A 71,060-nucleotide genomic window follows, 5' to 3' on the forward strand; every position below is an offset into this window, starting at 1 on the left:
TGAGGCGGGAGACCCAGGGTCCCTTTCCACGTGCCACAGGGATCCTGGGACTCCTATCCATTTTCAAGAGGAGTCAGGCATCGTCTCCTTTGGAAGCATTGATCTCTGCAGACCTCTCGAATTTTCAAAGGATGTGAGGCCTCCGCTCGCGATGAGGCGGAGAATTAGGTCTTTCTCTGTGGTCTCCACAGGCGATTCAGACATCCCTTCGTCTTGGGAGATGCAAGACGAGCCTGCATTCAATTCACTGCAGGGATATCCAGCCTTACTTCGAGTCAGAGCATCTCGGTATCCATTCCATTTGAGGCCACAATCTCAGGGGCCCTGTCACATACCTGTAGCTGAGAGAAGCCTCCTCTTGAGGTGCTTGTGGAAAGTTGGTATTCCTCTTGAGTCGAAGCCAGGGACTAAGCTCTCATCTCGAGTTGATTTGGGGTCCACGGAGCCCTTTCGTGTTGCTACAGTGACCTCAGGATCCCTCTAGACTTGAGACAGTGATCTTGGGTTTTCTGTGGAGTGCCGTCCAGGAAATCAAGGCTCCTTTCATTTTTGATGTGGAACGCGGAATTGCTCTGCACGCAGTGCAGGGGAATCGGGCCTCATCTCGCGGCGAGAGGGAAGTCTCATGGTTTTTTTCGAGTTGCGGCCGGAACCTGGGGTATAGTCTCAAGTTACGACCGGGAGGGCCCTTCGAGACACGTGTTTGTTCAGCGACGTCAGGACTCCTGCCTAGGTGCGAGGGACACCTCGGGATTCGCCTCGAGTCTTGGCATGGCAATTGGGCCGCGTCTCCACATGAGGCGGGAGACCCAGGGTCCCTTTCCACGTGCCACAGGGATCCTGGGACTCCTAACCATTTTCAAGAGGAGTCAGGCATCGTCTCCTTTGGAAGCATTGATCTCCGCGGACCTCTCGAGTTTTCAAAGGATGTGAGGCCTGCGGTCGCGATGAGGCGGAGAACTAGGTCTTTATCTGTGGTTTCCACAGGGGATTCAGACATCCCTTCGTCTTGAGAGATGCAGGACGAGCCTGCATTCAATTCACTGCAGGGATATCCGGCCTTACTTCGAGTCAGAGCATCTCGGTGTCCATTCCACTTGAGGCCACAAACTCAGGGTCCCTCTCACATACCTGTAGCTGAGAGGAGCCTCCTCTTGAGGTGCTTCTGGAAAATTGGTATTCCTCTTGAGTCGAAGCCAGGGACTAAGCTCTCATCTCGAGTTGATTTGGGGTCCACGGAGCCCTTTCGTGTTGCTACAGTGAACTCAGGATCCCTCTAGACTTGAGACAGTGATCTTGGGTTTTCTCTGGAGTGCCATCAAGGAAATCAAGGCTCCTTTCATTTTTGATGTGGAATACGGAATTGCTCTGCCCGCAGGGCAGGGGAATCGGGCCTCATATCGCGGCGAGGGGGAAGTCTCATGGTTTTTCTCGAGTTGCGGCTGGAACCTGGGGTATATTCTCGAGTTACGACGGGGAGGGCCCTTCGAGACACGTGTTTGTTCAGCGACGTCAGGCCTCCTGCCTAGGTGCGAGGGACACCTCGGGATTCTCCTCGAGTCTTGGCATGGCAATTGGGACGCGTCTCCACGTGAGGCGGGAGACCCAGGGTCCCTTTCCACGTGCCACAGGGATCCTGGGACTCCTATCCATTTTCAAGAGGAGTCAGGCATCGTCTCCTTTGGAAGCATTGATCTCTGCAGACCTCTCGAATTTTCAAAGGATGTGAGGCCTCCGCTCGCGATGAGGCGGAGAATTAGGTCTTTCTCTGTGGTCTCCACAGGCGATTCAGACATCCCTTCGTCTTGGGAGATGCAAGACGAGCCTGCATTCAATTCACTGCAGGGATATCCAGCCTTACTTCGAGTCAGAGCATCTCGGTATCCATTCCATTTGAGGCCACAATCTCAGGGGCCCTGTCACATACCTGTAGCTGAGAGAAGCCTCCTCTTGAGGTGCTTGTGGAAAGTTGGTATTCCTCTTGAGTCGAAGCCAGGGACTAAGCTCTCATCTCGAGTTGATTTGGGGTCCACGGAGCCCTTTCGTGTTGCTACAGTGACCTCAGGATCCCTCTAGACTTGAGACAGTGATCTTGGGTTTTCTGTGGAGTGCCGTCCAGGAAATCAAGGCTCCTTTCATTTTTGATGTGGAACGCGGAATTGCTCTGCACGCAGTGCAGGGGAATCGGGCCTCATCTCGCGGCGAGAGGGAAGTCTCATGGTTTTTTTCGAGTTGCGGCCGGAACCTGGGGTATAGTCTCAAGTTACGACCGGGAGGGCCCTTCGAGACACGTGTTTGTTCAGCGACGTCAGGACTCCTGCCTAGGTGCGAGGGACACCTCGGGATTCTCCTCGAGTCTTGGCATGGCAATTGGGCCGCGTCTCCACATGAGGCGGGAGACCCAGGGTCCCTTTCCACGTGCCACAGGGATCCTGGGACTCCTAACCATTTTCAAGAGGAGTCAGGCATCGTCTCCTTTGGAAGCATTGATCTCCGCGGACCTCTCCAGTTTTCAAAGGATGTGAGGCCTTCGGTCGCGATGAGGCGGAGAACTAGGTCTTTATCTGTGGTTTCCACAGGGGATTCAGACATCCCTTCGTCTTGAGAGATGCAGGACGAGCCTGCATTCAATTCACTGCAGGGATATCCGGCCTTACTTCGAGTCAGAGCATCTCGGTGTCCATTCCACTTGAGGCCACAAACTCAGGGTCCCTCTCACATACCTGTAGCTGAGAGAAGCCTCCTCTTGAGGTGCTTCTGGAAAATTGGTATTCCTCTTGAGTCGAAGCCAGGGACTAAGTTCTCATCTCGAGTTGATTTCGGGTCCATGGAGCACTTTCGTGTTGCTCCAGTGACCTCAGGATCCCTCTAGACTTGAGACAGTGGTCTTGGGTTTTCTCTGGAGTGCCATCAAGGAAATCAAGGCTCCTTTCACGTTTGATGTGGAACACGGAATTGCTCTGCCCGCAGGGCAGGGGAATCGGGCCTCATATCGCGGCGAGGGGGAAGTCTCATGGTTTTTCTCGAGTTGCGGCTGGATCCTGGGGTATATTCTCGAGTTACGACGGGGAGGGACCTTCGAGACACGTGTTTGTTCAGCGACGTCAGGCCTCCTGCCTAGGTGCGAGGGACACCTCGGGATTCTCCTCGAGTCTTGGCATGGCAATTGGGACGCGTCTCCACGTGAGGCGGGAGACCCAGGGTCCCTTTCCACGTGCCACAGGGATCCTGGGACTCCTATCCATTTTCAAGAGGAGTCAGGCATTGTCTCCTTTGGAAGCATTGATCTCCGCGGACCTCTCGAGTTTTCAAAGGATGTGAGGCCTCCGCTCGCGATGAGGCGGAGAATTAGGTCTTTCTCTGTGGTCTCCACAGGGGATTCAGACATCCCTTCGTCTTGGGAGATGCAAGATGAGCCTGCATTCAATTCACTGCAGGGATATCCGGCGTTACTTCGAGTCAGAGCATCTCGGTGTCCATTCCATTTGAGGCCACAATCTTAGGGGCCCTCTCACATACCTGTAGCTGAGAGAAGCCTCCTCTTGAGGTGCTTTTGGAAAGTTGGTATTCCTCTTGAGTCGAAGCCAGGGACTAAGCTCTCATCTCGAGTTGATTTGGGGTCCACGGAGCCCTTTCGTGTTGCTCCAGTGACCTCAGGATCCCTCTAGACTTGAGACAGTGATCTTGGGTTTTCTCTGGAGTGCAAACAAGGAAATCAAGGCTCCTTTCACGTTTGATGTGGAACGCGGAATTGCTCTGCACGCAGTGCAGGGGAATCGGGCCTCATCTCGCGGCGAGGGGGAAGTCTCATGGTTTTTTTCGAGTTGCGGCAGGAACCTGGGGTATATTCTCGAGTTACGACGGGGAGGGCCCTTCGAGACACGTGTTTGTTCAGCGACGTCAGGACTCCTGCCTAGGTGCGAGGGACACCTCGGGATTCTCCTCGAGTCTTGGCATGGCAATTGGGCCGCGTCTCCACATGAGGCTGGAGACCCAGGGTCCCTTTCCACGTGCCACAGGGATCCTGGGACTCCTAACCATTTTCAAGAGGAGTCAGGCATCGTCTCCTTTGGAAGCATTGATCTCCGCGGACCTCTCGAGTTTTCAAAGGATGTGAGGCCTGCGGTCGCGATGAGGCGGAGAACTAGGTCTTTATCTGTGGTTTCCACAGGGGATTCAGACATCCCTTCGTCTTGAGAGATGCAGGACGAGCCTGCATTCAATTCACTGCAGGGATATCCGGCCTTACTTCGAGTCAGAGCATCTCGGTGTCCATTCCACTTGAGGCCACAAACTCAGGGTCCCTCTCACATACCTGTAGCTGAGAGAAGCCTCCTCTTGAGGTGCTTCTGGAAAATTGGTATTCCTCTTGAGTCGAAGCCAGGGACTAAGCTCTCATCTCGAGTTGATTTGGGGTCCACGGAGCCCTTTCGTGTTGCTACAGTGAACTCAGGATCCCTCTAGACTTGAGACAGTGATCTTGGGTTTTCTCTGGAGTGCCATCAAGGAAATCAAGGCTCCTTTCATTTTTGATGTGGAATACGGAATTGCTCTGCCCGCAGGGCAGGGGAATCGGGCCTCATATCGCGGCGAGGGGGAAGTCTCATGGTTTTTCTCGAGTTGCGGCTGGAACCTGGGGTATATTCTCGAGTTACGACGGGGAGGGCCCTTCGAGACACGTGTTTGTTCAGCGACGTCAGGCCTCCTGCCTAGGTGTGAGGGACACCTCGGGATTCTCCTCGAGTCTTGGCATGGCAATTGGGACGCGTCTCCACGTGAGGCGGGAGACCCAGGGTCCCTTTCCACGTGCCACAGGGATCCTGGGACTCCTATCCATTTTCAAGAGGAGTCAGGCATCGTCTCCTTTGGAAGCATTGATCTCTGCAGACCTCTCGAATTTTCAAAGGATGTGAGGCCTCCGCTCGCGATGAGGCGGAGAATTAGGTCTTTCTCTGTGGTCTCCACAGGCGATTCAGACATCCCTTCGTCTTGGGAGATGCAAGACGAGCCTGCATTCAATTCACTGCAGGGATATCCAGCCTTACTTCGAGTCAGAGCATCTCGGTATCCATTCCATTTGAGGCCACAATCTCAGGGGCCCTGTCACATACCTGTAGCTGAGAGAAGCCTCCTCTTGAGGTGCTTGTGGAAAGTTGGTATTCCTCTTGAGTCGAAGCCAGGGACTAAGCTCTCATCTCGAGTTGATTTGGGGTCCACGGAGCCCTTTCGTGTTGCTACAGTGACCTCAGGATCCCTCTAGACTTGAGACAGTGATCTTGGGTTTTCTGTGGAGTGCCGTCCAGGAAATCAAGGCTCCTTTCATTTTTGATGTGGAACGCGGAATTGCTCTGCACGCAGTGCAGGGGAATCGGGCCTCATCTCGCGGCGAGAGGGAAGTCTCATGGTTTTTTTCGAGTTGCGGCCGGACCCTGGGGTATAGTCTCAAGTTACGACCGGGAGGGCCCTTCGAGACACGTGTTTGTTCAGCGACGTCAGGACTCCTGCCTAGGTGCGAGGGACACCTCGGGATTCTCCTCGAGTCTTGGCATGGCAATTGGGCCGCGTCTCCACATGAGGCGGGAGACCCAGGGTCCCTTTCCACGTGCCACAGGGATCCTGGGACTCCTAACCATTTTCAAGAGGAGTCAGGCATCGTCTCCTTTGGAAGCATTGATCTCCGCGGACCTCTCCAGTTTTCAAAGGATGTGAGGCCTTCGGTCGCGATGAGGCGGAGAACTAGGTCTTTATCTGTGGTTTCCACAGGGGATTCAGACATCCCTTCGTCTTGAGAGATGCAGGACGAGCCTGCATTCAGTTTACTGCAGGGATATCCGGCCTTACTTCGAGTCAGAGCATCTCGGTGTCCATTCCACTTGAGGCCACAAACTCAGGGTCCCTCTCACATACCTGTAGCTGAGAGAAGCCTCCTCTTGAGGTGCTTCTGGAAAATTGGTATTCCTCTTGAGTCGAAGCCAGGGACTAAGTTCTCATCTCGAGTTGATTTCGGGTCCATGGAGCACTTTCGTGTTGCTCCAGTGACCTCAGGATCCCTCTAGACTTGAGACAGTGATCTTGGGTTTTCTCTGGAGTGCCATCAAGGAAATCAAGGCTCCTTTCACGTTTGATGTGGAACACGGAATTGCTCTGCCCGCAGGGCAGGGGAATCGGGCCTCATATCGCGGCGAGGGGGAAGTCTCATGGTTTTTCTCGAGTTGCGGCTGGAACCTGGGGTATATTCTCGAGTTACGACGGGGAGGGCCCTTCGAGACACGTGTTTGTTCAGCGACGTCAGGCCTCCTGCCTAGGTGCGAGGGACACCTCGGGATTCTCCTCGAGTCTTGGCATGGCAATTGGGACGCGTCTCCACGTGAGGCGGGAGACCCAGGGTCCCTTTCCACGTGCCACAGGGATCCTGGGACTCCTATCCATTTTCAAGAGGAGTCAGGCATTGTCTCCTTTGGAAGCATTGATCTCCGCGGACCTCTCGAGTTTTCAAAGGATGTGAGGCCTCCGCTCGCGATGAGGCGGAGAATTAGGTCTTTCTCTGTGGTCTCCACAGGGGATTCAGACATCCCTTCGTCTTGGGAGATGCAAGATGAGCCTGCATTCAATTCACTGCAGGGATATCCGGCGTTACTTCGAGTCAGAGCATCTCGGTGTCCATTCCATTTGAGGCCACAATCTTAGGGGCCCTCTCACATACCTGTCGCTGAGAGAAGCCTCCTCTTGAGGTGCTTTTGGAAAGTTGGTATTCCTCTTGAGTCGAAGCCAGGGACTAAGCTCTCATCTCGAGTTGATTTGGGGTCCACGGAGCCCTTTCGTGTTGCTCCAGTGACCTCAGGATCCCTCTAGACTTGAGACAGTGATCTTGGGTTTTCTCTGGAGTGCAAACAAGGAAATCAAGGCTCCTTTCACGTTTGATGTGGAACGCGGAATTGCTCTGCACGCAGTGCAGGGGAATCGGGCCTCATCTCGCGGCGAGGGGGAAGTCTCATGGTTTTTTTCGAGTTGCGGCAGGAACCTGGGGTATATTCTCGAGTTACGACGGGGAGGGCCCTTCGAGACACGTGTTTGTTCAGCGACGTCAGGACTCCTGCCTAGGTGCGAGGGACACCTCGGGATTCTCCTCGAGTCTTGGCATGGCAATTGGGCCGCGTCTCCACATGAGGCTGGAGACCCAGGGTCCCTTTCCACGTGCCACAGGGATCCTGGGACTCCTAACCATTTTCAAGAGGAGTCAGGCATCGTCTCCTTTGGAAGCATTGATCTCCGCGGACCTCTCGAGTTTTCAAAGGATGTGAGGCCTGCGGTCGCGATGAGGCGGAGAACTAGGTCTTTATCTGTGGTTTCCACAGGGGATTCAGACATCCCTTCGTCTTGAGAGATGCAGGACGAGCCTGCATTCAATTCACTGCAGGGATATCCGGCCTTACTTCGAGTCAGAGCATCTCGGTGTCCATTCCACTTGAGGCCACAAACTCAGGGTCCCTCTCACATACCTGTAGCTGAGAGGAGCCTCCTCTTGAGGTGCTTCTGGAAAATTGGTATTCCTCTTGAGTCGAAGCCAGGGACTAAGCTCTCATCTCGAGTTGATTTGGGGTCCACGGAGCCCTTTCGTGTTGCTACAGTGAACTCAGGATCCCTCTAGACTTGAGACAGTGATCTTGGGTTTTCTCTGGAGTGCCATCAAGGAAATCAAGGCTCCTTTCATTTTTGATGTGGAATACGGAATTGCTCTGCCCGCAGGGCAGGGGAATCGGGCCTCATATCGCGGCGAGGGGGAAGTCTCATGGTTTTTCTCGAGTTGCGGCTGGAACCTGGGGTATATTCTCGAGTTACGACGGGGAGGGCCCTTCGAGACACGTGTTTGTTCAGCGACGTCAGGCCTCCTGCCTAGGTGCGAGGGACACCTCGGGATTCTCCTCGAGTCTTGGCATGGCAATTGGGACGCGTCTCCACGTGAGGCGGGAGACCCAGGGTCCCTTTCCACGTGCCACAGGGATCCTGGGACTCCTATCCATTTTCAAGAGGAGTCAGGCATCGTCTCCTTTGGAAGCATTGATCTCTGCAGACCTCTCGAATTTTCAAAGGATGTGAGGCCTCCGCTCGCGATGAGGCGGAGAATTAGGTCTTTCTCTGTGGTCTCCACAGGCGATTCAGACATCCCTTCGTCTTGGGAGATGCAAGACGAGCCTGCATTCAATTCACTGCAGGGATATCCAGCCTTACTTCGAGTCAGAGCATCTCGGTATCCATTCCATTTGAGTCCACAATCTCAGGGGCCCTGTCACATACCTGTAGCTGAGAGAAGCCTCCTCTTGAGGTGCTTGTGGAAAGTTGGTATTCCTCTTGAGTCGAAGCCAGGGACTAAGCTCTCATCTCGAGTTGATTTGGGGTCCACGGAGCCCTTTCGTGTTGCTACAGTGAGCTCAGGATCCCTCTAGACTTGAGACAGTGATCTTGGGTTTTCTGTGGAGTGCCGTCCAGGAAATCAAGGTTCCTTTCATTTTTGATGTGGAACGCGGAATTGCTCTGCACGCAGTGCAGGGGAATCGGGCCTCATCTCGCGGCGAGAGGGAAGTCTCATGGTGTTTTTCGAGTTGCGGCCGGAACCTGGGGTATAGTCTCAAGTTACGACCGGGAGGGCCCTTCGAGACACGTGTTTGTTCAGCGACGTCAGGACTCCTGCCTAGGTGCGAGGGACACCTCGGGATTCTCCTCGAGTCTTGGCATGGCAATTGGGCCGCGTCTCCACATGAGGCGGGAGACCCAGGGTCCCTTTCCACGTGCCACAGGGATCCTGGGACTCCTAACCATTTTCAAGAGGAGTCAGGCATCGTCTCCTTTGGAAGCATTGATCTCCGCGGACCTCTCCAGTTTTCAAAGGATGTGAGGCCTGCGGTCGCGATGAGGTGGAGAACTAGGTCTTTATCTGTGGTTTCCACAGGGGATTCAGACATCCCTTCGTCTTGAGAGATGCAGGACGAGCCTGCATTCAATTCACTGCAGGGATATCCGGCCTTACTTCGAGTCAGAGCATCTCGGTGTCCATTCCACTTGAGGCCACAAACTCAGGGTCCCTCTCACATACCTGTAGCTGAGAGAAGCCTCCTCTTGAGGTGCTTCTGGAAAATTGGTATTCCTCTTGAGTCGAAGCCAGGGACTAAGTTCTCATCTCGAGTTGATTTGGGGTCCATGGAGCACTTTCGTGTTGCTCCAGTGACCTCAGGATCCCTCTAGACTTGAGACAGTGATCTTGGGTTTTCTCTGGAGTGCCATCAAGGAAATCAAGGCTCCTTTCACGTTTGATGTGGAACACGGAATTGCTCTGCACGCAGGGCAGGGGAATCGGGCCTCATATCGCGGCGAGGGGGAAGTCTCATGGTTTTTCTCGAGTTGCGGCTGGAACCTGGGGTATATTCTCGAGTTACGACGGGGAGGGCCCTTCGAGACACGTGTTTGTTCAGCGACGTCAGGCCTCCTGCCTAGGTGCGAGGGACACCTCGGGATTCTCCTCGAGTCTTGGCATGGCAATTGGGACGCGTCTCCATGTGAGGCGGGAGACCCAGGGTCCCTTTCCACGTGCCACAGGGATCCTGGGACTCCTATCCATTTTCAAGAGGAGTCAGGCATCGTCTCCTTTGGAAGCATTGATCTCTGCAGACCTCTCGAATTTTCAAAGGATGTGAGGCCTCCGCTCGCGATGAGGCGGAGAATTAGGTCTTTCTCTGTGGTCTCCACAGGCGATTCAGACATCCCTTCGTCTTGGGAGATGCAAGACGAGCCTGCATTCAATTCACTGCAGGGATATCCAGCCTTACTTCGAGTCAGAGCATCTCGGTATCCATTCCATTTGAGGCCACAATCTCAGGGGCCCTGATACATACCTGTAGCTGAGAGAAGCCTCCTCTTGAGGTGCTTGTGGAAAGTTGGTATTCCTCTTGAGTCGAAGCCAGGGACTAAGCTCTCATCTCGAGTTGATTTGGGGTCCACGGAGCCCTTTCGTGTTGCTACAGTGACCTCAGGATCCCTCTAGACTTGAGACAGTGATCTTGGGTTTTCTGTGGAGTGCCGTCCAGGAAATCAAGGCTCCTTTCATTTTTGATGTGGAACGCGGAATTGCTCTGCACGCAGTGCAGGGGAATCGGGCCTCATCTCGCGGCGAGAGGGAAGTCTCATGGTTTTTTTCGAGTTGCGGCCGGAACCTGGGGTATAGTCTCAAGTTACGACGGGGAGGGCCCTTCGAGACACGTGTTTGTTCAGCGACGTCAGGACTCCTGCCTAGGTGCGAGGGACACCTCGGGATTCTCCTCGAGTCTTGGCATGGCAATTGGGCCGCGTCTCCACATGAGGCGGGAGACCCAGGGTCCCTTTCCACGTGCCACAGGGATCCTGGGACTCCTAACCATTTTCAAGAGGAGTCAGGCATCGTCTCCTTTGGAAGCATTGATCTCCGCGGACCTCTCCAGTTTTCAAAGGATGTGAGGCCTTCGGTCGCGATGAGGCGGAGAACTAGGTCTTTATCTGTGGTTTCCACAGGGGATTCAGACATCCCTTCGTCTTGAGAGATGCAGGACGAGCCTGCATTCAATTCACTGCAGGGATATCCGGCCTTACTTCGAGTCAGAGCATCTCGGTGTCCATTCCACTTGAGGCCACAAACTCAGGGTCCCTCTCACATACCTGTAGCTGAGAGGAGCCTCCTCTTGAGGTGCTTCTGGAAAATTGGTATTCCTCTTGAGTCGAAGCCAGGGACTAAGCTCTCATCTCGAGTTGATTTGGGGTCCACGGAGCCCTTTCGTGTTGCTACAGTGAACTCAGGATCCCTCTAGACTTGAGACAGTGATCTTGGGTTTTCTCTGGAGTGCCATCAAGGAAATCAAGGCTCCTTTCATTTTTGATGTGGAATACGGAATTGCTCTGCCCGCAGGGCAGGGGAATCGGGCCTCATATCGCGGCGAGGGGGAAGTCTCATGGTTTTTCTCGAGTTGCGGCTGGAACCTGGGGTATATTCTCGAGTTACGACGGGGAGGGCCCTTCCAGACACGTGTTTGTTCAGCGACGTCAGGCCTCCTGCCTAGGTGCGAGGGACACCTCGGGATTCTCCTCGAGTCTTGGCATGGCAATTGGGACGCGTCTCCATGTGAGGCGGGAGACCCAGGGTCCCTTTCCACGTGCCACAGGGATCCTGGGACTCCTATCCATTTTCAAGAGGAGTCAGGCATCGTCTCCTTTGGAAGCATTGATCTCTGCAGACCTCTCGAATTTTCAAAGGATGTGAGGCCTCCGCTCGCGATGAGGCGGAGAATTAGGTCTTTCTCTGTGGTCTCCACAGGCGATTCAGACATCCCTTCGTCTTGGGAGATGCAAGACGAGCCTGCATTCAATTCACTGCAGGGATATCCAGCCTTACTTCGAGTCAGAGCATCTCGGTATCCATTCCATTTGAGGCCACAATCTCAGGGGCCCTGTCACATACCTGTAGCTGAGAGAAGCCTCCTCTTGAGGTGCTTGTGGAAAGTTGGTATTCCTCTTGAGTCGAAGCCAGGGACTAAGCTCTCATCTCGAGTTGATTTGGGGTCCACGGAGCCCTTTCGTGTTGCTACAGTGACCTCAGGATCCCTCTAGACTTGAGACAGTGATCTTGGGTTTTCTGTGGAGTGCCGTCCAGGAAATCAAGGCTCCTTTCATTTTTGATGTGGAACGCGGAATTGCTCTGCGCGCAGTGCAGGGGAATCGGGCCTCATCTCGCGGCGAGAGGGAAGTCTCATGGTTTTTTTCGAGTTGCGGCCGGAACCTGGGGTATAGTCTCAAGTTACGACCGGGAGGGCCCTTCGAGACACGTGTTTGTTCAGCGACGTCAGGACTCCTGCCTAGGTGCGAGGGACACCTCGGGATTCTCCTCGAGTCTTGGCATGGCAATTGGGCCGCGTCTCCACATGAGGCGGGAGACCCAGGGTCCCTTTCCACGTGCCACAGGGATCCTGGGACTCCTAACCATTTTCAAGAGGAGTCAGGCATCGTCTCCTTTGGAAGCATTGATCTCCGCGGACCTCTCCAGTTTTCAAAGGATGTGAGGCCTTCGGTCGCGATGAGGCGGAGAACTACGTCTTTATCTGTGGTTTCCACAGGGGATTCAGACATCCCTTCGTCTTGAGAGATGCAGGACGAGCCTGCATTCAATTCACTGCAGGGATATCCGGCCTTACTTCGAGTCAGAGCATCTCGGTGTCCATTCCACTTGAGGCCACAAACTCAGGGTCCCTCTCACATACCTGTAGCTGAGAGAAGCCTCCTCTTGAGGTGCTTCTGGAAAATTGGTATTCCTCTTGAGTCGAAGCCAGGGACTAAGTTCTCATCTCGAGTTGATTTCGGGTCCATGGAGCACTTTCGTGTTGCTCCAGTGACCTCAGGATCCCTCTAGACTTGAGACAGTGATCTTGGGTTTTCTCTGGAGTGCCATCAAGGAAATCAAGGCTCCTTTCACGTTTGATGTGGAACACGGAATTGCTCTGCACGCAGGGCAGGGGAATCGGGCCTCATATCGCGGCGAGTGGGAAGTCTCATGGTTTTTCTCGAGTTGCGGCTGGAACCTGGGGTATATTCTCGAGTTACGACGGGGAGGGCCCTTCGAGACACGTGTTTGTTCAGCGACGTCAGGCCTCCTGCCTAGGTGCGAGGGACACCTCGGGATTCTCCTCGAGTCTTGGCATGGCAATTGGGACGCGTCTCCACGTGAGGCGGGAGACCCAGAGTCCCTTTCCACGTGCCATAGGGATCCTGGGACTCCTATCCATTTTCAAGAGGAGTCAGGCATCGTCTCCTTTGGAAGCATTGATCTCTGCAGACCTCTCGAATTTTCAAAGGATGTGAGGCCTCCGCTCGCGATGAGGCGGAGAATTAGGTCTTTCTCTGTGGTCTCCACAGGCGATTCAGACATCCCTTCGTCTTGGGAGATGCAAGACGAGCCTGCATTCAATTCACTGCAGGGATATCCAGCCTTACTTCGAGTCAGAGCATCTCGGTATCCATTCCATTTGAGGCCACAATCTCAGGGGCCCTGTCACATACCTGTAGCTGAGAGAAGCCTCCTCTTGAGGTGCTTGTGGAAAGTTGGTATTCCTCTTGAGTCGAAGCCAGGGACTAAGCTCTCATCTCGAGTTGATTTGGGGTCCACGGAGGCCTTTCGTGTTGCTACAGTGACCTCAGGATCCCTCTAGACTTGAGACAGTGATCTTGGGTTTTCTGTGGAGTGCCGTCCAGGAAATCAAGGCTCCTTTCATTTTTGATGTGGAACCCGGAATTGCTCTGCACGCAGTGCAGGGGAATCGGGCCTCATCTCGCGGCGAGAGGGAAGTCTCATGGTTTTTTTCGAGTTGCGGCCGGAACCTGGGGTATAGTCTCAAGTTACGACGGGGAGGGCCCTTCGAGACACGTGTTTGTTCAGCGACGTCAGGACTCCTGCCTATGTGCGAGGGACACCTCGGGATTCTCCTCGAGTCTTGGCATGGCAATTGGGCCGCGTCTCCACATGAGGCGGGAGACCCAGGGTCCCTTTCCACGTGCCACAGGGATCCTGGGACTCCTAACCATTTTCAAGAGGAGTCAGGCATCGTCTCCTTTGGAAGCATTGATCTCCGCGGACCTCTCGAGTTTTCAAAGGATGTGAGGCCTGCGGTCGCGATGAGGTGGAGAACTAGGTCTTTTTCTGTGGTTTCCACAGGGGATTCAGACATCCCTTCGTCTTGAGAGATGCAGGACGAGCCTGCATTCAATTCACTGCAGGGATATCCGGCCTTACTTCGAGTCAGAGCATCTCGGTGTCCATTCCACTTGAGGCCACAAACTCAGGGTCCCTCTCACATACCTGTAGCTGAGAGAAGCCTCCTCTTGAGGTGCTTCTGGAAAATTGGTATTCCTCTTGAGTCGAAGCCAGGGACTAAGTTCTCATCTCGAGTTGATTTGGGGTCCATGGAGCACTTTCGTGTTGCTCCAGTGACCTCAGGATCCCTCTAGACTTGAGACAGTGATCTTGGGTTTTCTCTGGAGTGCCATCAAGGAAATCAAGGCTCCTTTCATTTTTGATGTGGAATACGGAATTGCTCTGCACGCAAGGCAGGGAAATCGGGCCTCATCTCGCCTCGAGGGGGAAGTCTCATGGTTTTTCTCGAGTTGCGCCCGGAACCTGGGGTATATTCTCGAGTTACGACGGGGAGGGCCCTTCCAGACACGTGTTTGTTCAGCGACGTCAGGACTCCTGCCTAGGTGTGAGGGACACCTTGGGATTCTCCTCGAGTCTTGGCATGGCAATTGGGACGCATCTCCACGTGAGGCGGGAGACCCAGTGTCCCTTTCCACGTGCCACAGTGATCCTGGGACTCCTATGCATTTTCAAGAGGAATCAGGCATCGTCTCCATTGGAAGCATTGATCTCTGCAGACCTCTCGAGTTTTCAAAGGATGTGAGGCCTTCGGTCACGATGAGGCTGAGGACTAGGTCTTTCTCTGTGGTCTCCACAGGGGATTCAGACATCCCTTCTTCTTGGGAGATGCAAGACGAGCCTGCATTCAATTCACTGCAGGGATATCCGGCCTTACTTCGAGTCAGAGCATCTCGGTGTTCATTGCACTTGAGGCCACAAACTCAGGGTTCCTCTCACATACCTGTAGCTGAGAGAAGCTTCATCTTGAAGTGCTTGTGGAAAGTTGGTATTCCTCTTGAGTCGAAGCCAGGGAGTAAGCTCTCATCTCGAGTTGATTTGGGGTCCACGGAGCCCTTTCGTGTTGCTCCAGTGACCTCAGGATCCCTCTAGACTTGAGACAGTGATCTTGGGTTTTCTCTGGAGTGCCATCAAGGAAATCAAGGCTCCTTTCACGTTTGATGTGGAACACAGAATTGCTCTGCACGCAGTGCTGTGGAATCGGGCCTCATCTCGCGGTGAAGGGGAAATTTCATGGTTTTCCTCGAGTTGCGGCCGGAACCTGGGGTATATTCTCGAGATACAACGGGGAGGGACCTTCCAGACACGTGATTGTTCAGCGACGTCAGGACACCTGCCTAGGTGCGAGGGACACCTCGGGATTCTCCTCGAGTCTTGGCATGGCAATTGGGACGCGTCTCCACGTGAGGCGGGAGACCCAGGGTCCCTTTCCACGTGCCACAGGGATCCTGGGACTCCTATCCATTTTCAAGAGGAGTCAGGCATTGTCTCCTTTGGAAGCATTGATCTCCGCAGGCCTCTCGAGTTTTCAAAGGATGTGAGGCCTCCGGTCGCGATGAGGCGGAGGACTAGGTTTTTCTCTGTGGTCTCCACAGGGGATTCAGACATCCCTTCGTCTTGGGAGATGCAAGACGAGCCTGCATTCAATTCACTGCAGGGATATCCGGCCTTACTTTGAGTCAGAGCATCTCGGTGTCCATTGCACTTGAGGCCACAAACTCAGGGTCCCTCTCACATACCTGTAGCTGAGAGAAGCCTCCTCTTGAGGTGCTTGTGGAAAGTTGGTATTCCTCTTGAGTCTAAGCCAGGGACTAAGCTCTCATCTCGAGTAGATTTGGGGTCCACGGAGCCCTTTCGTGTTGCTCCAGTGACCTCAGGATCCCTCTATACTTGAGACAGTGATCTTGGGTTTTCTCTGGAGTGCCATCAAGTAAATCAAGGCTCCTTTCACGTTTGATGTGGAACACGGAATTGCTCTGCACGCAGTGCAGGGGAATCGGGCCTCATCTTGCAGCGAGGGGGAAGTCTCATGGTTTTTCTCGAGTTGCGGCCGGAACCTGGGGTATATTCTCGAGTTACGACGTGGAGGGCCCTTCCAGACACGTGTTTGTTCAGCGATGTCAGGACTCCTGCCTAGGTGCGAGGAACACCTCGGGATTCTCCTCGAGTCTTGGCATGGCAATTGGGACGCGTCTCCACGTGAGGCGGGAGACCCAGTGTCCCTTTCCACGTGCCACAGGGATCCTGAGACTCCTATCTATTTTCAAGAGGAGTCAGGCATCGTCTACTTTGGAAGCATTGATCTCCGCGGACCTCTCGAGTTTTCAAAGGATGTGAGGCCTCCGGTCGCGATTAGGCGGAGAACTAGGTCTTTCTCTGTGGTCTCCACAGGGGATTCAGACATCCCTTCGTCTTGGGAGATGCAAGACGGGCCTGCATTCAATTCACTGCAGGGATATCCGGCCTTACTTCACGTCAGAGCATCTCGGTGTCCATTCCCCTTGAGGCCACAAACTCAGGGGCCCTCTCACATACCTTTAGATGAGAGTAGCCTCCTCTTGAGGTGCTTGTGGAAAGTTGGTATTCCTCTTGAGTCGAAGCCAGGGAATAAGTTCTCATCTCTAGTTGATTTGGGGTACAGGGAATTGTTTCATGTTGCTCCAGTGACCTCAGCATCCCTCTAGACTAGAGACAGTGATCTTGGGTTTTCTCTGGAATGCCATCAAGGAAATCAAGGCTCCTTTCACGTTTGATGTGGAACACGGAATTGCTCTGCACGCAGTGCAGGGGAATCAGGCCTCTTCTCGCGTCGAGGGGGAAGTCTCATGGTTTTTCTCGAGTTGCGGCCGGAACCTGGGGTAAATTCTCGAGTTATGACGGGGAGGGCCCTTCCAGACACGTGTTTGTTCAGCGACGTCAGCACTCCTGCCTAGGTGCGAGGGACACCTCCGGATTCTCCTCGAGTCTTGGCATGGCAATTGGGACACGTCTCCACGTGAGGCGGGAGACCCAGGGTCCCTTTCCACGTGCCACAGGGATCCTGGGACTTCTATCCATTTTCAAGAGGAGTCAGGCATCGTCTCCTTTGGAAGCATTGATCTCCGCGGACCTCTCGAGTTTTCAAAGGATGTGAGGCCTCCGGTCGCTATGAGGCGGAGGACTAGGTCTTTCTCTGTGGTCTCCACAGGGGATTCAGACATCCCTTCATCTTGGGATATGCAAGACGAACCTGCATTCAATTCACTGCAGGGATATCCGGCCTTACTTCAAGTCAGAGCATCTCGGTGTCCATTCCACTTGAGGCCACAAACTCAGGGTCCTCTCACATACCTGTAGTTGAGAGAAGCCTCCTCTTGAGGTGCTTGTGGAAAGTTGGTATTACTCTTGAGTCGAAGCCAGGGACTACGCTCTCATCTCGAGTTGATTTGGGGTCCACGGAGAAATTTCATGTTGCTCCAGTGACCTCAGGATCCCTCTAGACTTGAGACAGTGATCTGGGTTTTCTCTGGAGTGCCATCAAGGAAATCAAGGCTCCTTTCACGTTTGATATGGAACACGGAATTGCTCTGCACGCAGTGCAGGGGAATCGGGCCTCATGTCGCGGCGAGGGGGAATTCTCATGATTTTTCTCGAGTTGCGGCCGGAACCTGGGGTAAATTCTCGAGTTACGACGGGGAGGGCCCTTCCAGACACGTGTTTGTTCAGCGACGTCAGGACTCCTGCCTAGGTGTGAGGGACACCTCGGGATTCTCCTCGAGTCTTGGCATGGCAATTGGCAAGCATCTCCACGTGAGGCGGGAGACCCAGGGTCCCTTTCCACGTGCCACAGGTATCCTGGGACTCCTATCCATTTTCAAGAGGATTCAGGCATCGTCTCCTTTGGAAACATTGATCTCTGCAGACCTTTCGAGTTTTCAAAGGATGTGAGGCCTCCGGTCGCGATGAGGCGGAGGATTAGGTTTTTGTCTGTCCTCTCCACAGGGGATTCAGACAACCCTTCGTCTTGGGAGATGCAAGACGAGCCTGCATTCAATTCACTGCAGGGATATCCGGGCTTACTTCGAGTCAGAGCATCTCGGTGTCCATTCCACTTGAGGCCACACACTCAGGGTCCCTCTCACATACCTGTAGCTGTGAGAAGCCTCCTCTTGAGGTGCTTGTGGAAAGTAGGTATTCCTCTTGAGTCGAAGCCAGGGACTAAGATCTCATCTCCAGTTGATTTGGGGTCCACGGAGCCCTTTCGTATTGCTCCAGTGACCTCAGGATCCCTCTAGACTTGAGACAGTGATCTTGGGTTTTCTCTGGAGTGCCATCAAGGAAATCAAGGCTCCTTTCACGTTTGATGTGGAACACGGAATTGCACTGCACGCAGTGCAGGGGAATTGGGCTTCATCTCGCGGCGAGGGGGAAGTCTCATGGTTTTTCTCGAGTTGCGGCCGGAACCTGGGGTATATTCTCGAGTTACGACGGGGAGGGCCCTTCCAGACACGTGTTTGTTCAGCGACGTCAGGACTCCTGCCTAGGTGCGAGGGACACCTCGGGATTCTCCTCGCGTCTTGGCATGGCAATTGGGACGCGTCTCCACGTGAGGCAGGAGACCCAGGGTCCCTTTCCACGTGCCACAGGGATCCTGGGACTCCTATCCATTTTCAAGAGGAGTCAGGCATCGTATCCTTTGGAAGCATTGATCTCCGCGGACCTCTCGAGTTTTCAGAGGATGTGAGGCCTCCGGTCGCGATGAGGCGGAGGACTAGGTCATTCACTGTCTTCTCCACAGGGGATTCAGACATCCCTTCGTCTTGGGAGATGTAAGACGAGCCTGCATTCAATTCACTGCAGGGATATCCGGCCTTACTTCGAGTCAGAGCATCTCGGTGTCCATTCCACTTGAGGCCACAAACTCAGGGTCCCTCTCACATACCTCTAGCTGAAAGAAGCCTCCTCTTGAGGTGCTCTTGGAAAGTTGGTATTCCTCTTGAGTGGAAGCCAGGGACTAAGCTCTCATCTCGAGTTGATCTGGTGTCCATGGAGCCCTTTCATGTTGCTCCAGTGACCTCAGGATCCCTCTAGAGTTGAGACAGTGATCTTGGGTTTTCTCTGGAGTGCAATCAAGGAAATCAAGGCTCCTATCACGTTTGATGTGGAACACGGAATTGCTCTGCACGCAGTGTAGGAGAATCGGGCCTCATCTCGCGGCGAGGGGGAAGTGTCATGGTTTTTCTCGAGTTGCGGCCGGAACCTGGGGTATATTCTCGAGTTACGACGGGGAGGGCCCTTCCAGACACGTGTTTGTTCAGCGACGTCAGGACTCCTGCCTAGGTGCGAGGGACACCTCGGGATTCTCCTCGAGTCTTGGCATGGCAATTGGGATGCGTCTCCACGTGAGGCGGGAGACCCAGGGTCCCTTTGCACGTGCCACAGGGTCCTGGGACTCCTATCCATTTTCAAGAGGACTCAGGAATCGTCTCCTTTGGAAGCATTGATCTCTGCAAACCTCTCGAGTTTTCAAAGAATGTGAGGCCTCCGGTCGCGATGAGGCGGACGACTAGGTCTTTCTCTGTCGACTCCACCGGGGATTCAGACATCCCTTCGTCTTGGGAGATGCAAGCCGAGCCTGCATTCAATTCACTGCAGGGATATCTGGCCTTACTTTGACTCAGAGCATCTCGGTGTCCATTCCACTTGAGGCCACAAACTCAGGGTCCCTCTCACATACCTTTGGCTGAGAGTAGCCTCCACTTGAGGTGCTTGTGGAAGGTTGGTATTCCTCTTGAGTCGAAGCCAAGGAATAAGTTCTCATCTCGAGTTGATTTGGGGTCCACGGAGCCCTTTCGTGTTGCTCCAGTGACCTCAGGATCCCTCTAGACTAGAGACAGTGATCTTGGGTTTTCTCTGGCATGCCATGAAGGAAATCAAGGCTCCTTTCACGTTTGATGTGGATCGCGGAATTGCTCTGCATGCATTGCAGGGGAATCGGGCCTCATCTCGCGGCGAGGGGGAAGTCTCATGGTTTTTTTCCAGTTGCAGCCGGAACCTGGGGTATATTCTCGAGTTACGACGGGGAGGGCCCTTCCCACGTGTTTGTTCATGACGTCAGGACTCCTGCCTAGGTGCGAGGGACACCTCGGGATTCTCCTCGAGTCTTGGCATGGCAATTGGGACGCGTATCCACATGAGGCGGGAGACCCAGGGTCCCTTTCCACGTGCCACAGGGATCCTGGGACTCCTATCCATTTTCAAGAGGAGTCAGGCATCGTCTCCTTTGGAAGCATTGACCTCCGCGGACCTCTCGAGTTTTCAAAGGATGTGAGGCCTCCGGTCTTGATGAGGCGGAGAATTAGGTCTTTCTCTGTGGTCTCCACATCGGATTCAGACATCGCTTCGTTTGGGAGATGCAAGAGGAGCCTGCATTCAATTCACTACAGGGATATCCGGCCTTACTTCGAGTCAGAGCATCTCGGTGTCTATTCCACTTGAGGCCACAAACTCAGGGTCCCTCTCACATACCTGTAGCTGAGAGAAGGCTCCTCTTGAGGTGCTTGTGGAAAGTTGGTAATCCACTTGAGTCGAAGCCAGGGACTAAGCTCTCATCTCGAGTTGATTTGGGGTCCACGGAGCCCTTTCGTGTTGCTCCAGTGACCTCAGGATCCCTCTAGACTTGAAACAGTGATCTTGGGTTTTCTCTGGAGTGCCATCAAGGAAATCAAGGCCCCTTTCACGTTTGATGTGGAACACGGAATTGCTCTGCACGCAGTGCAGGGGAATCTGGCCTCATCTCGCGGCGAGGGGGAAGTCTCATGGTTTTTTTCGAGTTGCGGCCGGAACCTGGAGTATATTCTCGAGTTACGACGGGGAGGGCCCTTCCAGACAAGTGTTTGTTCAGCGAAGTCAGGACTACTGCCTAGGTGCGAGGGACACCTCGGGATTCTCCTCGAGTCTTGGCATGGCAACTGGGACGCGTCTCCACGTGAGGCGGGAGTCCCAGGGTCCCTTTCCACGTGCCACAGGCATCCTGGGACTCCTATCTATTTTCAAGAGGAGTCAGGCATCGTCTCATTTGGAAGCCTTGATCTCCGCGGACCTCTCGAGTTTTCAAAGGATGTGAGGCCTCCCGTCGCGTTGAAGCGGAGGACTAGGTCTTTCTCTGTGGTCTCCACAGGGGATTCAGACATCCCTTCGTCTTGGGAGATGCAAGACGAGCCTGCATTTAATTCACTGCAGCGATATCCGGCCTAACTTCGAGTCAGAGCATCTCAGTGTCCATTCCACTTGAGGCCTCAAACTCAGGGTCCCTCTCACATACCTGTAGCTGAGAGAAGCCTCCTCTTGAGGTGCTTGTGGAAACTTGGTATTCCTCTTGAGTCGAAGCCAGGGACTAAGCTCTCATGTCGAGTTGATTTGGGGTCCACGGAGCCCTTTCGTGTTGCTCCTGTGACCTCAGGATCCCTCTAGATTTGAGACAGTGATCTTGGGTTTCCTCTGGAGTTCCATCAAGGAAATCAAGGCTCCTTTCACGTTTGATGTGGAACACGGAATTGCTCTGCACGCATTGCAGGGGAATCGGGCCTCATCTCGCGGCGAGGGGGATGTCTCATGGTTTTTCTCCAGTTGTGGCCCGAACCTGGGGTATATTCTCGAGTTACGACGGGGAGGGCCCTTCCAGACACGTGTTTGTTCAGCGACGTCAGGACTCCTGCCTAGGTGCGAGGGACACCTCGGGATACTCCTCGAGTCTTGGCATGGCAATTGGGACGCGTCTCCACGTGAGGCGGGAGACCCAGTGTCCCTTTGCACGTGCCACAAGGATCCTGGGACTCCTATCCATTTTCAAGAGGAGTCAGGCATCGTGTCCTTTGGAAGCATTGATCTCCGCGGACCTCTCGAGTTTTCAAAGGATGTGAGGCCTCCGGTCGCGATGAGGCGGAGAACTAGGTCTTTCTCTGTGGTCTCCCCAGGGGATTCAGACATCCCTTTGTCTTGGGAGATGCAAGACGAGCCTGCATTCAATTCACTGCAGGGATATCTGGCCTTACTTCGAGTCAGAACATCTCGGTGTCCATTCCACTTGAGGCCACAAACTTAGGGTCCCTCTCACATACCTTTAGCTGAGAGTAGCCTCCTCTTGAGGTGCTTGTGGAAAGTTGGTATTCCTCTTGAGTCGAAGCCAAGGAATAAGTTCTCATCTCGAGTTGATTTGGGGTCCACGGAACCCTTTCGTGTTGCTCCAGTGACCTCAGGATCCCTCCAGACTAGAGACAGTGATCTTGGGTTTTCTCTGGCGTGCCATCAAGGAAATCAAGTCTCCCTTCACGTTTGCTGTGGAACGCGGAATTGCTCTGCACGCAGTGCAGGGGAATCGGTCCTCATCTCGCGGCAAGGGGGAAGTCTCATGGATTTTTTCGAGTTGCAGCCGGAACCTGGGGTATATTCTCGAGTTACGACGGGGAGGGCCCTTCCCACGTGTTTGTTCAGCGATGTCAGGACTCCTGCCTAGGTGCGAGGGACAACTCGGGACTCTCCTCGAGTCTTGGCATGGCAATTGGGACACGTCTCCAAATGAGGCGGGAGACCCAGGGTCCCTTTCCACGTGCCACAGGGATCCTGGGACTCCTATCCATTTTCAAGAGGAGTCAGGCATCGTCTCCTTTGGAAGCATTGACCTCCGCGGACCTCTCGAGTTTTCAAAGGATGTGAGGCCTCCGGTCTTAATGAGGCGGAGAATTAGGTCTTTCTCTGTGGTCTCCACATCGGATTCAGACATCCCTTCATTTGGGAGATGCAAGACGAGCCTGCATTCAATTCACTGCAGGGATATCCGGCCTTAATTCGAGTCAGAGCATCTCGGTGTCCATTCCACTTGAGGCCACAAACTCAGGGTCCCTCTCACATCCCTGTAGCTGAGAGAAGTCTCCTCTTGAGGTGCTTGTGGAAAGTTGGTATTCCTCTTGAGTCGAAGCCAGCGAGTAAGCTCTCATCTCGAGTTGATTTGGGGTCCACTGAGCCCTTTCGTGTTGCTCCAGTGACCTCAGGATCCCTCTAGACTTGAGACAGTGATCTTGGGTTTTCTCTGGAGTGCCATCAAGGAAATCAAGGCTCCTTTCACGTTTGATGTGGAACACGGAATTGCTCTGCACGCAATGCAGGGGAATCTGGCCTCATCTCGCGGCGAGGGGGAAGTCTCATGGTTTTTTTCGAGTTGCGGCCGGAACCTGGGGTATATTCTCGAGTTACGACGGGGAGGGCCCTTCCAGACAAGTGTTTGTTCAGCGACGTCAGGACTACTGCCTAGGTGCGAGGGACAACTCGGGATTATCCTCGAGTCTTGGCATGGCAACTGGGACGCGTCTCCACGTGAGGCGGGAGACCCAGGGTCCCTTTCCACGTGCCACAGGCATCCTGGGACTCCTATCTATTTTCAAGAGGAGTCAGGCATCGTCTCCTTTGGAAGCCTTGATCTCCGCCAACCTCTCGAATTTTCAAAGTATGTGAGGCCTCCGGTCGCGTTGAAGCGGAGGACTAGGTCTTTCTCTGTGGTCTCCACAGGGGATTCAGACATCCCTTCGTCTTGGGAGATGCAAGACGAGCCGGCATTCAATTCACTGCAGGGATATCCGGCCTTACTTCGAGTCAGAGCATCTCGGTGTCCATTCCACTTGAGGCCACAAACTCAGGGTCCCTCTCACATACCTGTAGCTGAGAGAAGCCTCCTCTTGAGGTGCTTGTGGAAACTTGGTATTCCTCTAGAGTCGAAGCCAGGGACTAAGCTCTCATCTCGAGTTGATTTGGGGTCCACGGAGAACTTTCTTGTTGCTCCTGTGACCTCAGGATCCCTCTAGACTTGAGACAGTGATCTTGGGTTTTCTCTGGAGTGCCATTAAGGAAATCAAGGTTCCTTTAACGTTTGATGTGGAACACGGAATTGCTCTGCACGCAGTGCAGGGGAATCGGGCCTCATCTCGCGGTGAAGGGGAAATCTCATGGTTTTTCTCGAGTTGCGCCCGGAACCTGGGGTATATTCTCGAGTTACGACGGGGAGGGCCCTTCCAGACACGTGTTTGTTCAGCGACGTCAGGACTCCTGCCTAGGTGCGAGGGACACCTCGGGATTCTCCTCGAGTCTTGGCATGGCAACTGGGACGCGTCTCCACCTGAGGCGGGAGACCCAGTGTCCCTTTCCACGTGCCACAGGCATCCTGGGACTCCTATCCATTTTCAAGAGGAGTCAGGCATCGTCTCCTTCGGAAGTATTGATCTCAGCGGACCTCTCGAGTGTTCAAAGTATATGAGGCCTCCGGTCGCGATGACGCGGAGGACTAGGTTTTTCTCTGTGGTCTCCACAGGGGATTCAGACAACCCTTCGTCTTGGGAGATGCAAGATGAGCCTGCATTCAATTCACTGCAGGGATATCCAGCCTTACTTCGAGTCAGAGCATCTCGGGGTCCATTCCACTTGAGGCCACAAACTCAGGGTCCCTCTCACATACCTGTAGCTGAGAGAAGCCTCCCCTTGAGGTGCTTGTGGAAAGTTGGCTATCCTCTTGAGTCGAAGCCAGGGACTAAGCTCTCATCTCGAGTTGATTTGTGGTCCACGGAGACCTTTCGTGTTGCTCCAGTGACCACAGGATCCCTCTAGACTTGAGACAGTGATCTTGGGTTTCCTCTGGAGTGCCATCAAGGAAATCAAGGCTCCTTTTACGTTTGATGTGGAACACGGAATTGTTCTGCACGCAGTGCAGGGGAATCGGGCCTCATCCAGCGGCGAGGGGGAAGTCTCATGGTTTTTCTCGAGTTGCGGCCAGAACCTGGGGTATACTCTCGAGTTACGACGGGGAGGGCCCTTCCAGACACGTGTTTGTTCAGCGACGTCAGGACTCCTGCCTAGGTGTGAGGAACACCTCGGGATTCTCCTCGAGTCTTGGTATGGCAATGGGGACGCGCCTCCACGTGAGGCGGGAGACCCAGGGTCCCTTTCCACGTGCCACAGGGATCCTGGGACTCCTGTCCATTTTTAAGAGGAGTCAGGCATCGTCTCCTTTGGAAGCATTGATCTCCGCGGACCTCTCGAATTTTCAAAGGATGTGAGGCCTCCGGTCGCGATGAGGCGGAAAATTAGGTCTTTCTCTGTCGTCTCCACAGGGGATTCAGACATCCCTTCGTCTTGGGAGATGCAAGACGAGCTTGCATTCAATTCACTGCAGGGATATCCGGCCTTCCTTCGAGTCAGAGCATCTCGGTGTCCATTCCACATGAGGTCACAAACTCAGGGTTCCTCTCACATACCTGTAGCTGAGAGAAGCCTCCTCTTGAGGTGCTTGTGGAAAGTTGATATTCCTCTTGAGTCAAAGGTAGGGACTAAGCTCTCATCTCGAGTTGATTTGGGGTCCACGGAGCCCTTTCTTGTTGCTCCAGTGACCTCAGGATCCCTCTAGACTTGAGACAGTGATCTTGGGTTTTTTCGGGAGTGCCATCAAGGAAATCAAGGCTCCTTTCAAGTTTGATGTGGAACACGGAATTGTTCTGCACGCAGTGCAGGGGAATTGGGCTTCATCTCGCGGCGAGGGGGAAGTCTCATGGTTTTTCTCGAGTTGCGGCCGGAACCTGGGGTATATTCTCGAGTTACGACGGGGAGGGCCCTTCCAGACACGTGTTTGTTCAGCGACGTCAGGACTCCTGCCTAGGTTTAGGGACACCTCGGGATTCTCCTCGAGTCTTGGCATGGAAATTGGGAGGCGTCTCCACGTGAGGCGGGAGACCCAGAGACCCTTTCCACGTGCCACAGGGATCCTGGGACTCCTATCCATTTTCAAGAGGAGTCAGGCATCGTCTCCTTTGGAAGCATTGATCTTTGCATACCTCTCGAATTTTCAAAGGATGTGAGGCCTCCGGTCGCGATGAGGCGGACTAGGTCTTTCTCTGTCGTCTCCACAGAGGATTCAGACATCCCTTCGTCTTGGGAGATGCAAGACGAGCCAGCATTCAATTCACTGCAGGGATATCCGGTCTTACTTCGAGTCAGAGCATCTCGGTGTCCATTCCACTTGAGGCCACAAACTCAGGGTCCCTCTCACATACCTGTAGCTGAGAGAAGCCTCCTCTTGAGGTGCTTGTGCAAAGTTGGTATTCCTCTTGAGTCGAAGCCAGGGACTAAGCTCTCATCACGAGTTGATTTGGGGTGCACGGAGCCCTTTCATGTTGCTCCAGTGACCTCAGGATCCCTCTAGACTTGAGACAGTGATCTTCGGTTTTCTCTGGAGTGCCATCAAGGAAATCAAGGCTCCGTTCACGTTTGATGTGGAACACGAAATTGCACTGCATGCATTGCAGGGGAATCGGGCCTCATCTCGCGGCGAGGGGGAAGTCTCATGGTTTTTCTCGAGTTGTGGCCGGAACCTGGGGTATATTCTCGAGTTACGACGGGGAAGACCCTTCCAGACACGGGTTTGTTCAGCGACGTGAGGACTCCTGCCTAGGTGCGAGGGACACCTCGGGATTCTCCTCGAGTCTTGGCATAGCAATTGGGACGCGTCTCCACGTGAGGCGGGAGACCCAGGGTCCCTTTCCACGTGCCACAGGGATCCTGGGACTCCTATCCATTTTCAAGAGGAGCCAGGCATCGTCTCCTTTGAAAGCATTGATCTCCGCGGACCTCTCGAGTTTTCAAAGGATGTGAGGCCTCCGGTCGCGATGAGGCGGAGAACTCGGTCTTTCTCTGTGGTCTCCACAGGGGATTCAGACATCCCTTCGTCTATGGAGATGCAAGACGAGCCTGCATTCAATTCACTGCAGGGATATCCGGCCTTACTTCGAGTCAGAGCATCTCGGAGTCCTTTCCACTTGTGGCCACAAACTCAGGTGCCCTCTCACATACCTGTAGCTGAGAGAAGCCTCCTCTAGAGGTGCTTGTGGAAAGTTGGTATTCCTCTTGAGTCGAAGCCAGGGACTAAGCTCTCATCTCGAGTTGATTTGGGGTCCATGGAGCCCTTTCGTGTTGCTCCAGTGACCTCAGGATCCCTCTAGACTTGAGACAGTGATCTTGGGTTTTCTCTGGAGTGCCATCAAGGAAATCAAGGCTCCTTTCACGTTTGATGTGGAACACGGAATTGCTCTGCACGCAGTGCAGGGGAATCGGGCCTCATCTCGCGGCGAGGGGGAAGTCTCATGGTTTTTCTCGAGTTGCGGCCAGAACCTGGAGGTATATTCTCGAGTTACGACGGGGAGGGCCCTTCCAGACACGTGTTTGTTCAGCGACGTCAGGACTCCTGCCTAGGTGCGAGGGACACCTCGGGATTCTCCTCGAGTCTTGGCATGGCAATTTGGACGAGTCTCCACGTGAGGCGGGAGACCCAGGGTCCCTTTCCACGTGCCACAGGGATCCTGGGACTCCTATCCATTTTCAAGAGGAGTCAGGCATCGTCTCCTTTGGAAGCATTGATCTCCGCATACCTCTCGAATTTTCAAAGGATGTGAGGCCTCCGGTGGCGATGAGGCAGAGGACTAGGTCTTTCTCTGTCGTCTCCACAGGGGATTCAGTCATCCCTTCGTCTTGGGAGATGCAAGACGAGCCTGCATTCAATTCACTGCAGGGATATCCGGCCTTACTTTGAGTCAGAGCATCTCGGTGTCCATTCCACTTGAGGCCACAAACTCAGGGTCCCTCTCACATGCATGTAGCTGAGAGAAGCCTCCTCTTGAGGTGCTTGTGGAAAGTTGGCATTCCTCTTGAGTCGAAGCCAGGGACCAAGCTCTCCTCTCGATGTGATTTGGGGTCCATGGAGCCCTTTCGTGTTGCTACAGTGACCTCAGGATCCCTCTAGACTTGAGACAGTAAACTTGGGTTTTCTCTGGAGTGCCATCAAGGAAATCAAGGCTCCTTTCACGTTTGATGTGGAACACGGAATTGTTCTGCACGCAGTGCAGGGGAATCGGGCCTCATCCAGCGGCGAGGGGGAAGTCTCATGGTTTTTCTCGAGTTGCGGCCGGAACCTGGGGTATATTCTCGAGTTACGACGGGGAGGTTCCTTCCAGACAAGTGTTTGTTCAGCGACGTCAGGACTCCTGCCTAGGTGCGAGGGACACCTCGGGTTTCTCCTCGAGTCTTGGCATGGCAATGGGGTCGCATTTCCACGTGAGCCGGGAGACCCAGGGTTCCTTTCCACGTTTCACAGGGATCCTGGGACTCCTATCCATTTTCAAGAGGTGTCAGGCATCGTCTCCTTTGGAAGCATTGATCCCCGCGGACCTCTAGAATTTTCAAAGGATGTGAGGCCTCCGGTCGCGATGAGGCGGAAAATTAGGTCTTTCTCTGTGGTCTCCACTGGGGATTCAGACATCCCTTCGTCTTGTGAGATGCAAGACGAGCCGGCATTCAATTCACTGCAGAGATATCCGGCCTTACTTTGAGTCAGAGCATCTCGGTGTCCATTCCACTTGAGGCCACAAACTCAGGGTCCCTGTCACATACCTGTAGCTGAGAGAAGCCTCCTCTTGAGGTGCTTGTGGAAAGTTGGTATTCCTCTTGAGTCGAAGCCAGGGACTAAGCTCTCATCTCGAGTTGATTTCGGGTCCACGGAGCCCTTTTGTGTTGCTCCAGTGACCTCAGGATCCCTCTAGACTTGAGACAGTGATCATGGGTTTTCTCTGGAGTGCCATCAAGGAAATCAAGGCTCCTTTCAAGTTTGATGTGGAACACGGAATTGCTCTGCACGCAGTGCAGGGGAAACGGGCCTCATCTTGCGGCGAGGGGGAAGTCTCATGGTTTTTCTCGAGTTGCGGCCGGAACCTGGGGTATATTCTCGAGTTACGACGGGGAGGGCCCTTCCAGACACGTGTTTGTTCAGCGACGTCAGGACTCCTGCCTAGGTGCGAGGGAAACCTCGGGATTCTCCTCGAGTCTTGGCATGGCAATTGGGAGGCGTCTCCACGTGAGGCGGGAGACCCAGAGTCCCTTTCCACGTGCCACAGGGATCCTGGGACTCCTATCCATTTTCAAGAGGAGTCAGGCATCGTCTCCTTTGGAAGCATTGATCTCCGCATATCTCCCGAATTTTCAAAGGATGTGAGGCCTCCGGTCGCGATGAGGCGGACTAGGTCTTTCTCTGTCCTCTCCACAGAGGATTCAGACATCCCTTCGTCTTGGGAGATGCAAGACGAGCCAGCATTCAATTCACTGCAGGGATATCCGGTCTTACTTCGAGTCAGAGCATCTCGGTGTCCATTCCACTTGAGGCCACAAACTCAGGATCCCTCTCACATACCTGTAGCTGAGAGAAGCCTCCTCTTGAGGTGCTTGTGGAAACTTGGTATTCCTCTTGAGTCGAAGCCAGGGAGTAAGCTCTCATCACGAGTTGATTTGGGGTGCACGGAGCCCTTTCGTGTTGCTCCAGTGACCTCAGGATCCCTCTAGACTTGAGACAGTGATCTTCGGTTTTCTCTGGAGTGCCATCAAGGAAATCAAGGCTCCGTTCACGTTTGATGTGGAACACGAAATTGCTCTGCATGCATTGCAGGGGAATCGGGCCTCATCTCGCGGCGAGGGGGAAGTCTCATGGTTTTTCTCGAGTTGTGGCCGGAACCTGGGGTATATTCTCGAGTTACGACGGGGAAGACCTTTCCAGACACGGGTTTGTTCAGCGACGTGAGGACTCCTGCCTAGGTGCGAGGGACACCTCGGGATTCTCCTCGAGTCTTGGCATAGCAATTGGGACGCGTCTCCACGTGAGGCGGGAGACCCAGGGTCCCTTTCCACGTGCCACAGGGATCCTGGGACTCCTATCCATTTTCAAGAGGAGCCAGGCATCGTCTCCTTTGAAAGCATTGATCTCCGCGGACCTCTCGAGTTTTCAAAGGATGTGAGGCCTCCGGTCGCGATGAGGCGGAGAACTCGGTCTTTCTCTGTGGTCTCCACAGGGGATTCAGACATCCCTTCGTCTATGGAGATGCAAGACGAGCCTGCATTCAATTCACTGCAGGGATATCCGGCCTTACTTCGAGTCAGAGCATCTCGGAGTCCATTCCACTTGTGGCCACAAACTCAGGTGCCCTCTCACATACCTGTAGCTGAGAGAAGCCTCCTCTAGAGGTGCTTGTGGAAAGTTGGTATTCCTCTTGAGTCGAAGCCAGGGACTAAGCTCTCATCTCGAGTTGATTTGGGGTCCATGGAGCCCTTTCGTGTTGCTCCAGTGACCTCAGGATCCCTCTAGACTTGAGACAGTGATCTTCGGTTTTCTCTGGAGTGCCATCAAGGTAATCAAGGCTCCTTTCACTTTTGATGTGGAACACGGAATTGCTCTGCACGCAGTGCAGGGGAATCGGGCCTCATCTCGCGGCGAGGGGGAAGTCTCATGGTTTTTCTCGAGTTGCGGCCAGAACCTGGAGGTATATTCTCGAGTTACGACGGGGAGGGCCCTTCCAGACACGTGTTTGTTCAGCGACATCAGGACTCCTGCCTAGGTGCGAGGGACACCTCGGGATTCTCCTCGAGTCTTGGCATGGCAATTTGGACGAGTCTCCACGTGAGGCGGGAGACCCAGGGTCCCTTTCCACGTGCCACAGGGATCCTGGGACTCCTATCCATTTTCAAGAGGAGTCAGGCATCGTCTCCTTTGGAAGCATTGATCTCCGCATACCTCTCGAATTTTCAAAGGATGTGAGGCCTCCGGTGGCGATGAGGCAGAGGACTAGGTCTTTCTCTGTTGTCTCCACAGGGGATTCAGTCATCCCTTCGTCTTGGGAGATGCAAGACGAGCCTGCATTCAATTCACTGCAGGGATATCCGGCCTTACTTTGAGTCAGAGCATCTCGGTGTCCATTCCACTTGAGGCCACAAACTCAGGGTCCCTCTCACATGCATGTAGCTGAGAGAAGCCTCCTCTTGAGGTGCTTGTGGAAAGTTGGCATTCCTCTTGAGTCGAAGCCAGGGACCAAGCTCTCCTCTCGATGTGATTTGGGGTCCATGGAGCCCTTTCGTGTTGCTACAGTGACCTCAGGATCCCTCTAGACTTGAGACAGTAAACTTGGGTTTTCTCTGGAGTGCCATCAAGGAAATCAAGGCTCCTTTCACGTTTGATGTGGAACACGGAATTGTTCTGCACGCAGTGCAGGGGAATCGGGCCTCATCCAGCGGCGAGGGGGAAGTCTCATGGTTTTTCTCGAGTTGCGGCCGGAACCTGGGGTATATTCTCGAGTTACGACGGGGAGGTCCCTTCCAGACACGTGTTTGTTCAGCGACGTCAGGACTCCTGCCTAGGTGCGAGGGACACCTCGGGTTTCTCCTCGAGTCTTGGCATGGCAATGGGGTCGCATTTCCACGTGAGCCGGGAGACCCAGGGTTCCTTTCCACGTTTCACAGGGATCCTGGGACTCCTATCCATTTTCAAGAGGTGTCAGGCATCGTCTCCTTTGGAAGCATTGATCCCCGTGGACCTCTAGAATTTTCAAAGGATGTGAGGCCTCCGGTCGCGATGAGGCGGAAAATTAGGTCTTTCTCTGTGGTCTCCACTGGGGATTCAGACATCCCTTCGTCTTGTGAGATGCAAGACGAGCCGGCATTCAATTCACTGCAGAGATATCCGGCCTTACTTTGAGTCAGAGCATCTCGGTGTCCATTCCACTTGAGGCCACAAACTCAGGGTCCCTGTCACATACCTGTAGCTGAGAGAAGCCTCCTCTTGAGGTGCTTGTGGAAAGTTGGTATTCCTCTTGAGTCGAAGCCAGGGACTAAGCTCTCATCTCGAGTTGATTTCGGGTCCACGGAGCCCTTTTGTGTTGCTCCAGTGACCTCAGGATCCCTCTAGACTTGAGACAGTGATCTTCGGTTTTCTCTGGAGTGCCATCAAGGAAATCAAGGCTCCGTTCACGTTTGATGTGGAACACGAAATTGCTCTGCATGCATTGCAGGGGAATCGGGCCTCATCTCGCGGCGAGGGGGAAGTCTCATGGTTTTTCTCGAGTTGTGGCCGGAACCTGGGGTATATTCTCGAGTTACGACGGGGAAGACCTTTCCAGACACGGGTTTGTTCAGCGACGTGAGGACTCCTGCCTAGGTGCGAGGGACACCTCGGGTTTCTCCTCGAGTCTTGGCATGGCAATGGGGTCGCATTTCCACGTGAGCCGGGAGACCCAGGGTTCCTTTCCACGTTTCACAGGGATCCTGGGACTCCTATCCATTTTCAAGAGGTGTCAGGCATCGTCTCCTTTGGAAGCATTGATCCCCGCGGACCTCTAGAATTTTCAAAGGATGTGAGGCCTCCGGTCGCGATGAGGCGGAAAATTAGGTCTTTCTCTGTGGTCTCCACTGGGGATTCAGACATCCCTTCGTCTTGTGAGATGCAAGACGAGCCGGCATTCAATTCACTGCAGAGATATCCGGCCTTACTTTGAGTCAGAGCATCTCGGTGTCCATTCCACTTGAGGCCACAAACTCAGGGTCCCTGTCACATACCTGTAGCTGAGAGAAGCCTCCTCTTGAGGTGCTTGTGGAAAGTTGGTATTCCTCTTGAGTCGAAGCCAGGGACTAAGCTCTCATCTCGAGTTGATTTCGGGTCCACGGAGCCCTTTTGTGTTGCTCCAGTGACCTCAGGATCCCTCTAGACTTGAGACAGTGATCATGGGTTTTCTCTGGAGTGCCATCAAGGAAATCAAGGCTCCTTTCAAGTTTGATGTGGAACACGGAATTGCTCTGCACGCAGTGCAGGGGAAACGGGCCTCATCTTGCGGCGAGGGGGAAGTCTCATGGTTTTTCTCGAGTTGCGGCCGGAACCTGGGGTATATTCTCGAGTTACGACGGGGAGGGCCCTTCCAGACACGTGTTTGTTCAGCGACGTCAGGACTCCTGCCTAGGTGCGAGGGACACCTCGGGATTCTCCTCGAGTCTTGGCATGGCAATTGGGAGGCGTCTCCACGTGAGGCGGGAGACCCAGAGTCCCTTTCCACGTGCCACAGGGATCCTGGGACTCCTATCCATTTTCAAGAGGAGTCAGGCATCGTCTCCTTTGGAAGCATTGATCTCCGCATATCTCCCGAATTTTCAAAGGATGTGAGGCCTCCGGTCGCGATGAGGCGGACTAGGTCTTTCTCTGTCCTCTCCACAGAGGATTCAGACATCCCTTCGTCTTGGGAGATGCAAGACGAGCCAGCATTCAATTCACTGCAGGGATATCCGGTCTTACTTCGAGTCAGAGCATCTCGGTGTCCATTCCACTTGAGGCCACAAACTCAGGATCCCTCTCACATACCTGTAGCTGAGAGAAGCCTCCTCTTGAGGTGCTTGTGGAAACTTGGTATTCCTCTTGAGTCGAAGCCAGGGAGTAAGCTCTCATCACGAGTTGATTTGGGGTGCACGGAGCCCTTTCGTGTTGCTCCAGTGACCTCAGGATCCCTCTAGACTTGAGACAGTGATCTTCGGTTTTCTCTGGAGTGCCATCAAGGAAATCAAGGCTCCGTTCACGTTTGATGTGGAACACGAAATTGCTCTGCATGCATTGCAGGGGAATCGGGCCTCATCTCGCGGCGAGGGGGAAGTCTCATGGTTTTTCTCGAGTTGTGGCCGGAACCTGGGGTATATTCTCGAGTTACGACGGGGAAGACCTTTCCAGACACGGGTTTGTTCAGCGACGTGAGGACTCCTGCCTAGGTGCGAGGGACACCTCGGGATTCTCCTCGAGTCTTGGCATAGCAATTGGGACGCGTCTCCACGTGAGGCGGGAGACCCAGGGTCCCTTTCCACGTGCCACAGGGATCCTGGGACTCCTATCCATTTTCAAGAGGAGCCAGGCATCGTCTCCTTTGAAAGCATTGATCTCCGCGGACCTCTCGAGTTTTCAAAGGATGTGAGGCCTCCGGTCGCGATGAGGCGGAGAACTCGGTCTTTCTCTGTGGTCTCCACAGGGGATTCAGACATCCCTTCGTCTATGGAGATGCAAGACGAGCCTGCATTCAATTCACTGCAGGGATATCCGGCCTTACTTCGAGTCAGAGCATCTCGGAGTCCATTCCACTTGTGGCCACAAACTCAGGTGCCCTCTCACATACCTGTAGCTGAGAGAAGCCTCCTCTAGAGGTGCTTGTGGAAAGTTGGTATTCCTCTTGAGTCGAAGCCAGGGACTAAGCTCTCATCTCGAGTTGATTTGGGGTCCATGGAGCCCTTTCGTGTTGCTCCAGTGACCTCAGGATCCCTCTAGACTTGAGACAGTGATCTTCGGTTTTCTCTGGAGTGCCATCAAGGAAATCAAGGCTCCTTTCACTTTTGATGTGGAACACGGAATTGCTCTGCACGCAGTGCAGGGGAATCGGGCCTCATCTCGCGGCGAGGGGGAAGTCTCATGGTTTTTCTCGAGTTGCGGCCAGAACCTGGAGGTATATTCTCGAGTTACGACGGGGAGGGCCCTTCCAGACACGTGTTTGTTCAGCGACATCAGGACTCCTGCCTAGGTGCGAGGGACACCTCGGGATTCTCCTCGAGTCTTGGCATGGCAATTTGGACGAGTCTCCACGTGAGGCGGGAGACCCAGGGTCCCTTTCCACGTGCCACAGGGATCCTGGGACTCCTATCCATTTTCAAGAGGAGTCAGGCATCGTCTCCTTTGGAAGCATTGATCTCCGCATACCTCTCGAATTTTCAAAGGATGTGAGGCCTCCGGTGGCGATGAGGCAGAGGACTAGGTCTTTCTCTGTCGTCTCCACAGGGGATTCAGTCATCCCTTCGTCTTGGGAGATGCAAGACGAGCCTGCATTCAATTCACTGCAGGGATATCCGGCCTTACTTTGAGTCAGAGCATCTCGGTGTCCATTCCACTTGAGGCCACAAACTCAGGGTCCCTCTCACATGCATGTAGCTGAGAGAAGCCTCCTCTTGAGGTGCTTGTGGAAAGTTGGCATTCCTCTTGAGTCGAAGCCAGGGACCAAGCTCTCCTCTCGATGTGATTTGGGGTCCATGGAGCCCTTTCGTGTTGCTACAGTGACCTCAGGATCCCTCTAGACTTGAGACAGTAAACTTGGGTTTTCTCTGGAGTGCCATCAAGGAAATCAAGGCTCCTTTCACGTTTGATGTGGAACACGGAATTGTTCTGCACGCAGTGCAGGGGAATCGGGCCTCATCCAGCGGCGAGGGGGAAGTCTCATGGTTTTTCTCGAGTTGCGGCCGGAACCTGGGGTATATTCTCGAGTTACGACGGGGAGGTCCCTTCCAGACACGTGTTTGTTCAGCGACGTCAGGACTCCTGCCTAGGTGCGAGGGACACCTCGGGTTTCTCCTCGAGTCTTGGCATGGCAATGGGGTCGCATTTCCACGTGAGCCGGGAGACCCAGGGTTCCTTTCCACGTTTCACAGGGATCCTGGGACTCCTATCCATTTTCAAGAGGTGTCAGGCATCGTCTCCTTTGGAAGCATTGATCCCCGCGGACCTCTAGAATTTTCAAAGGATGTGAGGCCTCCGGTCGCGATGAGGCGGAAAATTAGGTCTTTCTCTGTGGTCTCCACTGGGGATTCAGACATCCCTTCGTCTTGTGAGATGCAAGACGAGCCGGCATTCAATTCACTGCAGAGATATCCGGCCTTACTTTGAGTCAGAGCATCTCGGTGTCCATTCCACTTGAGGCCACAAACTCAGGGTCCCTGTCACATACCTGTAGCTGAGAGAAGCCTCCTCTTGAGGTGCTTGTGGAAAGTTGGTATTCCTCTTGAGTCGAAGCCAGGGACTAAGCTCTCATCTCGAGTTGATTTCGGGTCCACGGAGCCCTTTTGTGTTGCTCCAGTGACCTCAGGATCCCTCTAGACTTGAGACAGTGATCATGGGTTTTCTCTGGAGTGCCATCAAGGAAATCAAGGCTCCTTTCAAGTTTGATGTGGAACACGGAATTGCTCTGCACGCAGTGCAGGGGAAACGGGCCTCATCTTGCGGCGAGGGGGAAGTCTCATGGTTTTTCTCGAGTTGCGGCCGGAACCTGGGGTATATTCTCGAGTTACTACGGGGAGGGCCCTTCCAGACACGTGTTTGTTCAGCGACGTCAGGACTCCTGCCTAGGTGCGAGGGACACCTCGGGATTCTCCTCGAGTCTTGGCATGGCAATTGGGAGGCGTCTCCACGTGAGGCGGGAGACCCAGAGTCCCTTTCCACGTGCCACAGGGATCTTGGGACTCCTATCCATTTTCAAGAGGAGTCAGGCATCGTCTCCTTTGGAAGCATTGATCTCCGCATATCTCCCGAATTTTCAAAGGATGTGAGGCCTCCGGTCGCGATGAGGCGGACTAGGTCTTTCTCTGTCGTCTCCACAGAGGATTCAGACATCCCTTCGTCTTGGGAGATGCAAGACGAGCCAGCATTCAATTCACTGCAGGGATATCCGGTCTTACTTCGAGTCAGAGCATCTCGGTGTCCATTCCACTTGAGGCCACAAACTCAGGGTCCCTCTCACATACCTGTAGCTGAGAGAAGCCTCCTCTTGAGGTGCTTGTGGAAACTTGGTATTCCTCTTGAGTCGAAGCCAGGGACTAAGCTCTCATCACGAGTTGATTTGGGGTGCACGGAGCCCTTTCGTGTTGCTCCAGTGACCTCAGGATCCCTCTAGACTTGAGACAGTGATCTTCGGTTTTCTCTGGAGTGCCATCAAGGAAATCAAGGCTCCGTTCACGTTTGATGTGGAACACGAAATTGCTCTGCATGCATTGCAGGGGAATCGGGCCTCATCTCGCGGCGAGGGGGAAGTCTCATGGTTTTTCTCGAGTTGTGGCCGGAACCTGGGGTATATTCTCGAGTTACGACGGGGAAGACCCTTCCAGACACTGGTTTGTTCAGCGACGTGAGGACTCCTGCCTAGGTGCGAGGGACACCTCGGGATTCTCCTCGAGTCTTGGCATAGCAATTGGGACGCGTCTCCACGTGAGGCGGGAGACCCAGGGTCCCTTTCCACGTGCCACAGGGATCCTGGGACTCCTATCCATTTTCAAGAGGAGCCAGGCATCTTCTCCTTTGAAAGCATTGATCTCCGCGGACCTCTCGAGTTTTCAAAGGATGTGAGGCCTCCGGTCGCGATGAGGCGGAGAACTCGGTCTTTCTCTGTGGTCTCCACAGGGGATTCAGACATCCCTTCGTCTATGGAGATGCAAGACGAGCCTGCATTCAATTCACTGCAGGGATATCCGGCCTTACTTCGAGTCAGAGCATCTCGGAGTCCATTCCACTTGTGGCCACAACCTCAGGTGCCCTCTCACATACCTGTAGCTGAGAGAAGCCTCCTCTTGAGGTGCTTGTGGAAAGTTGGTATTCCTCTTGAGTCGAAGCCAGGGACTAAGCTCTCATCTCGAGTTGATTTTGGGTCCACGGAGCCCTTTCGTGTTGCTCCAGTGACCTCAGGATCCCTCTAGACTTGAGACAGTGATCTTGGGTTTTCTCTGGAGTGCCATCAAGGAAATCAAGGCTCCGTTTACGTTTGATGTGGAACACGGAATTGCTCTCACGCAGTGCAGGGGAATCGGGCCTCATCTCGCGGCGAGGGGGAAGTCTCATGATTTTTCTCGAGTTGTGGCCGGAACCTGGGGTATATTGTCGAGTTACGACGGGGAGGGCCTTTCCAGATCGGGTTTGTTCAGCGACGTCAGGACTCCTGCCTAGGTGCGAGGGACACCTCGGGATTCTCTTCGAGTCTTGGCATAGCAATTGGGACGCGTCTCCACGTGAGGCGGGAGACCCAGGGTCCCTTTCCACGTGCCACAGGGATCCTGGGACTCCTAACCATTTTCAAGAGGAGCCAGGCATCGTCTCCTTTGGAAGCATTGATCTCCGCGGACCTCTCGAGTTTTCAAAGGATGTGAGGCCTCCGGTCGCGATGAGGCAGAGAACTAGGTCTTTATCTGTGGTCTCCACAGGGGATTCAGACATCCCTTCGTCTTGGGCGATGCAAGACGAGCCTGCATTCAATTCACTGCAGGGATATCCGGCCTAACTTTGAGTCAGAGCATCTAGGTGTCCATTCCACTTGAGGCCACAAACTCAGGGGCCCTCTCACATATGTGGAGCTGAGAGAAACCTCCTCTTGAGGTGCTTGTGGAAACTTGGTATTCCTCTTGAGTCGAAGCCAGGGACTAAGCTCTCATCTCGTGTTTATTTGGGGTCCACAGAGCCATTTCGTGTTGCTCCAGTGACCTCAGAATCCCTCTAGACTTGAGACAGTGATCTTGGGTTTTCTCTGAAGTGCCATCAAGGAAATGAAGGCTCCTTTCACGTTTGATGAGGAACACGGACTTGCCCTGCACGCAGTGCAGAGGAATTGGGCCTCATCTCCTGTTGAGGTGGAAGTCTCATGGTTTTTCTCTAATGCGGCCGGAACCTGGGGTATATTCTCGAGTTACGATGGGGAGGGCCCTTCCAGACACGTGCTTGTTCAGCGACGTCAGGACTCCTGCCTAGGTGCGAGGGACACCTCGGTATTCTCCTCGAGTCTTGGCATGGCAATTGGGACGTGTCTCCCCGTGAGGCGGGACACTCAGGGTCCCTTTCCACGTGCCACAGGGATCCTGGGACTCCTATCCATTTTCAAGAGGAGTCAGGCATCGTCTCCTTTGGAAGCATTGATCTCCGCGGACCTCTCGAGTTTTCAAAGGATGTGAGGCCTCCGGTCGCGTGGAGGCGGAGGTCTAGGTCTTTCTCTGTGATCTCCACAGGGGATTCAGACATCCCTTCATCTTGGGAGATGCAAGACGAGCCTGCATTCAATTCACTGCAAGGATATCCGGGCTTACTTCGAGTCAGAGCATCTCTGTGTCCATTCCACTTGAGGCCACAAACTCAGGGTCCCTCTCACATACCTGTTGCTGAGAGAAGCCTCCTCTTGAGGTGCTTGTGGAAAGTTGGTATTCCTCTTGAGTCGAAGCCAGGGACTAAGCCCTCATCTCGAGTTGATTCGGGTTCCACGGAACAGTTTCGTGTTGCTCCAGTGACCTCAGGATCCCTCTAGCCTTGAGACAGTGATCTTGGGTTTTCTCTGGAGTGCCATCAAGGAAATCAAGGCTCCTTTCACGTTTGATGTGGAACACGGAATTGCTCTGCACGCAGTGCAGGGGAATCGGGCCTCATCTCGCGGCGAGGGGGAAGTCTCATGGTTTTTCTCGAGTTGCGGCCGGAACCTGGGGTATATTCTCGAGTTACGACGGGGAGGGCCCTTCCAGACACGGGTTTGTTCAGCGATGTCAGGACTCCTGCCTAGGTGCGAGGGACACCTCGGGATTCTCCTCGAGTCTTGGCATAGCAATTGGGACGCGTCTCCACGTGAGGCGGGAGACCCAGGGTACCTTTCCACGTGCCACAGGGATCCTGGGACTCCTATCCTTTTTCAAGAGGAGCCAGGCATCGTCTCCTTTGGAAGCAATGATCTCCGCGGACCTCTCGAGTTTTCAAAGGATGTGAGGCCTCCGGTCGCGATGAGGAGGAGAACTCGGTCTTTCTCTGTGGTCTCAACAGGGGATTCAGACATCCCTTCGTCTTGGGAGATGCAAGACGAGCCTGCATTCAATTCACTGCAGGGATATCCGGCCTTACTTCGAGTCAGAGCATCTCGGTGTCCATTCCACTTGACGCCACAAACTCAGGGTCCCTCTCACATACCTGTAGCTGTGAGAAGCCTCCTCTTGAAGTGCTTGTGGAAAGTTGGTATTCCTCTTGAGTCGAAGCCAGGGACTAAGCTCTCATCACGAGTTGATTTGGGGTGCACGGAGCCCTTTCGTGTTGCTCCAGTGACCTCAGGATCCCTCTAGACTTGAGACAGTGATCTTCGGTTTTCTCTGGAGTGCCATCAAGGAAATCAAGGCTCCGTTCACGTTTGATGTGGAACACGAAATTGCTCTGCATGCATTGCAGGGGAATCGGGCCTCATCTCGCGGCGAGGGGGAAGTCTCATGGTTTTTCTCGAGTTGTGGCCGGAACCTGGGGTATATTCTCGAGTTACGACGGGGAAGACCCTTCCAGACACGGGTTTGTTCAGCGACGTGAGGACTCCTGCCTAGGTGTGAGGGACACCTCGGGATTCTCCTCGAGTCTTGGCATAGCAATTGGGACGCATCTCCACGTGAGGCGGGAGACCCAGGGTCCCTTTCCACGTGCCACAGGGATCTTGGGACTCCTATCCATTTTCAAGAGGAGCCAGGCATCGTCTCCTTTGAAAGCATTGATCTCTGCGGACCTCTCGAGTTTTCAAAGGATGTGAGGCCTCCGGTCGCGATGAGGCGGAGAACTCGGTCTTTCTCTGTGGTCTCCACAGGGGATTCAGACATCCCTTCGTCTATGGAGATGCAAGACGAGCCTGCATTCAATTCACTGCAGGGATATCCGGACTTACTTCGAGTCAGAGCATCTCGGAGTCCATTCCACTTGTGGCCACAAACTCAGGTGCCCTCTCACATACCTGTAGCTGAGAGAAGCCTCCTCTTGAGGTGCTTGTGGAAAGTTGGTATTCCTCTTGAGTCGAAGCCAGGGACTAAGCTCTCATCTCGAGTTGATTTGGGGTCCACGGAGCCCTTTCGTGTTGCTCCAGTGACCTCAGGATCCCTCTAGACTTGAGACAGTGATCTTGGGTTTTCTCTGGAGTGCCATCAAGGAAATCAAGGCTCCGTTTACGTTTGATGTGGAACACGGAATTGCTCTCACGCAGTGCAGGGGAATCGGGCCTCATCTCGCGGCGAGGGGGAAGTCTCATGGTTTTTCTCGAGTTGTGGCCGGAACCTGGGGTATATTCTCGAGTTACGACGGGGAGGGCCTTTCCAGACACGGGTTTGTTCAGCGACGTGAGGACTCCTGCCTAGGTGCGAGGGACACCTCGGGATTCTCCTCGAGTCTTGGCATAGCAATTGGGACGCATCTCCACGTGAGGCGGGAGACCCAGGGTCCCTTTCCACGTGCCACAGGGATCCTGGGACTCCTATCCATTTTCAAGAGGAGCCAGGCATCGTCTCCTTTGGAAGCATTGATCTCTGTGGACCTCTCGAATTTTCAAATATGTGAGGCCTCCGGTCGTGATGAGGCGGAGAACTAGGTCTTTTTCTGTGGTCTCCACAGGGGATTCAGACATCCCTTCGTCTTGGGAGATGCAAGACGAGCCTGCATTCAATTCACTGCAGGGATATCCGGCCTTACTTCGAGTCAGAGCATCTCAGTGTTCCTTCCACTTGAGGCCGCAAACTCAGTGTCCCACTCACATACCTGTAGCTGAGAGAAGCCTCCTCCTGAGGTGCTTGTGGAAAGTTGGAATTCCTCTTGAGTCGAAGCCAGGGACTAAGCACTCATTTTGAGTTGTTTTGGGGTCCACGGACCCTTTTCGAGTTGCTACTGTTACCTCAGGATCCCGCTAGACTTGAGACAGTGATCTTGGGTTTTCTGTGGAGTGCCATCAAGGAAATCAAGGCTCCTTTCACATTTGATGTGGAACACGGAATTGCTCTGCACGCAGTGCAGGGGAATCGGGCCTCATCTCGCGGCCATGGGGATGTCTCATGGTTTTTCTCGAGTTGCGGCCGGAACCTGGGGTATATTCTCGAGTTACGACGGGGAGCGTCCTTCCAGACACGTGTTTTTTCAGCGACGTCTGGACTCCTGCCTAGGTGGTAGGGACACCTCGGGATTCTCCTCGAATCTTGGCATGGCAAATGAGACGCTTCTCCACGTGAGGCGGGAGACCCAGGGTCCCTTTCAACGTGAAACAGGGATCCTGGGACTCCTATCCATTTGCAAGAGGAGTCAGGCATCGTCTCCTTTGGAAGCATTGATCTCCGCGGATCTCTCGAGTTTTCAAAGAATGTAAGGCCTCCGGTCGCGATAAGTCGGAGAACCAGGTCTTTATCTGTGGTCTCCACATGGGATTCAGACATCCCTTCGCTTGGGAGATGCAAGACGAGCCTGCATTCAATTCACTGCAGGGATATCCGGCCTTTCTTCGAGTCAGAGCATCTCGATGTCCATTCCACTTGTGGCCACAGACTCAGGGTCCCTCTCACATGCCTGTAGCTGAGAGAAGCCTCCTCTTGAGGTGCTTGTGGAAAGTTTGTATTCCTCTTGAGTCTAAACCAGGGACTAAGCTCTCATCTCGAGTTGATTTGGGGTCCACGGATCCCTATCGTGTTGCTACAGTGACCTCAGGATCCCTCTAGACTTGAGACAGTGATCTTGCGTTTTCTCTGGAGTGCCATCAAGGAAATCAAGGCTCCTTTCACGTTTGATGTGGAACACGGAATTGCTCTGCACGCAGTGCAGGGGAATCGGGCCTCATCTCGCGGCGAGTGGCAAGTCTCATGGTTTTTCTCGAGTTGCGGCCGGAACCTTGGGCATATTCTCGAGTTACGACGGGGAGGGCCCTTCCAGACACGTGTTTGTTTAGCGACGTCTGGACTCCGGCCTAGGTGGGAGGGACACCTCGGGTTTCTCCTCGAATCTTGGCATGGCAAATGAGATGCGTCTCCACGTGAGGCGGGAGACCCAGGGTCCCTTTCAACGTGAAACAGGGATCCTGGGACTCCTATCCATTTTCAAGAGGAGTCAGGCATCGTCTCGTTTGGAAGCATTGATCTCCGCGGACCTCTTGAGTTTTCAAAGGATGTGAGGCCTCCGGTCGCGATGATTCGGAGAACTAGGTCTTTCTCTGTGGTCTCCACAAGGGATTCAGACATCCCTTTTTCTTGGGAGATGCAAGACGAGTCTGCATTCAATACACTGCAGGGATATCCGGCCTTACTTCGAGTCAGATCATCTCGGTGTCCATTCCAATTGAGGCCACAAACTCAGGGTCCCTGTCACATACCTGTAGCTGAGAGAAGCCTCCTCTTGAGGTGCTTGTGGGAAGTTGGTATTCCTCTTGAGTCGAAGCCAGGGACTAAGCTCTCATCTCGAGTTGATTTGGGGTCCACGGAGCCTTTTCGTGTCGCTCCAGTGACCTCAGGATCCCTCTCGACTTGAGACAGTGATCTTGGGTTTTCTCTGGAGTGCCATCAAGGAAATCAAAGCCCCTTTCACGTTTGATGTGGAACACGGAACTGCTCTGCACGCACTGCAGTGGAATCGGGCCTCATCACACGGCGAGGGGGAAGTCTCATGGTTTTTCTCGAGTTGCGGCTGGAACCCGGGGTATATTCTCGAGTTACGACGGGGAGGGCCCTTCCAGACACGTGTTTGTTGAGCGACGTCTGGACTCCTGCCTAGGTGCGAGGGACACTTCGGGATTCTCCTCGAATCTTGGCATGGCAATTGAGACGCGTCTCCACTTGAGGTGGGAGACCCAGGGTCCCTTTCCACGTGCCACAGGGATCCTGGGAATCCTATCCATTTTCAAGAGGAGTCAGGCATCGTCTCCTTTGGAAGCATTGATCTCCGCGGAGCTCTCGAGTTTTCAAAGGATGCGTGGCCTCCGGTCACGATGAGGCGGAGAACTAGGTCTTTCTCTGTGGTCTCCACATGGGATTCAGACATCCCTTCGTCTTGGGAGATGCAAGACGAGCCTGCATTCAATTCACAGCAGGGATATCAGGCCTTACTTCGAGTCAGAGCATCTCGGTGTCCATTTCACTTGAGGCCACAAACTCAGGGTCCCTCTCACATACCTGTAGCTGAGAAAAGCCTCCTCTTGAGGTGCTAGTGGAAAGTTGGTATTCCTCTTGAGTCGAAGCCAGGGACTAAGCTCTCATCTCGAGTTGATTTGGGGTCCACGGAGCCCTTTTGTGTTGCTCCAGTGACCTCAGGATCCCTCTAGACTTGAGACAGTGATCTTGGGTTTTCTCTGGAGTGCCATCAAGGAACTCAAGGCTCCTTTCACGTTTGATGTGGAACACGGAATTGCTCTGCATCCAGTCCAGGGGAATCGGGCCTCATCTCGCTTCGAGGGGGGAGTCTCATGGTTTTTCTCGAGTTGCGGCCGGATCCTGGGGTATATTCTCGAGTTACTATGGGGAGGGCCCTTCCAGACACGTGTTTGTTGAGCGACGTCTGGACTCCTGCCTAGGTGCGAGGGACACTTCGGGATTCTCCTCGAATCTTGGCATGGCAATTGAGACGCGTCTCCACTTGAGGTGGGAGACCCAGGGTCCCTTTCCACGTGCCACAGGGATCCTGGGACTCCTATCCATTTTCAAGAGGAGGCAGGCATTGTCTCCTTTGGAAGCATTGATCTCCTTGGACCTCTCCAGTTTTCAAAGGATGTGAGGCCTCCGGTCGCGATGAGGCGGAGAACTAGGTCTTTCTCTGTGGTCTCCACAGGGGATTCAGACATCACTTAATCTTGGGAGATGCAAGACGAGCCTGCATTCAATTCACTGCAGGGATATCCGGCCTTACTCCGAGTCAGAGCATCTCGGTGTCCATTCCACTTGAGGCCACAAACTAAGGGTCCCGCTCACATACACGTAGCTGAGAGAAGCCTCCTCTTGAGGTGCTTGTGGAAAGGTGGTATTCCTCTTGAGTCGAAGCCAGGGACTAAGCTCTCATCTCGAGTTGATTTGGGGTCCACGGATCCCTATCGTGTTGCTACAGTGACCTCAGGATCCCTCTAGACTTGAGACAGTGATCTTGCGTTTTCTCTGGAGTGCCATCAAGGAAATCAAGGCTCCTTTCACGTTTGATGTGGAACACGGAATTGCTCTGCACGCAGTGCAGGGGAATCGGGCCTCATCTCGCGGCGAGGGGCAAGTCTCATGGTTTTTCTCGAGTTGCAGACGGAACTTGGGGTATATTCTCGAGTTACGACGGGGAGGGCCCTTCCCGACACGTGTTGTTCAGCGACGTCTGGACCCCGGCCTAGGTGGGAGGAACACCTCGAGATTCTCCTCGAATCTTGGCATGGCAATTGGGACGCGTCTCCACGTGAGGCTTGAGACCCAGGGTCCCTTGCAACGTGCCACAGGGATCCTGGGACTCCTATCCATTTTCAAGAGGAGTCAGGCATCGTCTCCTTTGGAAGCATTGATCTCCGCGGACCTCTCGAGTTTTCAAAGGATGTGAGGCCTCCGGTCGCGATGAGTCGGAGAACTAGGTCTTTCTCTGTGGTCTCCACAGGGGATTCAGACATCCCTTTGTCTTGGGAGATGCAAGACGAGCCTGCATTCAATACACTGCAGGGATATCCGGCCTTACTTCGAGTCAGATCATCTCGGTGTCCATTCCAATTAAGGCCACAAACTCAGGGTCCCTCTCACATAACTGTAGCTGAGAGAAGCCTCCTCTTGAGGTGCTTGTGGAAAGTTGGTATTCCTCTTGAGTCGAAGCCAGGGACCAAGCTCTCATCTCGAGTTGATTTGGGGTCCACGGAGCCTTTTCGTGTCGCCTCAGTGACCTCTGGATCCCTCTAGACTTGAGACAGTGATCTTGGGTTTTCTCTGGAGTGCCATCAAGGAAATCAAAGCTCCTTTCACGTTTGATGTGGAACACGGAATTGCTCTGCTCGCAGTGCAGGGGAATCGGGCCTCATCACGCGGCGAGGGGGAAGTCTCATGGTTTTTCTCGAGTTGCGGCTGGAACCCGGGGTATAATCTCGAGTTACGACGGGGAGGGCCCTTCCAGACACGTGTTTGTTCAGCGACGTCAGGACTCTTGCCTAGGTGTGAGGGAAACATCGGAATTTTCCCCGAGTCTTGGCATGGCAATTGGGACGCGTCTCCACATGAGGCGGGAGACCCAAGGTCCCTTTCCACGTGGCACAGGGATCCTGGGAATCCTATCCATTTTCAAGAGGAGTCAGGCATCGTCTCCTTTGGAAGCATTGATCTCCGTGGACCTCTCGAGTTTTCAAATGATGCGTGGCCTCCGGTCACGATGAGGCGGAGAACTAGGTCTTTCTCTGTGGTCTCCACAGGGGCTTCAGACATCCCTTCGTCTTGGGAGATGCAAGACGAGCCTGCTGTCAATTCACAGCAGGGATATCAGGCCTTACTTCGAGTCAGAGCATCTCGGTGTCCATTTCACTTGAGGCCACAAACTCAGGGTCCCTCTCACATACCTGTAGCTGAGAAAAGCCTCCTCTTGAGGTGCTACTGGAAAGTTGGTATTCCTCTTGAGTGGAAGCCAGGGACTAAGCTCTCATCTCGAGTTAATTTGGGGTCCACGGAGCCCTTTCGTGTTGCTCCAGTGACCTCACGATCCCTCTAGACTTGAGACAGTGGTCTTGGGTTTTCTCTGGAGTGCCATCAAGGACATCAAGGCTCCTTTCACGTTTGATGTGGAACACGGAATTGCTCTGCATCCAGTCCAGGGGAATCGGGCTTCATCTCGCGGCGAGGGGGGAGTCTCATGGTTTTTCTCGAGTTGCGGCCGGATCCTGGGGTATATTCTCGAGTTACGACGGGGAGGGCCCTTCCAGACACGTGTTTGTTCAGCGACGTCAGGACTCCTGCCTAGGTGCGAGGGATACCTCGGGATTCTCCTCGAGTCTTGGCATGGCAATTCGGACGCATCTCCACGTGAGGCAGGAGACCCAGGGTCCCTTTCCACGTGCCACAGGGATCCTGGGACTCCTATCCATTTTCAAGAGGAGTCAGGCATCGTCTCCTTTGGAAGCATTGATCTCCTTGGACCTTTCCAGTTTTCAAAGGTTGTGAGGCCTCCGGTCGCGATGAGGAGGGGAACTAGGTCTTTCCCTGTGGTCTCCACAGGGGATTCAGACATCCCTTCGTCTTGGGAGATGCAAGAGGGGCCTGCACTCAATTCTCTGTAGGGATATCCGGCCTTACTTCGAGTCAGAGCATCTCGGTGTCCATTCCACCTGTGGCCATAAACTCAGGGTCCCTCTCACATACCTGTAGCTGAGAGAAGCCTCCTCTTGAGGTGCTTGTGGAAAGTTGGTATTCCTCTTGAGTGGAAGCCTGGGACTGAGCTCTCATCTCAAGTTGATTTGGGGTCCATGGAGCCCTTTCTTGTTGCTACAGTGACCTCAGGATCCCTCTAGGCTTGAGACAGTGATCTTGGGTTTTCTCTGGAGTGCCATCAAGGAAATCAAGGCTCCTTTCACGTTTGATGTGGAACACGGAATTGCTCTGCACGCAGTGCAGGGGAATCGGGCCTCATCTCGCGGCGAGGGGGAAGTCTCATGGTTTTTCCCGAGTTGCGGCCGGAACCTGGGGTATATTCTCGAGTTACTATGGGAGGGCCCTTCCAGACACGTGTTTGTTCAGCGACGTCTGGACTCCTGCCTAGGTGCGAGGGACACCTCGGGATTCTCCTCGAATCTTGGCATGGCAATTGAGACGCGTCTCCACTTGAGGTGGGAGACCCAGGGTCCCTTTCCACGTGCCACAGGGATCCTGGGACTCCTATCCATTTTCAAGAGGAGGCAGGCATTGTCTCCTTTGGAAGCATTGATCTCCGCGGACCTCTCGAGTTTTCAAAGGATGTGAGGCCTCCGGTCGCGATGAGGCGGAGGACTAGGTCTTTCTCTGTGGTCTCCACAGGGGATTCAGACATCCCTTAATCTTGGGAGATGCAAGACGAGCCTGCATTCAATTCACTGCAGGGATATCCGGCCTTACTCCGAGTCAGAGCATCTCGGTGTCCATTCCACTTGAGGCCACAAACTCAGGGTCCCTCTCACATACCTGTAGCTGAGAGAAGCCTCCTCTTGAGGTGCTTGTGGAAAGGTGGTATTCCTCTTGAGTCGAAGCCAGGGACTAAGCTCTCATCTCGAGTTGATTTGTGGTCCACGGATCCCTATCGTGTTGCTCCAGTGACCTCAGGATCCCTCTAGACTTGAGACAGTGATCTTGCGTTTTCTCTGGAGTGCCATCAAGGAAATCAAGGCTCCTTTCACGTTTGATGTGGAACACGGAATTGCTCTGCACGCAGTGCAGGGGAATCGGGCCTCATCTCGCGGCGAGGGGCAAGTCTCATGGTTTTTCTCGAGTTGCAGACGGAACTTGGGGTATATTCTCGAGTTACGACGGGGAGGGCCCTTCCCGACACGTGTTGTTCAGCGACGTCTGGACCCCGGCCTAGGTGGGAGGAACACCTCGAGATTCTCCTCGAATCTTGGCATGGCAATTGGGACGCGTCTCCACGTGAGGCGGGAGACCCAGGGTCCCTTGCAACGTGCCACAGGGATCCTGGGACTCCTATCCATTTTCAAGAGGAGTCAGGCATCGTCTCCTTTGGAAGCATTGATCTCCGCGGACCTCTCGAGTTTTCAAAGGATGTGAGGCCTCCGGTCGCGATGAGTCGGAGAACTAGGTCTTTCTCTGTGGTCTCCACAGGGGATTCAGACATCCCTTTGTCTTGGGAGATGCAAGACGAGCCTGCATTCAATACACTGCAGGGATATCCGGCTTTACTTCGAGTCAGATCATCTCGGTGTCCATTCCAATTGAGGCCACAAACTCAGGGTCCCTCTCACATAACTGTAGCTGAGAGAAGCCTCCTCTTGAGGTGCTTGTGGAAAGTTGGTATTCCTCTTGAGTCGAAGCCAGGGACCAAGCTCTCATCTCGAGTTGATTTGGGGTCCACGGAGCCTTTTCGTGTCGCTCCAGTGACCTCTGGATCCCTCTAGACTTGAGACAGTGATCTTGGGTTTTCTCTGGAGTGCCATCAAGGAAATCAAAGCTCCTTTCACGTTTGATGTGGAACACGGAACTGCTCTGCTCGCAGTGCAGGGGAATCGGGCCTCATCACGCGGCGAGGGGGAAGTCTCATGGTTTTTCTCGAGTTGCGGCTGGAACCCGGGGTATATTCTCGAGTTACGACGGGGAGGGCCCTTCCAGACACGTGTTTGTTCAGCGACGTCAGGACTCTTGCCTAGGTGTGAGGGAAACCTCGGAATTTTCCCCGAGTCTTGGCATGGCAATTGGGACGCGTCTCCACATGAGGCGGGAGACCCAAGGTCCCTTTCCACGTGGCACAGGGATCCTGGGAATCCTATCCATTTTCAAGAGGAGTCAGGCATCGTCTCCTTTGGAAGCATTGATCTCCGCGGACCTCTCGAGTTTTCAAAGGATGCGTGGCCTCCGGTCACGATGAGGCGGAGAACTAGGTCTTTCTCTGTGGTCTCCACAGGGGCTTCAGACATCCCTTCGTCTTGGGAGATGCAAGACGAGCCTGCTTTCAATTCACAGCAGGGATATCAGGCCTTACTTCGAGTCAGAGCATCTCGGTGTCCCTTTCACTTGAGGCCACAAACTCAGGGTCCCTCTCACATACCTGTAGCTGAGAAAAGCCTCCTCTTGAGGTGCTACTGGAAAGTTGGTATTCCTCTTGAGTGGAAGCCAGGGACTAAGCTCTCATCTCGAGTTGATTTGGGGTCCACGGAGCCCTTTCGTGTTGCTCCAGTGACCTCACGATCCCTCTAGACTTGAGACAGTGGTCTTGGGTTTTCTCTGGAGTGCCATCAAGGACATCAAGGCTCCTTTCACGTTTGATGTGGAACACGGAATTGCTCTGCATCCAGTCCAGGGGAATCGGGCTTCATCTCGCGGCGAGGGGGGAGTCTCAGGGTTTTTCTCGAGTTGCGGCCGGATCCTGGGGTATATTCTCGAGTTACGACGGGGAGGGCCCTTCCAGACACGTGTTTGTTCAACAACGTCAGGACTCCTGCCTAGGTGCGAGGGATACCTCGGGATTCTCCTCGAGTCTTGGCATGGCAATTCGGACGCATTTCCACATGAGGCGGGAGACCCAGGGTCCCTTTCCACGTGCCACAGGGATCCTGGGACTCCTATCCATTTTCAAGAGGAGTCAGGCATCGTCTCCTTTGGAAGCATTGATCTCCTTGGACCTCTCCAGTTTTCAAAGGTTGTGAGGCCTCCGGTCGCGATGAGGAGGAGAACTAGGTCTTTCCCTGTGGTCTCCACAGGGGATTCAGACATCCCTTCGTCTTGGGAGATGCAAGAGGGGCCTGCACTCAATTCTCTGTAGGGATATCCGGCCTTACTTCGAGTCAGAGCATCTCGGTGTCCATTCCACCTGTGGCCATAAACTCAGGGTCCCTCTCACATACCTGTAGCTGAGAGAAGCCTCCTCTTGAGGTGCTTGTGGAAAGTTGGTATTCCTCTTGAGTGGAAGCCTGGGACTGAGCTCTCATCTCAAGTTGATTTGGGGTCCATGGAGCCCTTTCTTGTTGCTACAGTGACCTCAGGATCCCTCTAGGCTTGAGACAGTGATCTTGGGTTTTCTCTGGAGTGCCATCAAGGAAATCAAGGCTCCTTTCACGTTTGATGTGGAACACGGAATTGCTCTGCACGCAGTGCAGGGGAATCGGGCCTCATCTCGCGGCGAGGGGGAAGTCTCATGGTTTTTCCCGAGTTGCGGCCGGAACCTGGGGTATATTCTCGAGTTACTATGGGGAGGGCCCTTCCAGACACGTGTTTGTTCAGCGACGTCTGGACTCCTGCCTAGGTGCGAGGGACACCTCGGGGGTCTCCTCGAATCTTGGCATGGCAATTGAGACGCGTCTCCACTTGAGGTGGGAGACCCAGGGTCCCTTTCCAAGTGCCACAGGGATCCTGGGACTCCTATCCACTTTCAAGAGGAGGCAGGCATTGTCTCCTTTGGAAGCATTGATCTCCGCGGACCTCTCGAGTTTTCAAAGGTTGTGAGGCCTCCGGTCGCGATGAGGCGGAGGACTAGGTCTTTCTCTGTGGTCTCCACAGGGGATTCAGACATCCCTTAATCTTGGGAGATTCAAGACGAGCCTGCATTCAATTCACTGCAGGGATATCCGGCCTTACTCCGAGTCAGAGCATCTCGGTGTCCATTCCACTTGAGGCCAAAAACTCTGGGTACCTCTCACATACCTGTAGATGAGAGAAGCCTCCTCTTGAGGTGCTTGTGGAAAGGTGGTATTCCTCTTGAGTCGAAGCCAGGGACTAAGCTCTCATCTCGAGTTGATTTGGGGTCCACGGATCCCTATCGTGTTGCTACAGTGACCTCAGGATCCCTCTAGACTTGAGACAGTGATCTTGCGTTTTCTCTGGAGTGCCATCAAGGAAATCAAGGCTCCTTTCACGTTTGATGTGGAACACGGAATTGCTCTGCACGCAGTGCAGGGGAATCGGGCCTCATCTCGCAGCGAGGGGCAAGTCTCATGGTTTTTCTCGAGTTGCAGCCAGAACTTGGGGTATATTCTCGAGTTACGACGTGGAGGGCCCTTCCAGACGTGTTGTTCAGCGACGTCTGGACTACGGCCTAGGTGGGAGGGACACCTCGAGATTCTCCTCGAATCTTGGCATGGCAAATGAGACGCGTCTCCACGTGAGGCGGGAGACCCAGGGTCCCTTTCAACGTGAAACAGGGATCCTGGAACTCCTATCCATTTTCAAGAGGAGTCAGGCATCGTCTCCTTTGGAAGCATTGATCTCCGCGGACCTCTCGAGTTTTCAAAGGATGTGAGGCCTCCGGTCGCGATGAGTCGGAGAACTAGGTCTTTCTCTGTGGTCTCCACAGGGGATTCAGACATCCCTTTGTCTTGGGAGATGCAAGACGAGCCTGCATTCAATACACTGCAGGGATATACGGCCTTACTTCGAGTCAGATCATCTCAGTGTCCATTCCAATTGAGGCCACAAACTCAGGGTCCCTCTCACATAACTGTAGCTGAGAGAACCCTCCTCTTGAGGTGCTTGTGGAAAGTTGGTATTCCTCTTGAGTCGAAGCCAGGGACTAAGCTCTCATCTCGAGTTGATTTGGGGTCCACGGAGCCTTTTCGTGTCGCTCCAGTTACCTCAGGATCCCTCTAGACTTGAGACAGTGATCTTGGGTTTTCTCTGGAGTGCCATCAAGGAAATCAAAGCTCCTTTCACGTTTGATGTGGAACACGGAACTGCTTGCTCGCAGTTCAGGGGAATCGGGCCTCATCACCCGGCGAGGGGGAAGTCTCATGGTTTTTCTCGAGTTGCGGCTGGAACCCGGGGTATATTCTCGAGTTACGACGGGGAGGGCCCTTCCAGACACGTGTTTGTTCAGCGACGTCAGGACTCTTGCCTAGGTGTGAGGGAAACCTCGGAATTTTCCCCGAGTCTTGGCATGGCAATTGGGACGCGTCTCCACATGAGGCGGGAGACCCAAGGTCCCTTTCCACGTGGCACAGGGATCCTGGGAATCCTATCCATTTTCAAGAGGAGTCAGGCATCGTCTCCTTTGGAAGCATTGATCTCCGCGGACCTCTCGAGTTTTCAAAGGATGCGTGGCCTCTGGTCACGATGAGGCGGAGAACTAGGTCTTTCTCTGTGGTCTCCACAGGGGCTTCAGACATCCCTTCGTCTTGGGAGATGCAAGACGAGCCTGCTTTCAATTCACAGCAGGGATATCAGGCCTTACTTCGAGTCAGAGCATCTCGGTGTCCCTTTCACTTGAGGCCACAAACTCAGGGTCCCTCTCACATACCTGTAGCTGAGAAAAGCCTCCTCTTGAGGTGCTACTGGAAAGTTGGTATTCCTCTTGAGTCGAAGCCAGGGACTAAGCTCTCATCTCGAGTTGATTTGGGGTCCACGGAGCCCTTTTGTGTTGCTCCAGTGACCTCAGGATCCCTCTAGACTTGAGACAGTGATCTTGGGTTTTCTCTGGAGTGCCATCAAGGACATCAAGGCTCCTTTCACGTTTGATGTGGAACACGGAATTGCTCTGCATCCAGTCCAGGGGAACCGGGCTTCATCTCGCGGCGAGGGGGGAGTCTCATGGTTTTTCTCGAGTTGCGGCCGGATCCTGGGGTATATTCTCGAGTTACGACGGGGAGGGCCCTTCCAGACACGTGTTTGTTCAGCGACGTCAGGACTCCTGCCTAGGTGCGAGGGACACCTCGGGATTCTCCTCGAGTCTTGGCATGGCAATTCGGACGCATCTCCACGTGAGGCGGGAGACCCAGGGTCCCTTTCCACGTGCCACAGGGATCCTGGGACTCCTATCCATTTTCAAGAGGAGTCAGGCATCGTCTCCTTTGGAAGCATTGATCTCCTTGGACCTCTCCAGTTTTCAAAGGTTGTGAGGCCTCCGGTCGCGATGAGGAGGAGAACTAGGTCTTTCTCTGTGGTCTCCACAGGGGATTCAGACATCCCTTCGTCTTGGGAGATGCAAGAGGGGCCTGCACTCAATTCTCTGTAGGGATATCCGGCCTTACTTCGAGTCAGAGCATCTCGGTGTCCATTCCACCTGTGGCCATAAACTCAGGGTCCCTCTCACATACCTGTAGCTGAGAGAAGCCTCCTCTTGAGGTGCTTGTGGAAAGTTGATATTCCTCTTGAGTGGAAGCCTGGGACTGAGCTCTCATCTCAAGTTGATTTGGGGTCCACGGAGCCATTTCTTGTTGCTACAGTGACCTCAGGATCCCTCTAGGCTTGAGACAGTGATCTTGGGTTTTCTCTGGAGGGCCATCAAGGAAATCAAGGCTCCTTTCACGTTTGATGTGGAACACGGAATTGCTCTGCACGCAGTGCAGGGGAATCGGGCCTCATCTCGCGGCGAGGGGGAAGTCTCATGGTTTTTCACGAGTTGCGGCCGGAACCTGGGGTATATTCTCCAGTTACTATGGGGAGGGCCCTTCCAGACACGTGTTTGTTCAGCGACGTCTGGACTCCTGCCTAGGTGCGAGGGACACCTCGGGATTCTCCTCGAATCTTGGCATGGCAATTGAGACGCGTCTCCACTTGAGGTGGGAGACCCAGGGTCCCTTTCCACGTGCCACAGGGATCCTGGGACTCCTATCCATTTTCAAGAGGAGGCAGGCATTGTCTCCTTTGGAAGCATTGATCTCCGCGGACCTGTCGAGTTTTCAAAGGATGTGATGCCTCCGGTCGCGATGAGGCGGAGAACTAGGTCTTTCTCTGTGGTCTCCACAGGGGATTCAGACCTCCCTTAATCTTGGGAGATGCAAGACGAGCCTGCATTCAATTCACTGCAGGGATATCCGGCCTTACTCCGAGTCAGAGCATCTCGGTGTCCATTCCACTTGAGGCCACAAACTCAGGGTCCCTCTCACATACCTGTAGCTGAGAGAAGCCTCCTCTTGAGATGCTTGTGGAAAGGTGGTATTCCTCTTGAGTCGAAGCCAGGGACTAAGCTCTCATCTCGAGTTGTTTTGTGGTCCACGGATCCCTATCGTGTTGCTACAGTTACCTCAGGATCCCTCTAGACTTGAGACAGTGATCTTGAGTTTTCTCTGGAGTGCCATCAAGGAAATCAAGGCTCCTTTCACGTTTGATGTGGAACACGGAATTGCTCTGCACGCAGTGCAGGGGAATCGGGCCTCATCTCGCAGCGAGGGGCAAGTCTCATGGTTTTTCTCGATTTGCAGCCGGAACATGGGGTATATTCTCGAGTTACGATGGGGAGGGCCCTTTCAGACACGTGTTGTTCAGCGACGTCTGGACTACGGCCTAGGTAGGAGGGACACCTCGAGATTCTCCTCGAACCTTGGCATGGCAAATGAGACGCGTCTCCACGTGAGGCGGGAGACCCAGGGTCCCTTTCAACGTGAAACAGGGATCCTGGGACTCCTATCCATTTTCAAGAGGAGTCAGGCATCGTCTCCTTTGGAAGCATTGATCTCCGCGGACCTCTCGAGTTTTCAAAGGATGTGAGGCCTCCGGTCGCGATGAGTCGGAGAACTAGGTCTTTCTCTGTGGTCTCCACAGGGGATTCAGACATCCCTTTGTCTTGGGAGATGCAAGCCGAGACTGCATTCAATACACTGCAGGGATATCCGGCCTTACTTCGAGTCAGATCATCTCGGTGTCCATTCCAATTGAGGCCGCAACTCAGGGTCCCTCTCACATATCTATAGCTGAGAGAAGCCTCCTCTTGAGGTGCTTGTGGAAAGTTGGTATTCCTATTGAGTCGAAGCCAGGGACTAAGGTCTCATCTCGAGTTGATTTGGGGTCCACGGAGCCATTTCGTGTCGCTCCAGTGACCTCAGGATCCCTCTAGACTTGAGACAGTGATCTTGGGTTTTCTCTGGAATACCATCAAGGAAATCAAAGCTCCTTTCACGTTTGATGTGGAACACGGAATTGCTCTGCACGCAGTGCAGGGGAATCGGGCCTCATCACGCGGCGAGGGGGAAGTCTCATGGTTTTTCTCGAGTTGCGGCTGGAACCCGGGGTATATTCTCGAGTTACGACGGGGAGGGCCCTTCCAGACACGTGTTTGTTCAGCGCCGTCAGGATTCTTTCCTAGGTGTGAGGGAAACCTCGGGATTCTCCTCGAGGCTTGGCATGGCAATTGGGACGCGTCTCCACATGAGGCGGGAGACCCAAGGTCCCTTTCCACGTGCCACAGGGATCGTGGGACTCCTATCCATTTTCAAGAGGAGTCAGGCATCGTCTCCTTTGGAAGCATTGATCTCCGCGGACCTCTCGAGTTTTCAAAGGATGCGTGGCCTCCGGTCACGATCAGGCGGAGAACTAGGTCTTTCTCTGTGGTCTCCACAGGGGATTCAGACATCCCTTCGTCTTGGAAGATGCAAGACGAGCCTGCATTCAATTCACTGCATGGATATCCGGCCTTACTTCGAGTCAGAGCATCTCGGTGTCCATTCCACTTGAGGCCACAAACTCAGGGTCCCTCTCACATACCTGTAGCTGAGAGAAGCCTCCTCTTGAGGTGCTTGTGGAAAGTTGGTATTCCTCTTGAGTCGAAGCCAGGGACTAAGCTCTCATCTCGAGTTGATTTGGGGTCCACGGAGCCCTTTCTTGTTGCTCCAGTGACCTCTGGATCCCTCTAGACTTGAGACAGTCATCTTGGGTTTTCTCTGGAGTGCCATCAAGGAAATCAAGGCTCCTTTCACGTTTGATGTGGAACACGGAATTGCTCTGCATCCAGTCCAGGGGAATAGGGCCTCATCTCGCGGCGAGGGGGAAGTCTCATGGTTTTTCTCGAGTTGCGGCCGGATCCTGGGGTATATTCTCGAGTTACGACGGGGAGGGCCCTTCCTGACACGTGTTTGTTCAGCGACGTCAGGACTCCTGCCTAGGTGCGAGGGACACATCGGGATTCTCCTCGAGTCTTGGCATGGCAATTGGGACGTGTCTCCACGTGAGGCGGGAGGCCCAGGGTCCCTTTCCACGTGCCACAGTGATCCTTTGACTCCTATCCATTTTCAAGAGGAGTCAGGCATCGTCTCCTTTGGAAGCATTGATCTCCGCGGACCTCTCCAGTTTTCAAAGGATGTGAGGCCTCCGGTCGCGATGAGGCGGAGGACTAGGTCTTTCTCTGTCGTCTCCACAGCGGATTCAGACATCCCTTCGTCTTGGGAGATGCAAGACGAGCCTGCATTCAATTCACTGCAGGGATATCCGGCCTTACTTCGAGTCAGAGCATCTCGGTGTCCATTCCACTTGAGGCCACAAACTCAGGGTCCCTCTCACATACATGTAGCTGAGAGAAGCCTCCTCTTGAGGGGCTTGTGGAAAGTTCGTATTCCTCTTGAGTCGAAGCCAGGGACTAAACTCTCATCTCGAGTTGATTTGGGGTCCACGGAGCCCTTTAGAGTTGCTCCAGTTTCCTCAGGATCCCTCTAGACTTGAGACAGTGATCTTGGGGTTTCTCTGGAGTGCCATCAAGAAAATCAAGGCTCCTTTCCCTTTTGATGTGGAACACGGAATTGATCTGCACGCATTGCAGGGGAATCGGGCCTCATCTCGCGGCGAGGGGGAAGTCTCATGGTTTTTCTCGAGTTGCGGCCGGAACCTGGGGTATATTTTCGAGTTATGACCGGGAGGGCCCTTCCAGACACGTGTTTGTTCAGCGACGTCAGGACTCCTGCCTAGGTGCGAGGGACACCTCGGGATTCTCCTCGAGTCTTGGCATGGCAATTGGGACGCGTCTCCACGTGAGGCGGGAGACCCAGGGTCCCTTTCCACGTGCCACAGGGATCCTGTGACTCCTATCCATTTTCAAGAGGAGTCAGGCATCGTCTCCTTTGGAAGCATTGATCTCCACGGACCTCTCGAGTTTTCAAAGGATGTGAGGCCTCCGCTCGCGAAGAGGCGGAGAATTAGGTCTTTCTCTGTGGTCTCCACAGGGGATTCAGTCATCCCTTCGTCTTGGCAGATGCAAGATAAGCCTGCATTCAATTCACTGCAGGGATATCCGGCCTTACTTCGAATCAGAGCATCTCGGTGTCCATTCCACCTGAGGCCACAAACTCAGGGTCCCTCTCACATACCTGTAGCTGAGAGAAGCCTCCTCTTGAGGTGCTTGTGGAAAGTTGGTATTCCTCTTGAGTCGAAGCCAGGGACTAAGCTCTCATCTCGAGTTGATTTGGGGTCCACGGAGCACTTTCGTGTTGCTCCAGTGACCTCAGGATCCCTCTAGACTTGAGACAGTGATTTTGGGTTTTCTCTGGAGTGCCATCAAGGAAATCAAGGCTTCTTTCACGTTTGATGTGGAACACGGAATTGCTCTGCACGCAGTGCAGGGGAATCGGGCCTCATCTCGCGGCGAGGGGGAAGTCTCATGGTTTTCTCGAGTTGCGGCCGGAACCTGTGGTATATTCTCGATTTACGACGGGGAGGGCCCTTCCAGACACGTGTTTGTTCAGCGACGTCAGGAATCCTGCCTAGGTGCGAGGGACACCTCGGGATTCTCCTCGAGTCTTGGCATGGCAATTGGGACGCATTTCCACGTGACGCGGGAGACCCAGGGTCCCTTTCCACGTGCCACAGGGATCCTGGGACTCCTATCCATTTTCAAGAGGAGTCAGGCATCATCTCCTTTGGAAGCATTGATCTCCGCGGACCTCTCGAGTTTTCAAAGAATGTGCGGCCTCCGGTCGCGATGAGGCAGAGGACTAGGTCTTTCTCTGTGATCTCCACAGCGGATTCAGACATCCCTTCGTCTTGGGAGATGCAAGACGAGCCTGCATTCAATTCACTGCAGGGATATCCGGCCTTACTTCGAGTCAGAGCATCTCGGTGTCCATTCCACTTGAGGCCACAAACTCAGGGTCCCTCTCACATACTTGTAGCTGAGAGAAGCCTCCTCTTGATGTGCTTGTGGAAACTTGGTATTCCTCTTGAGTCGAAGCCAGGGACTAAGCTCTCATCTCGAGTTGATTTGGGGTCCACGCAGCCCTTTCGTGTTGCTCCAGTGACCTCAGGATCCCTCTAGACTTGAGACAGTGAACTTGGGTTTTCTCTGGAGTGCCATCAAGGAAATCAAGGCTCCTTTCAGGTTTGATATGGAAAACGGAATTGCTCTGCACGCAGTGCAGGGGAATTGGGCCTCATCTCGCGGCGAGGGGGAAGTCTCATGGTTTTTCTCGAGTTGCGGCCGGAACCTGGGGTATATTCTCGAGTTACGACGGGGAGGGCCCTTCCAGACACGTGCTTGTTCAGCGACGTCAGGACTCCTGCCTAGGTGTGAGGGACACCTCGGGATTCTCTTCGAGTCTTGGTTGGCAAATGGAACGCGTCTCCACGTGAGGCGGGAGACCCAGTGTCCCTTTCCACGTGCCACAGGATCCTGGGACTCCTATCCATTTTCAAGAGGAGTCAGGCATCGTCTCCTTTGGAAGCATTGATCTCCGCGGACCTCTCGAGTTTTCAAAGAATGTGAGGCCTCGGCTCGCGATTAGGCGGAGAATTAGGTCTTTCTCTGTGGTCTCCACAGGGGATTCAGACATCCCTTCGTCTTGGGAGATGCAAGACGAGCCTGCATTCAATTCACTGCAGGGATATCCGGCCTTACTTCGAGTCAGAGCATCTCGGTGTCCATTCCACTTGAGGCCACAAACTCAGGGGCCCTCTCACATACCTATAGCTGAGAGAAGCCTCCTCTTGAGGTGCTTGTGGAAGGTTGGTATTCCTCTTGAGTCGAAGCCAGGGACTAAGCTCTCATCTCGAGTTGATTTGGGGTCCACGGAGTCCTTTTGCGTTCTTCCAGTGACCTCAGGATCCCTCTAGATTTGAGACAGTGATCTTGGGTTTCCTCTGGAGTGCCATCAAGGAAATCAAGGCTCCTTTCCCGTTTGATGTGGAACACGGAATGGCTCTGCACGCAGTGCAGGGGAATCGGGCCTCATCTCGCGGCGAGGGGGAAGTCTCATGGTTTTTCTCGAGTTGCGGCCAGAACCTGGGGTATATTCTCGAGTTACGACTGGGAGGGCCCTTCCAGACACGTGTTTGTTCAGCGACGTCAGGACTCCTGCCTGGGAGCGAGGGACACCTCGGGATTCTCCTCGAGTCTTGGCATGGCAAGTGGGAGGCATCTCCACGTGAGGCGGGAGACCCAGTGTCCCTTTCCACGTGCCACAGGGATCCTGGGACTCCTATCCATTTTCAAGAGGAGTCAGGCATCGTCTCCTTTGGAAGCATTGATCTCCACGGACCTCTCCAGTTTTCAAAGGATGTGAGGCCTCCGCTCGCGATGAGGCGAAGAACTCGGTCTTTCTCTGTCATCTCCAAGGGGATTCAGACATCCCTTCGTCTTGGGAGATGCAAGACGAGCCTGCATTCAATTCACTGCAGGGATATCCGGCCTTACTTCAAGACAGAGCATCTCGGTGTCCATTCCACTTGAGGCAACAAACTCAGGGGCCCTCTCACATACCTGTAGCTGAGAGAAGCCTCCTCTTGAGGTGCTTGTGGAAAGTTGGTATTCCTCTTGAGTCGAAGCCAGGGACTAAGCTCTCATCTCGAGTTGATTTGGGGTCCACGGAGAAATTTAATGTTGCTCCAGTCACCTCAGGATCCCTCTAGATTTGAGACAGTGATCTTGGGTTTCCTCTGGAGTGCCATCAAGGAAACCAAGGCTCCTTTCACGTTTGATATGGAAAACGGAATTGCTCTACACGCAGTGCAGGAGAATCGGGCCTCATCTCGCGGCGAGGGGGAAGTCTCATGGTTTTTCTCGAGTTGCGGCCGGAACCTGGGGTATATTCTCGAGTTACGACGGGGAGGGCCCTTCCAGACACGTGTTTGTTCAGCGACGTTAGGACTCCTGCCTAGGTGCGAGGGACACCTCGGAATTCTTCTCGAGTCTTGGCATGGCAATTGGGACACGTCTCCACGTGAGGCGGGACACCCAGTGTCCCTTTCCACGTGCCACAGGGATCCTGGGACTCCTGGCCATTTTCAAGAGGAGTCAGGCATCGTCTCCTTTGGAAGCATTGATCTCCGCGGACCTCTCGAGTTTTCAAAGGATGTGATGCCTCGGCTCACGATGAGGCGGAGAATTAGGTCTTTCTCTGTGGTTTCCACAGGGGATTCAGACATCCCTTCGTCTTGGGAGATGCAAGACGAGCCTGCATTCAATTCACTGCAGGGATATCCGGCCTTAATTCGAGTCAGAGCATCTCGGTGTCCATTCCACTTGAGGCCACAAATTCAGGGTCCCTCTCACATACCTGTAGCTGAGAGAGGCCTCCTCTTGAGGTGCTTGTGGAAAGTTGGTATTCCTCTTGAGTCGAAGCCAGGGACTAAGCTCTCATCTCGATTTGATTTGGGGTCCACGGAGCCCTTTCGAGTTGCTCCAGTGACCTCAGGATCCCTCTAGATTTGAGACAGTGATCTTGAGTTTCCTCTGGAGTGCCATAAAGGAAATCAAGGCTCCTTTCACGTTTGATGTGGAACACGGAATGGCTCTGCACGCAGTGCAGGGGAATCGGGCCTCATCTCGCGGCGAGGAGGAAGTCTCATGATTTTCCTCGAGTTGCGGCCAGTACCTGGGGTATATTCTCAAGTTACGACGGGGAGGGCCCTTCCAGACACGTGTTTGTTCAGCGACGTCAGGACTCCTGCCTAGGTGCGAGGGACACCTCGGGATTCTCCTCGAATCTTGGCATGTCAATTGGGACGCGTATCCACGTGACGCGGGAGACCCAGGGTCCCTTTCCACGTGCCACAGGGATCCTGGGACTCCTATCCATTTTCAAGAGGAGTCAGGCATCGTCTCCTTTGGAATCATTGATCTCCGCGGACCTCTCCAGTTTTCAAAGGATGTGAGGCCTCAGGTCCCGATGAGGCGGAGGACTAGGTCTTTCTCTGTGATCTCCACAACGGATTCAGAAATCCCTTCGTCTTGGGAGATGCAAGACGAGCCTGCATTCAATTCACTGCAGGGATATCCGGCCTTACTTCGAGTCAGAGCATCTCGGTGTCCATTCCACTTGAGGCCACAAACTCTGGGTCCCTCTCACATACCTGTAGCTTAGAGAAGCCTCCTCTTGAGGTGCTTGTGGAAAGTATGTATTCCTCTTGAGTCGAAGCCAGGGACTAAGTTCTCATCTCGAGTTGATTTGGGGTCCACGGAGAACTTTCGTGTTGCTCCAGTGACCTCAAGATCCCTCTACACTTGTGACAGTGATCTTGGGTTTTCTCTGGAGTGCCATCAAGGAAATCAAGGCTCCTTTCACGTTTGATGTGGAAAACGGAATTGCTCTGCACGCAGTGCAGGGGAATCAGGCCTCATCTCGCAGCGAGGGGGAAGTCTCATGCTTTTTCTCGAGTTGCGCCGGAACCTGGGGTATATTCTCGAGTTACGACGGGGAGGGCCCTTCCAGACACGTGTTTGTTCAGCGACGTCAGGACTCCTGCCTGGGAGCGAGGGACACCTCGGGATTCTCCTCGAGTCTTGGCATGGCAAGTGGGAGGCATCTCCACGTGAGGCGGAAGACCCAGTGTCCCTTTCCACGTGCCACAGGGATCCTGGGACTCCTATCCATTTTCAAGAGGAGTCAGGCGTCGTCTCCTTTGGAAGCATTGATCTCCGCGGACCTCTCCAGTTTTCAAAGGATGTGAAGCCTCCGCTCGCGATAAGGCGAAGAACTCGGTCTTTCTCTGTCATCTCCAAGGGGATTCAGACATCCCTTCGTCTTGGGAGATGCAAGACGAGCCTGCATTCAATTCACTGCAGGGATATCCGGCCTTACTTCGAGACAGAGCATCTCGGTGTCCATTCCAGTTGAGGCAACAAACTCAGGGGCCCTCTCACATACCTGTAGCTGAGAGAAGCCTCCTCTTGAGGTGCTTGTGGAAAGTTGGTATTCATCTTGAGTCGAAGCCAGGGACTAAGCTCTCATCTCGAGTTGATTTGGGGTCCACGGAGCCATTTCGTGTTGCTCCAGTGACCTCAGGATCCCTCTAGACTTGAGACAGTGAACTTGGGTTTTCTCTGGAGTGCCATCAAGGAAATCAAGGCTCCTTTCAAGTTTGATATGGAAAACGGAATTGCTCTGCACGCAGTGCAGGGGAATTGGGCCTCATCTCGCGGCGAGGGGGAAGTCTCATGGTTTTTCTCGAGTTACGGCCGGAACCTGGGGTATATTCTGTAGTTACGACAGGGAGGGCCCTTCCAGACACGTGTTTGTTCAGCGACGTCAGGACTCCTGCCTAGGTGCGAGGGACACCTCGGGATTCTCCTCGAGTCTTGGCATGGCAATTGGGACGCGTCTCCACGTGAGGCGGGAGACCCAGTGTCCCTTTCCACGTGCCACAGGGATCCTGGGACTCCTATCCATTTTCAAGAGGAGTCAGGCATCGTCTCCTTTGGAAGCATTGATCTCCACGGACCTCTCCAGTTTTCAAAGGATGTGAGGCCTCGGCTCGCGATGAGGCGGAGAATTAGGTCTTTCTCTGTGGTCTCCACAGGGGATTCAGACATCCCTTCGTCTTGGGAGATGCATGACGAGCCTGCATTCAATTCACTGCAGGGATATCTGGCCTTACTTCGAGTCAGAGCATCTCGGTGTCCATTCCACTTGAGGCCACAATTTCAGGGTCCCTCTCACATACCTTAGCTGAGAGAGGCCTCCTCTTGAGGTGCTTGTGGAAAGTTGGTATTCCTCTTGAGTCGAAGCCAGGGACTAAGCTCTCATCTCGAGTTGATTTGGGGTCCACGGAGCCCTTTTGAGTTGCTCCAGTGACCTCAGGATCCCTTTAGATTTGAGACAGTTAATTTGGGATTCCTCTGGAGTGCCATCAAGGAAATCAAGGCTCCTTTCACGTTTGATGTGGAACACGGAATTGCTCTGCACGCAGTGCAGGGGATTCGGGCCTCATCTCGCGGCGAGGGGGAAGTCTCATGGTTTTTCTCGAGTTGCGGCCAGAACCTGGGGTATATTCTCGAGTTAGGACTGGGAGGGCCCTTCCAGACACTTGTTTGTTCAGCGACGTCACGACTCCTGCCTAGGTGCGAGGGACACCTCGGGATTCTCCTCGAGTCTTGGCATGGCAATTGGGACGCATCTCCACGTGAGGCGGGACACCCAGGGTCCCTTTCCAGGTGCCACAGGGATCCTGGGATTATTATCCATTTTCAGGAGGAGTCAGGCATCGTCTCCTTTGGAAGCATTGATCTCCGCGGACCTCTCCAGTTTTCAAAGGATGTGAGGCTTCCGGTCGCGATGAGGCAGAGGACTAGGTCTTTCTCTGTGGTCTCCACAGGAGATTCAGACATCCCTTCGTCTTGGGAGATGCAAGACGAGCCTGCATTCAATTCACTGCAGGGATATCCGGCCTTACTTCGAGTCAGCGCATCCCGGTGTCCATTCCACTTAAGGCAACAAACTCAGGGGCCCTCTCACATACCTGTAGCTGAGAAAAGCCTCCTCTTGAGGTGCTTGTGGAAAGTATGTATTCCTCTTGAGTCGAAGCCAGGGACTAAGCTCTCATCTCGAGTTGATTTGGGGTCCACGGAGCCCTTTCGTGTTGCTCCAGTGACCTCAGGATCCCTCTAGACTTGAGACAGTGAACTTGGGTTTTCTCTGGAGTGCCATCAAGGAAATCAAGGCTCCTTTCACGTTTGATGTGGAAAACGGAATTGCTCTGCACGCAGTGCAGGGGAATCAGGCCTCATCTCGCAGCGAGGGGGAAGTCTCATGCTTTTTCTCGAGTTGCGCCGGAACCTGGGGTATATTCTCAAGTTACGACGGGGAGGGCCCTTCCAGACACGTGTTTGTTCAGCGACGTCAGGACTCCTGCCTGGGAGCGAGGGACACCTCGGGATTCTCCTCGAGTCTTGGCATGGCAAGTGGGAGGCATCTCCACGTGAGGCGGGAGACCCAGTGTCCCTTTCCACGTGCCACAGGGATCCTGGGACTCCTATCCATTTTCAAGAGGAGTCAGGCATCGTCTCCTTTGGAAGCATTGATCTCCGCGGACCTCTCCAGTTTTCAAAGGATGTGAGGCCTCGGCTCGCGATGAGGCGGAGAATTAGGTCTTTCTCTGTGGTCTCCACAGGGGATTCAGACATCCCTTCGTCTTGGGAAATGCAAGACGAGCCTGCATTCAATTCACTGCAGGGATATCCGGCCTTACTTCGAGTCAGAGCATCTCGGTGTACATTCCACTTGAGGCAACCAACTCAGGGGCCCTCTCACATACCTGTAGCTGAGAAAAGCCTCCTCTTGAGGTGCTTGTGGAAAGTTGGTATTCCTCTTGAGGCGAAGCCAGGGACTAAGCTCTCATCTCGAGTTGATTTGTGGTCGACGGAGCCCTTTCGTGTTGCTCCAGTGACCTCAGGATCCCTCTAGACTTGAGACAGTGAACTTGGGTTTTCTCTGGAGTGCCATCAAGGAAATCAAGGTCCTTTCACGTTTGATGTGGAAAACGGAATGGCTCTGCACGCAGGGCAGGGGAATCGGGCCTCATCTCGCGGCGAGGGGGAAGTCTCATGGTTTTTCTCGAGTTGCGGCCGGAAGCTGTGTTATATTCTCGAGTTACGACGGGGAGGGCCCTTCCAGACACGTGTTTGTTCAGCAACGTCAGGACTCCTGCCTAGGTGCGAGGGACACCTCGGGATTCTCCTCGAGTCTTGGCATGGCAATTGGGACGTGTCTCCATGTGAGACGGGAGACCCAGAGTCCCTTTCCACGTGCCACAGGGATCCTGCGACTCCTATCCATTTTCAAGACGAGTCAGACATCGTCTCCTTCAGAAGTATTGATCTCCGCGGACCTCTCGAGTTTTCAAAGGATATGAGGCCTCCGGTTGCGTTGAGGTGGGTGACTAGGTCTTTCTCTGTGGTCTCCACAGGGGATGCAGACATCCCTTCGTCTTGGGAGATGCAAGACGAGCCTGCATTCAATTCACTGCAGGGATATCCGGCCTTACTTCAAGTCAGAGCATCTCGGTGTCCATTCCACTTGAGGCCACAAACTCAGGGGCCCTCTCACATACCTGTAGCTGAGAGAAGCCTCCTCTTGAGTTGCTAGTGGAAAGTTGGTATTCCTCTTGAGTCGAAGCCAGGGACTAAGCTCTCATCTCGAGTTGATTTGGGGTCCACGGAGCCCTTTCTTGTTGCTCCAGTGACCTCAGGATCCTTCTAGACTTGAAACAGTGATCTTGGGTATTCTCTGGAGTGCCATCATGGAAATCAAGGCTCCTTTCAGGTTTGATGTGGAGCACGGAATTGCTCTGCATGCAGTGCAGGGGAATCTGGCCTCATGTCGCGGCGAGGGGAAAGTCTCATGGTTTTTCTCGAGTTGCAGCCGGAACCTGAGGTATATTCTCGAGTTACGACGGGGAGGGCCCTTCCAGACACGTGTTTGTTCAGCGACGTCAGGACTCCTGCCTAGGTGCGAGGGACACCTCGGGATTCTCCTCGAGTCTTGGCATGGCAATTGGGACGCGTCTCCACGTGAGGCGGGAGACCCAGGTTCCATTTCCACGTGCCACAGGGATCCTGGGACTCCTATCCATTTTCAAGAGGAGCCAGGCATCGTCTCCTTTGGAAGCATTGATCTCCGCATACCTCTCGAATTTTCAAAGGATGTGAGGCCTCAGGTCGCGATGAGGCGGAGGACTAGGTCTTTCTCTATCGTCTCCACAGCGGATTCAGACATCCCTTCGTTTTGGGAGATGCAAGGCGAGCCTGCATTCAATTCACTGCAGGGATAACTTGCCTTACTTCGAGTCAGAGCATCTCGGTGTTCATTCCACTTGAGGCCACAAACTCAGGGTCCCTCTCACATACCTGTAGCTGAGAGAAGCCTCCTCTTGAGGTGCTTGTGGAAAGTTGGTATTCCTCTTGAGTCGAAGCCAGGGACTAAGCTCTCATCTCGAGTTGATTTGGGGTCCACGGAGCCCTTTCGTGTTGCTCCAGTGACCTCAGGATCCCTCTAGACTTGAGACAGTGATCTTGTGTTTTCTCTGGAGTGCCATCAAGGAAATCAAGGCTCCTTTCACGTTTGATGTGGAACTCGGAATTGCTCTGCACGCAGTGCAGGGGAATTGGGCCTCATCTCGCGGCAAGGGGCAAGTCTCATGGTTTTTCTCGAGTTACGGCCGGAACCTGGGGTATATTCTCGAGTTACGACGGGAAGGGCCCTTGCAGCACGTGTTTGTTCAGCGACGTCAGGACTCCTGCCTAGGTGCGAGGGACACCTCGGGATTCTCCGCGAGTCTTGGCATGGCAATTGGGACGCGAATCCTCGTGAGGCGGGAGACCCAGTGTCCCTTTCCACGTGCCACAGGGATCCTGGGTCTCCTATCCATTTTCAAGAGGAGTCAGGCATCGTCTCCTTTGGAAGCATTGATCTCCGCGGACCTCTCGAGTTTTCAAAGGATGTGAGGCCTCCGGTCGCGATGAGGCGGAGGACTAGTTCTTTCTCTGTCGTCTCCACAGGGGATTCAGACATCCCTTCGTCTTGGGAGATGCAAGACGAGCCTGCATTCATTTCACTGCAGGGATATCCGGCCTTACTTCGAGTCAGAGCATCTTGGTGTCCATTCCACTTGAGGCCACAAACTCAGGGGCCCTCTCACATACCTGTCTCTGCGAGAAGCCTCCTCTTCATGTGCTTGTAGATAGTTGGTATTCCTCTTGAGTCGATGCCAGGGACTAAGCTCTCATCTCGAGTTGATTTGGGGTCCACGGAGCCCTTTCGTGTTCTTCCAGTGACCTCAGGATCCCTCTAGGCTTGAGCCAGTGATCTTGGGTTTTCTCTGGAGTGCCATCAAGGAAATCAAGGCTCCTTTCACGTTTGATATGGAACACGGAATTGCTCTGCACGAAGTCCAGGGGAATCGGGCCTCATGTCGCGGCGAGGGGGAAGTCTCATGGTTTATCTCGAGTTGCGGCCGGAACCTGGGGTATATTCTCGAGTTACGACGGGGAGGGCCCTTCCAGACACGTGTTTGTTCAGCGACATCAGGACTCCTGCCTAGGAGCGAGGGACAACTCGGGATTCTCCTCGAGTCTTGGCATGGCAATTTGTACGCGTCTCCACGTCAGGCGGGAGACCCAGGGTCCCTTTCCACGTGCCACAGGGATCCTGGGACTCCTATCCATTTTCAAGAGGAGTCAGGCATCGTCTCCTTTGGAAGCATTGATCTCTGCAGACCTCTCGAGTTTTCAAAGGATGTGAGGCCTCCGGTCGCGATGAGGCGGAGGACTAGTTCTTTCTCTGTCGTCTCCACAGGGGATTCAGACATCCCTTCGTCTTGGGAGATGCAAGACGAGCCTGCATTCAATTCACTGCAGGGATATCCGGCCTTACTTCGAGTCAGAGCATCCCGGTGTCCATTCCACTTGAGGCCACAAACTCAGGGTCCCTCAAATATACCTGTAGCTGAAAGAAGCCTCCTCTTGAGGTGCTTGTGGAAAGTTGGTATTCCTCTTGAGTCGAAGCCAGGGACTACGCTCTCATCTCGAGTTAATTTGGGGTCCACGCAGCCCTTTCCTGTTGGTCCAGTGACCTCAGGATCCCTCTAGACTTGAGACAGTGATCTTGGGTTTTCTCTGGAGTGCCATCAAGGAAATCAAGACTCCTTTCACGTTTGATGTGGAACACGGAATTGCTCTGCATGCAGTGCAGGGGAATCGGGCCTCAACTCGCGGCGACGGGGAAATCTCATCGTTTTTCTCGAGGTGCGGCCGAAACCTGGGGTATATTCTCGAGTTACGACGGGGAGGGCCCTTCCAGACACGTGTTTGTTCAGCGACGTCAGGATTCCTGCCTAGGTGCGAGGGACACCTCGGGATTCTCCTCGAGTCTTGGCATGGCAATTTGGACGCGTCTACACGTGAGGAGGGAAACCCAGGGTCCCTTTCCACGTGCCACAGGGATCCTGGGTCTCCTATCCATTTTCAAGAGGAGTCAGGCATCGTCTCCTTTGGAAGCATTGATCTCCGCGGACCTCTCGAGTTTTCAAAGGATGTGAGGCCTCCGGTCGCGATGAGGCGGAGGACTAGTTCTTTCTCTGTCGTCTCCACAGGGGATTCAGACATCCCTTCGTCTTGGGAGATGCAAGACGAGCCTGCATTCATTTCACTGCAGGGATATCCGGCCTTACTTCGAGTCAGAGCATCTTGGTGTCCATTCCACTTGAGGCCACAAACTCAGGGGCCCTCTCACATACCTGTCTCTGCGAGAAGCCTCCTCTTCATGTGCTTGTAGATAGTTGGTATTCCTCTTGAGTCGATGCCAGGGACTAAGCTCTCATCTCGAGTTGATTTGGGGTCCACGGAGCCCTTTCGTGTTCTTCCAGTGACCTCAGGATCCCTCTAGGCTTGAGCCAGTGATCTTGGGTTTTCTCTGGAGTGCCATCAAGGAAATCAAGGCTCCTTTCACGTTTGATATGGAACACGGAATTGCTCTGCACGAAGTCCAGGGGAATCGGGCCTCATGTCGCGGCGAGGGGGAAGTCTCATGGTTTATCTCGAGTTGCGGCCGGAACCTGGGGTATATTCTCGAGTTACGACGGGGAGGGCCCTTCCAGACACGTGTTTGTTCAGCGACATCAGGACTCCTGCCTAGGAGCGAGGGACAACTCGGGATTCTCCTCGAGTCTTGGCATGGCAATTTGTACGCGTCTCCACGTCAGGCGGGAGACCCAGGGTCCCTTTCCACGTGCCACAGGGATCCTGGGACTCCTATCCATTTTCAAGAGGAGTCAGGCATCGTCTCCTTTGGAAGCATTGATCTCTGCAGACCTCTCGAGTTTTCAAAGGATGTGAGGCCTCCGGTCGCGATGAGGCGGAGGACTAGTTCTTTCTCTGTCGTCTCCACAGGGGATTCAGACATCCCTTCGTCTTGGGAGATGCAAGACGAGCCTGCATTCAATTCACTGCAGGGATATCCGGCCTTACTTCGAGTCAGAGCATCCCGGTGTCCATTCCACTTGAGGCCACAAACTCAGGGTCCCTCAAATATACCTGTAGCTGAAAGAAGCCTCCTCTTGAGGTGCTTGTGGAAAGTTGGTATTCCTCTTGAGTCGAAGCCAGGGACTACGCTCTCATCTCGAGTTAATTTGGGGTCCACGCAGCCCTTTCCTGTTGGTCCAGTGACCTCAGGATCCCTCTAGACTTGAGACAGTGATCTTGGGTTTTCTCTGGAGTGCCATCAAGGAAATCAAGACTCCTTTCACGTTTGATGTGGAACACGGAATTGCTCTGCATGCAGTGCAGGGGAATCGGGCCTCAACTCGCGGCGACGGGGAAATCTCATCGTTTTTCTCGAGGTGCGGCCGAAACCTGGGGTATATTCTCGAGTTACGACGGGGAGGGCCCTTCCAGACACGTGTTTGTTCAGCGACGTCAGGATTCCTGCCTAGGTGCGAGGGACACCTCGGGATTCTCCTCGAGTCTTGGCATGGCAATTTGGACGCGTCTACACGTGAGGAGGGAAACCCAGGGTCCCTTTCCACGTGCCACAGGGATCCTGGGTCTCCTATCCATTTTCAAGAGGAGTCAGGCATCGTCTCCTTTGGAAGCATTGATCTCCGCGGACCTCTCGAGTTTTCAAAGGATGTGAGGCCTCCGGTCGCGATGAGGCGGAGGACTAGTTCTTTCTCTGTCGTCTCCACAGGGGATTCAGACATCCCTTCGTCTTGGGAGATGCAAGACGAGCCTGCATTCATTTCACTGCAGGGATATCCGGCCTTACTTCGAGTCAGAGCATCTTGGTGTCCATTCCACTTGAGGCCACAAACTCAGGGGCCCTCTCACATACCTGTCTCTGCGAGAAGCCTCCTCTTCATGTGCTTGTAGATAGTTGGTATTCCTCTTGAGTCGATGCCAGGGACTAAGCTCTCATCTCGAGTTGATTTGGGGTCCACGGAGCCCTTTCGTGTTCTTCCAGTGACCTCAGGATCCCTCTAGGCTTGAGCCAGTGATCTTGGGTTTTCTCTGGAGTGCCATCAAGGAAATCAAGGCTCCTTTCACGTTTGATATGGAACACGGAATTGCTCTGCACGAAGTCCAGGGGAATCGGGCCTCATGTCGCGGCGAGGGGGAAGTCTCATGGTTTATCTCGAGTTGCGGCCGGAACCTGGGGTATATTCTCGAGTTACGACGGGGAGGGCCCTTCCAGACACGTGTTTGTTCAGCGACATCAGGACTCCTGCCTAGGAGCGAGGGACAACTCGGGATTCTCCTCGAGTCTTGGCATGGCAATTTGTACGCGTCTCCACGTCAGGCGGGAGACCCAGGGTCCCTTTCCACGTGCCACAGGGATCCTGGGACTCCTATCCATTTTCAAGAGGAGTCAGGCATCGTCTCCTTTGGAAGCATTGATCTCTGCAGACCTCTCGAGTTTTCAAAGGATGTGAGGCCTCCGGTCGCGATGAGGCGGAGGACTAGTTCTTTCTCTGTCGTCTCCACAGGGGATTCAGACATCCCTTCGTCTTGGGAGATGCAAGACGAGCCTGCATTCAATTCACTGCAGGGATATCCGGCCTTACTTCGAGTCAGAGCATCCCGGTGTCCATTCCACTTGAGGCCACAAACTCAGGGTCCCTCAAATATACCTGTAGCTGAAAGAAGCCTCCTCTTGAGGTGCTTGTGGAAAGTTGGTATTCCTCTTGAGTCGAAGCCAGGGACTACGCTCTCATCTCGAGTTAATTTGGGGTCCACGCAGCCCTTTCCTGTTGGTCCAGTGACCTCAGGATCCCTCTAGACTTGAGACAGTGATCTTGGGTTTTCTCTGGAGTGCCATCAAGGAAATCAAGACTCCTTTCACGTTTGATGTGGAACACGGAATTGCTCTGCATGCAGTGCAGGGGAATCGGGCCTCAACTCGCGGCGACGGGGAAATCTCATCGTTTTTCTCGAGGTGCGGCCGAAACCTGGGGTATATTCTCGAGTTACGACGGGGAGGGCCCTTCCAGACACGTGTTTGTTCAGCGACGTCAGGATTCCTGCCTAGGTGCGAGGGACACCTCGGGATTCTCCTCGAGTCTTGGCATGGCAATTTGGACGCGTCTACACGTGAGGAGGGAAACCCAGGGTCCCTTTCCACGTGCCACAGGGATCCTGGGACTCCTATCCATTTTCAAGAGGAGTCAGGTATCGTCTCCTTTGGAAGCATTGATCTCCGTGGATCTCTCGAGTTTTCAAAGGATGTGAGGCCTCCGCTCGCGATGAGGCGGAGAACTCGGTCTTTCTCTGTGGTCTCCACAGGGGATTCAGACATCCTTTCGTCTTGGGAGATGCAAGACGAGCCTGCATTCAATTCACTGCAGGAATATCCGG

This window comes from Dama dama, chromosome 27 (genome assembly GCF_033118175.1).
Source record: "Dama dama isolate Ldn47 chromosome 27, ASM3311817v1, whole genome shotgun sequence".
NCBI lineage: Eukaryota > Metazoa > Chordata > Mammalia > Artiodactyla > Cervidae > Dama > Dama dama.